General features: G+C 40.4%; 1 protein-coding gene across 1 annotated transcript; it reads right to left on the reverse strand.

Annotated features, from left to right (window-relative positions):
- Nucleotides 1-8,322: 8,322 nt before the first annotated feature.
- Nucleotides 8,323-52,429, reverse strand: tshz2 (teashirt zinc finger homeobox 2). The gene is made up of 2 exons (XM_079479023.1): nucleotides 52,022-52,429; nucleotides 8,323-12,319 (listed from the first exon to the last, which is right to left on the reverse strand). Exons 1-2 carry the CDS (start codon nucleotides 52,059-52,061, stop codon nucleotides 9,294-9,296), a joined length of 3,066 nt encoding a protein of 1,021 aa, XP_079335149.1. The 5' UTR covers nucleotides 52,062-52,429; the 3' UTR covers nucleotides 8,323-9,293.
- Nucleotides 52,430-72,089: the final 19,660 nt, after the last annotated feature.

A 72,089-nucleotide genomic window follows, 5' to 3' on the forward strand; every position in this document is an offset into this window, starting at 1 on the left:
CATTAGACATATATAAATATATATACAAATAATGATAAGTGTAGGCTCCTCGCGCGGCGCTCTCTGATGTTGATGCGGCGTAATGGGGGAAATGTGCATTGAAATTAGTCTGCTTGAAAACACACAAAACATTCTTTATCTGTCTCGCTTTGTATTTTTCTGATGAGTATATATTCTCTGGATCGCAGACTCCACGAAAACATAAAGGCGTCAGTGAGCCATGTGTTGTCAGGACTGAAACTGCTTATAAAAAAATACAAACCTGCGTCTCATTTTCAGATTTTCATGTGAGTTGACAAAAGATTTTCCTTTTGTTTTGGGGGGTCTGGGTGTGGATCGGCCAGGTTTGAATGAATCCGTGTTAGATGGAGACCACACTTGCAGGAGACACGGTTGTTATGATGTTATCATCTCTGCAGATGTTGACTCGGGTGATGGATGTTTGACATCTCAGCCTTTTTCCTGTAAACGTTCAGATCTTTATAATCGCAAAGTGCCGGTTGATCATCCCGCTGTCTACTTTCCTCCTACGAGAGTTGAAAAATGTGAGGCCAAAGTTAAAATAAGCCCCGTGTTTATCATGTGAATATCTAGAATAAGACATATTAAAGAAATGTTTCAGGTTTAATGGAAGCTAAGCTGTGTCAACAGCATTTGTGTCAGCCACCACAAAATGATCATGTAGACTTTTAAGAAGAAACTGAGGTTACGATGGGTCAAGAGTTTGGAAGGTTTTTAACCAGGAAAGTGAAGTTGATAGTTTTGATAGAATTCATGACCCTGAACAACAAAACAAGTCTTGAGGGTCAGTTTCTTCGAAAATTACCATTTTACATAATCTGAAAGCTAAATAAATAAGATTTCCATTGATGTATGGTTTGGTAGAATAAGACGATATTTGGCCGAGATACCATTTGTATTTGAAAATCTGTATCTGAGGGTGCAAAGAAAATCTAAATATTGAGAAAATCACCTTTAAAGTTGGCCAAATGAAGTCCTTAGCACAGCATATTACTCACATAAAATACATTTAATATATTTACGATAGATCATTTACAAAATATATGCATCTTTACTTACAGGTCCTGTTTAACTACATTTCGTTACACTGTACTTGTCTATGTGTAATGACAATAAAGTTGAATCTAATCCTAATGATTTTTTCCATAAAACAAAAATCAATCATTCTAACCCAAACAATGTATTTTTGGCATTTACTAAAAACTCCCAAAACTTATTTAACAGGTCCTGTAAAAGCTGCTTTTTTAAAGATGCATTTCCAATTTCTCTCATTTTAACTATAGATGGCTTGTTTGAAAAGCACAACGGACAGAGCTGACAATCTGAAATCTCACTTTATAAAAGTTTCAGGTAAAGGAGCTCACACACTTTAAATAGCTCTTTGCCGTATCTAGAACAGCCCTCCATCAAACCACGCACCTCAGACCAACAGACAGCATCGTTTTCAGGGCAGTCGCTATTTTCCTCTCTTCCTTTCCATTTCTCTGTCTTCCACGAGGCAAACTCGACTTGTAATGGTTGTCTTTAAATATTCATTCTGTTTCATTTCTGTGTTTGACGCTGGGACGGCCCCGGAAAGACATGCACGGTGATTGAGCAGCATCTGCATTTCCTTTCTACCTGCAAGAGAACGTTTTGAAAGGTTTTAGCAAAGCGTCACTCACTTTCAGTCACCTTTTCAAAAGGCTGGCTGAAATAAAGTGTTGCACAGTCAGCGATGCAGAGAAATGCAAGAGATAGACAGTCGAGCTTTCACCGATAGATGATGTGTCGCTCTTCCCAAAAAAACGGCATCACCCGTCAATTGATCTTACAGGTCACGATATGCACTATTTGTTTCATAAACAATTTCACAGTAATTTTATCTAGGCTGAAGCAAACCTAGGTCCACATCGTATGTTTTACAACTTTTTCAATTCAGGGTTAAAACTGTATTGAAAATAGGTTGTAGATTGCTATTGAATTTGGAGATGTTTTTATCAACAAAGATGCATGCTGGGAAATAATAATATAGAGTATTAAACATACTCATTTTATGCAAACATATTCATCTTCTGATTCTTTACTCTTGTATATCCGTTCAACATCTAGCACCTCTCATCACAAGCATTTGCTATCCAAGTGAATGCCAAAAGTACATTAGCATGAGTGTGCACGGCGAAGAACAAGCTTCCGTTTGCCAGCATTTCTTCAGGATCTCTGGGTCGTGGCACAGCGTCTAGCCCCGGGGCCGTGGAGCTGCTTCAAACTGGAGCTGACATCACCAAAATATAAAAGCAACAAATCACACATTTTCATTGGGTACTGATCTCCTGGCCAGGCCCTCTGCCACCGTCAGCACAATCACGGCCGCCACGCTGATACCCGATGACTGTCCGACTGCTCGCTCCAGCTGTTCCTAGCCAGCAAAGCAGAAACGTGCTGAACGTGGCCGGATGCCACAGACGGCAGTCCGGCCCCGGCGTGCGCTCTTAACACCACTATACCCTGGCAGATTGGCCATTGTAGAATGATGGCGTGCAATGATGAGAATTATGTTAGGAGTCGATACCACCCTGAGCGAGTCGGTTCATTTGGCAGTAACGTTCCCTGGCAGATATATGCAGTCAAGCGGATATCTTGAGTTTTTAAAGGAGGGAGGAACTCCAAATTGGGAAGATGAATTCATCAACACACGTCATATAAGATCTCATGAAAAAAACGTGAATGCTGCTCGATCTTTGACATGTGAGGTTGTCAGGTTGACACATCTTATTTTATGATGGTTTATAAAGATCGATTATATGACTTTTTTGATAGTTTGTTTGGACGTTTCTCCTCTGGATGTAATCGTCTATTGCCAATAAAGTAACTCATCGATCATTCATTGAATAGTTGTGTGTTTAGATATAAAATGATGATGTGTTTCTAGAGAGTGTGAAACACTGAAGAAGGTCATATGTGACCAAAACTTTTGTTTTATTTTGCATCTTGAGAATAAAGAGGATTGCTAATACCTCGGCACGTGATCGTTTTTTGGAGACATAGCAAACAAATTTCAAGAAGTGAGCTTCTTGCTCTTGGATAGAATTGATTGACAACTTGAAAACATGTTAAATGTGGTTGGAATTCAGCGCAATCTTTCTCTTTTTTAAAAACCTTTGAACTCTTTTTGAAGCTGTATTAAAATGAAAGCTTAATTGGAAGCAGTAGCCTGTAGATACATTTACTGTGTTGATCCAATTGATTTGTCCGAGACATTTAAAAAAATGAAATGTGAAATTTTGTACAGTATAGAAAAATCAAGTTTACAGTAGTTTTAACACAAAAACCTTCAAATACATGAACTACTTATTTTTTATTAGGAGTTGGTAGTAATTGATTAGTAAGTACAAAAATATCCCGATCACTTGAACCATTAAATTATGGAGAGAAAACTATTATGGAGAGAAATACCAAACATGCTAAACATTATAGAAAATGTGCGTACGGCAACATAAATATTTATAAAAACGTTCTTTGGCGTGGAAAAGTGCTTACCGTAATGTCAGGGTCTGCGCAGGCATACGCACCTTTCCTTGTGGCGAAGTAGGGGTATTGCAGCCATTTGAACATCTTAGCGGCCATTATAATAAAAGCAGTGTACGTGAAAGCACTGAATTCATCATAAACAACAGAGATGCAAGAGAAATGTAAGTCTTGTTTTACTACTTATGCGTAAAATCAAAAAAATATATAAGCACTTCTCCTACTGTTTTGTCTGTGTAGCCTATAGAAGTATGTCGTGCAATAAAGTTTTTAATAGCTTAAAAAACGAATACCTGCTTTGCTTCTTGAAGAGCGACATCAGTTTTCTTCAAACAACAACGAGACTGGTTCATCTGAGCAGTTCAGTCACAACATCAGAAACGGACTGAATCAGCTCTTTCTGTGATTGCAGGATTGCCGCAGATAGCACTCTCCCCTGGCTAGGACAGCTCCAGGTGGATGTTGATGGCCTGGGAGATTCATCCTAAATGGGAGTGTTGCTTGCTGGCTGCTGTCGCAATTTGGGAGACAGAGCTTCCAACCATGGTTTTCCTTTGTGTATGTTCTTCATCTACAACAATAAAGTTCAGTCAAAGCACTCAAGTTTTGATATTACATGACTTTTATTACATGCTAGCATACCTTTTGTAGTTGGTGCAGACAAAGGATCTGTATCACCTTCTGCATAAACGCCAACAACAGCACTCTCACCAATTATGACAGCTTTTCGGTTGTCCTCCGGGGTGAAGGGTACAGTGCCACGTCCACCTCTTGTGGCCTGCACATTGCTTCTGTGACGCGCAACACGCTTTTGGGAATTTCATTTGAAGTCAGACCATTTTTTTACGTCTTTAAGGGACCTCTGCTGCCCCTACCTCGTACGCATCCTGCGCGACACACTGCCATGCAAAGTACTTGTTTTGTTTGAAATCCCACTGGACAGGCTTCCAACGAATGTCCCCGCACGAACCTCTACCTACGCCAGCAGGACCTCGATTTCACGCTCACTAAAGTTTTTTGTGCTCGTCATTTTCAAGCGTAGGAAATCAGACATTGACTTGTGCTATTTTATATGGTATTGATGTTAATTAGGGGGCGTGTACAAGGCGGAGATCTAAAACTGTTCAGCTGCGCTCAATTTTAAGATCATTTGCGATTTATAGATCTCACATCTGGTAAAGAGGCATTCGCACGTTTATTTGTGCGTATGTCTATTTTTTACTGAATCACGTGTCTGCAAATTTAAGAAACGATCAAATTTGAGACGATTTCTACGCAACATTTTATAAATGAAGCCCCATGTCTACCAAATGAAGTACTGATCACCAGAATGGTGACTTTACCTTAAATTGTTAATTTTCTTTTGTTTTGGGGTGAAAAACTGTATTCATTCATTTGACTTTATTTCACATTTTTTATTTACATTACAGTGAGTTTGGCTCTTTTAATTTTCAATCATCAATCATTTTCCTTTCTATACCATCGTCCTCAACACAATTCAGCCGAGTACCATCACTTTGCACAGTGATGGTAGTGATGAAAAGAATGCCATATACATGAATCACGCATGTCGGTATTGCATATATGCAAGCATGCATTTATTGGTTATGAATGGCCTTTATCAGTAGCGTCCTACTGCTGACACAGGAAGAGAATGAAACATTGGTTATGTGTTTCTGTTTAATGGCACTCGGCTGCTGGTACATCTCAATCTATTTCGACAGTTTTGTCTATTGGCATGTGTGGTCATGAGCTGATACGCGCATGCATTAGCGCGTGTGCCAACTGTAACGTCCACGCGCAGCCCATCTGTGAGCACGCAGACCGGGAGGATCTGGACTGAGCGACGCTGTAATGGGTCCTGCTGTCAGACCGTTAGCCCTCAGGTTATCTGTCAATCACACAGATATGAATGAACCGTCAGTCCAACAGGATTCAGAGTTCATCCTGTAAACATAGCCGAGGTACACGGACCCAAAGCTCAAAACACGGCCCATATGGCCATCACCGAAAACCTATTCAGTCTTTAAAGTCTCTGAAAAGAACACGAGGCAGAGTTTTGATGCTCAGAGGTCACTCTTTTATAGCTCGGAGATTCGTATCAGATGTTTCCTTTAGGTTGACTAAGAAGAAATAAAACGTTTGTTGAAATGAGAAGTACAGACGTGTGAAAATGTATGTAGACAATATAGCTTGCATTATCTGGTTTTAGAGATTTTTACGAGAAATGTTCATGCAGAAATATTTTGAAAAAACAAGTGTGCTATTAGTATACATTACATCATACTTTGTTTAATTTGTATGTTCTTATCAGAAATATACTAAAATGTAATGTAACACCTAAACTGTAATTGAATTACTCTCGAATAAACTATAAAGTTATTAAAAACTAGGCCAATTTAGTTCCAAGATTGATTGAAATCAACTTACTATTTACATCAAGTATCATTTAAATACACTTGAAGTGTGCTGAAGTATGCTTGGTAAAATAGTCCATGTCATGGCCTTTTTTCATCATTGTTGTAAATATTATGTTGCCTCAATGCATGGAAAAATATTTGCATTTAAATGTTTGGCATTAAAGGGACAGTTCACCCAAAAATAAAAATTCTTTCATTATATACAGTACTCATCCCTCAAGTTGGTCCATACCTGTGTCTGTGTGTCTTTATTCAGAGGAACACAAAGGAAGATATTTGATCGAATATTAGCAATTGTCAGGTCCGGGGCGTCATTGTAAAAATGTAAATCGAAGGTGCCCCAGAACTGTTTGCGTCCCTAAATTCTTCAAAATATAACATTTTCTGTGGTAGGTTTGGAACAACTTGAGTTTGAATAAATGGTGACAGAATTTTCATTTTGGGTGAACTGTTCCTTTAAGGAAATGTTTGTTTACTTTGTATGATACACAATTCAGTTCAGTGTTGGAGATCCAACTCCCAGTCCGGAAAAAACAAGTGAAAGATTAGCAACGTTTTCGAAAAACAAGTAAAACAATGTCTTAACCTGTCTTTGTCGTTCCCAAACAATGAAACTGTTCCAACACAAGTCATATTCCAAACATTTCACTCCAGGGTTTCCCATTACGTTACCGTTCCTTTGACATGTGACACTTAACCGCTCGCTGACATTTTTTGCTCACAAATTTGAGTTTATTTTCAGTCCAGTTAAAGCACTTAAAATGTTTTATTTTGGTGCGGTTTAAAATCAGCGTCTGGATGCACACGACTCTTTTCCACCGCTGTGACTTAATTAGGAGGACGAGTGACACATCTCAAGTGTCCGCCTGACAAGCCGAAGCACGCGCGCCCGGGGAAGATGGTACAAGCACATTTGCTGGATTAAGCATTCAGGCGTTATGTAGATGTGTTTCCATCCAAAAAACTGAATGAGTGAGACTTTAAATGACAAAGGAGGATTTATATCCATAATATAATACCTCGGGTGTGTCTCAATCCCTTGTTTGCAGTAAAACGCTCCATTGTCAAAAATGCTCCAGTGCTTTTAAATGTTTGTTAGGCCCTCGCCAGGGCCTACATTTGCGATTTCTGTGTATTTTGACATCTGCTGTGGAATGAGACACACCCCGAGGTCTTTAAAAGATATTATTCGCAAATTACCCGGCAATATTTATCAGGACACTAACGTAATTATCTACATACTCGTTTGTTCCTTTCCTCGCGCTTATTGTTCTTTTAGCACACGTTTTTTTTATTTTTTTTTATTTTTACCCCGCCACCCTGTATAAACATAGCAGACACAGTTAATTAATCGCGGGGTTGTTTAAGGCCCTGATTGTGTATCCGATTTCAGCCTTCCTTTAATGTGGCAATAAATCTCAAATGACTTTGAATTATTGTTCTGAATTAATATTAGAAACAGCTAATTTCCTCCCCCTGATTACATTGAAGAAAAGCACCCAGGCCTCTAATGTGAATCTCTGACATTGAGCCGCTACCTCACAACCCATTTCAGGCGTTAACACGTCACACGTGCACATCCAGCGGCGGGGTCATTTCAAAATCTCGCCATTAACCGCAAAGGCTAAATGAGTCGATGGTGAGTTACCTCGGCACGCTTCCGTTTGCCTCGATTTGGCTTTACAGGCACACTCTCAATTTTAATTAAGAAGCACAAATGACCGAAATATTGCCTTCGTTTGTGTCGTATTGTTCAGCGTATCTTAAATCATCCTCGGGCTTCCATTTAAAGGAAGTTGGTATTCCGAGGCATAATGGCTCGGTGGAGAGAATCAAGAATCCATCGGCGAGGCAAAACGCTAAATAATTTATGGCTTTAATCTGTGCACTGAGGTGTGAGCTGGATGGCTGTAATTATAAATGCAAGGAGGAATTATTGCGGAATACTTTAACTGCATTAGGTGTCATCCGATGAGCAATCGTGATTGCCTGCTCGTTTCAAACAAAGGACGGCACGTCCAAATCGCCAGACGCTCTCTTCCGTTTACAATCAGATGTCAGTTTTCTGTCGTAAAACAGATACGATGGCTTCATTGCGGAAAACGGCAATACATTTTGCAAGGTTCAAAGGTTAATTCTTTTTTGGATGTGTGGAAATGAATGTGCAGGAGCATCATATGCGAGGGACATCTAGTTTAAATCTAGATTGACTGAAAATGGTGTGTTAGGAACGGTGGTGCTTTTGGTTTCATATCTATTTGATTTGATCAGAATTTTTAGCTGGAGAAATGGAGCGTGCACATCTGAGGGCAGCACTTCACGGTCACCCTGTGATGACCGGGTCTGCCACGGAATAAAAGACATGATTATACACGATGATCTTTAATGACAAACGACTGGATAAAAAATGAACATTTTACTGCATAATCAGATTTCAAGGGTGTTGACAAAACAGGTTTTAATGAGCTAAAAAGAAAGATAAATTGCAGCAAAAGGTCACATCAGGGTCATGTTAGAGATCATAAATTCACTTTGTTATCATATTTCACCAAATTGGAAAACAATGAACTTGAAGACGTGCAGACAGGTAGAAAATGTTAATGCTTTATTTGTATTGGTATAAAAGGTGCAGTGTTTCTTCGTCTCACAAGCTTTCCCAATGAGACGCTCATTTTCTGCAATGCTAAGTATACATTAATGTGAGACATCCTGGTGTCAAACCTGTCCAAATCTTTAAGCCCACACACTGAATCTGCGCTTAAACACGTGATTAAACTTTTATTAAAGTGCTTTTCTGTTCTATCGTTGCGACACAAACATTTTACAGAGCAAATATACTGTACATTTCAGTAAATGTGTGTCCGGCTACCTGTCCGAGCGCCGGTGCATGTTTACACGGGCGCATTTCAGCTTTGCAAATTACAGTCGATCGATTTGTCGTTAAACGTAATACAGTTAAAACTTGCCATATCATACAAATAAATAGTAGTCATAGCCAGAGCTATTGCATGCAAACATCAGCATTTATGTCTCAAGCAGTAATACATTTCATTACCGGTGGTGCATTTGAACAGGGTGCAAAGACTTACGTCAATGTATTCATCTTTTCATGATTATTTATTTTCTAACAGCACGCTTCATTCTATCCCAGCCAGTGCATCCGTTTAGTCCTCAGTATGATGAAATGTTGATTTTTAAGCATTCTACATAATGCTACTTGAAACAATGTGGGAAAAAGGTAAACCAAAACAAATTAGACAATTTGACCCGTGTTTTATAAAAGCAGAGCAATTACAGTCATTTATCAACAACATATGAACTACAGTATATAAAAAATGGTCAAATCTACTCTTTGTCCATTTCAACAAACTGAGAATGATTCTCGGGGGATTTACTGTGAGTTTTACTCAAGTGAAGTTTGACTGCGTGATTGCTGGCAAATGTCCGACTGCAAAGCTTGCATTTGAACTTGGAGTCAGTTTCCTCCTCCGTGATCTGCGAGTCAGTCGGCCGTACGTTGAGAGCCTTTGAAAGTTCAGGTTCTGTTACTTTAGTAGGGTGCTCTATGGGCAGTTTGTTCATGTCCTTGATCAGAAACCCGAGGTGGTTCTCAAGGTGGGATATAAACGCGGAGGGCGTTCTGAATTGTGAAGCACAGTCATTGCAGTAGAAGACTGGATAGCCGGTGTCCATGTTCTTTAAAAATTTGGTCCCCCCTGTTTTTCTAAGTTGGTACTTTACGTTGGCAAGCCAGTGGCTGATGGTGGTCATGGAAAGCCCTGTGAACTTTGAGATGTGCATCCTCTCCTGAGGACCCAGATCTGAGAGGAGATACTTGCCCTCGGATGTCTGAAAAAGACTGGAGGCAAACTGAGCTTGAAGGATGAGCAGATGCTGAGGATTCCAGTTGGACTGTCGACCTTTGCGCTTGTGGACGGAGTACATATCGTTGGACAAGTCTTCGAAACGTCGCACGTCGGTCTCTAGCTTCATGATGGGCATCCTCGACGGCATCGAGGGCTTTGGCGTGGTGGCTTTTGGAAGAACCTTCACCATATCTGCAATGTCAGAGAGCGCGTGTTTCTGCGGCACGGGAGTGGAGGACTGCAATGAGAGCGATGGGTTGGTTTTACTTTGTTTGTATTTTGTCAGGTCTATCGGCTGGTCGTCATTCGTGTACATGAAACTATTGCTGGCCCTGATGGAAGCTGCTGTTGAGAGTGTGGATCTCGGTTTGTTTAGACCTCTACTCAGTTCAGAAAATATAGATTGTGTACGATGGGAAATGCTTTCCGGCCTGGGCTTGTTTGCTTTACCCAAATGATTGTTTAAGACAGACTGTAGTGCGCTGAGAGGGTTTATGCTAAGGACTTCCTGGGAGTCGCTGACAAGCTCAGAGGAACTGCTGTGCCCATTGCTGGCAGGGGGGCTGGGCGACTGGTTCCCTCTGTCAGAGAAAGCTGGGCTCAACTTTCCTTTGATAGTGTCACTCTCTTCACTTACACAGTCTGCATCCAGCTTTGAAGAGGAAGAGGAGTCGTCCTGACAATCACTGTCGTCATTTTCCGCCAGATCAAACCTACTGCTCTCGCTCTCTTTGCCTTCGGATGCACCGCTCCTCTCCTTTTTGATGTCCGAATTGTGATGTCTCTGGAAACTTTCATGTGCATGAAGTCCCTGAAAGAATTTCCTCTTGGGAGCAATGGCTCTGTGTTTATGGTTGAGACTTTGCTTCAGTTGGATGGGAGGAGAAGAGGAAAACGAGGTGGACTTGATCACCCCCGAGAGCTGGTATGCTGCATGAATGCTGGGGTAAGCGCTCCAGCTGGGGGTCCCTGTTTGAGCTTTATTAATCGCAGAAGCTACCGTGTTTGCTAAAGACTTGAGAATGTCCCCCCCTCCGCTGGTTCCCTGCTCGAGGTCCTCTTCCCTCAAATACGGATACTTAAAACCGCTGTCAGTTGACTTCTGATCCTCCTCATCTTGCTTATCACCCTTATCTCCATGTTTTTCAGTTTTCTCAGGTGACGTTTCTCTTGGAGTGCCTGTCTCAGAGTCTCCAGATGCGGTGCTCTTCTGAGACACCTTTTCTCCTTCGAGATCATTCAGTGTTGGTTCAGCTAATGTCTGCATTTTCTCAACTGCCAGAGGATCTAGGGCTAGCTGTTTGCCCTTCTTGGAAGCCGAATTTGTGACTTTAATAAAATGGCCAGTGACCATCATGTGAGTTGTGAGCTGTTGTAGTGTATCATGCGAGCTACCGCATTCCATGCACTTCAGGATCTGGGACTTGCATGTTTCGAACTGCCACGTGTAACTAGCTCCGTTCTGATAGCCGTAGCGGTTGTTGGGAGCATTGGCGGGACCAGAGGATCGTTGGGCGTCCCTGTAACCCGGGACCCCTGTGGTGGAGTCAGGCGAACAAGGCCTTGTGGCTTCAAATGCACGTTTCCTGGCTGGTGGGACTAATTTAGGCGTGATAACTGGAATGGGTTCTTTCAAAGGCACTTTCTGGTAATGCTTTGTTTTGATCATGTGTACGCTCAGATCTTGCAGGGAATCAAAAGAGTGGCCGCAGAACATGCACTTGAGCACTTTCTGTGCGTCCTCCTTGCCCTCCATGTCTTGAAGGTTCCTCTTCCTGTTCTTGGACGACGAAGTGGAGGCAATGCTTTGCCTCTTGTGGTTGTCATCTTGGTAGTGACCACTCTTGTTCATGTGTACCGTCAACTCCACCAGAGTGTCGTAGGCCGCGCTGCAATCTTTGCAGCGGAAGCGACTGGCCCCAGTAAAGACCGTGCCGCATGCTTTGCTGTTTTGTCGGTACAGATGGACGGAGCTGAATAGATTAGGCTTTGACATGGGTTTAGTGGACAACGTTTGCTGCAGGGTTTTGGAAAGTGCGTCTTGGTGCCAGTCAAACTCACTCTTGGTGATGGCGTTGGTGCTGTCACAGTTTGTTTTGCTACCGGTGTTCCCAACCTTCAAATCCAGTCCAATTTTGGACCAATAGGAGTCTGACAGGAAGTTGGCGTAGGCGGCCCTCATTTTCTCCAGGCTACTGTGCATGTCATCCTTCAGTTTCAAGCCGTTGCTCTCTGTGTCCTTCTGACTTCCTAGTGGTGAGGTTTTAAAGTCAGACAGCCTTTCACTGCCATCACTCAAACGGGATTCCAGCTCGACCTCCTGGTTGGACAGGACACTGACTGGAGAGTTCTGGAAGCTATAGCTGCTTTTATTGTCTGTCTCTTTGTCGTCTTTGTCCTTGGATGTGGGCTTCTCAGAATTCTCCTCCTCTGCCTGCATGTCATTGTCGCCCTCCTCTCCTGTGATCGAATCCTGGGCACTGACATCATCCTCCGGCTCATATGCTATAAAATAGATGGAAGAGAGGAAAAAAGAGTTAGAATTGTTTTCAATCTTGCCTACACACTGTATATTCAGGTAACATTGATGTATTATATCACATATACGATGTTATATACAAAGAAAAGATAATACAAAAAATCCTACTCCCAAGTTTAACATGGTAATGTTCTCTCTTTGAAGTCGTTGTGCCTTGTAAATGATTCCTAACAATACCTTTCATCTGTTTACAAAAACTTATGTTCAGAGTAACTAAAGGTGATTGATTTTATCTAGGCTGTGATACGTGTTATCGCTACAGACCTGCTGTAAAGCTATTAGGAGTTTAGGTGACACCTGCACATGCCAAAACACCCCCTGAATTATACAAAACTAAAGACTGTAAAGTTGATCTGAAGACAAATTTTGCTTTTTAAGATACAAAGTAAACTCACAATGTCAAAAAAGTTCTCATTTACTGTCAATCATTTTCATTCAAAAGGAGGCAAAAAATCCTCGCAAGATACGGTGGCATAAATTCCGCTAAAATAGATGCGAGCACCCTGACATCTTTTGATCCATCGAATTTGTTGGTTACAAATTAACCAGTGTTGACTAGATTAAGATTCATTTCCTAAATCTTTCATCACTTCTTAAAGCGTACTTTATTATTCACTTAATAAAACATGCCCAAGTCAGTCAATTACATCAATCGTTGCGGTTAGGAAAAATCAAGATGATCTATATTTTATTAGCACATATTTGGATGGCACTTTGAATTTCAAGAGCTGTTATGGGGCAGATGTGCTCGGTTAAATATACATAGGACCTAACAGCCCGGACCAGGCACTTGCTTTTCATGTGGTTAATATTTCTTTTGGAGCTAGTGATGCTCAATGAGGGGAATGAGGCTAAAAGTGCTGCACTATGTAGCTCTCACTTTGTCCTGCGCCTTCGGATTCTGAAAATAAGACTTTTTATCAATATTTCAGTGGTGCCTCAAGAGCAAACCTGGAGGTGAACTGCTGCCAGCAAATGGATAAAGATGGAGCTGGGATTTAACCTCTCCAAACAAACACGAAGAACAAGGTCTCTCTAACGAAAGCTTCTCAGCGTTTCTTCACCTTGATCATCCTTACTAAAGATGTTTCAAATGACTTAGATGACATACTGCATCTCACAATCCGCACTTGTTATGTCAGAGGGGGACATCTTGTTTAGTGTATTGAAATGAGTATACTGTATATAGTTTGCCTACGAGATTACAAATGCTTTATCAATCAATGTTTGCTTAGCTTTAGATTATTTACCGTGTAAAAACAGACGTAAAATACTAAACTTGTTGCAAACTGTCAAGTCATGATGCAGAGCATTTTTTCGGTAACTGGTATGCTTCTCTTCGTTTACGAGATTTTTACGATAGCTGCTAATGGCGCTCGGTGAAAGTATTTACAATCTAAACAAGCAAAGTTACCATGACACCCTACACCTGGAGGGATCAATCGAGTGCTATTTGTACAGCGGAGGAAAGACAGACGGCTAAATGAGAAACGCATTAGTCAACCGCACTGCGTTTTAGTGAACATGTAATACTCTTCAACCTAATAAAACATTACACCAGGTCTGAGGAGCGTCTCCTTCAAAGCAATTAAAATGTTTTAATGCATATTTTATTGCTCTGACATTCTGTTGCGACCGTGCTCTCGCACTTCAAGCAAACTCTAAACAAATACTTTCTTGTTTTTTGGTATTTTGACTCATGTTTGTTCTGGCACTTAACTGACACGCATAAATCCCAACAACTATTTACATTTGCAAAGCATTCTCGGCCAAATCAAGTTTGTATCTCATACTATTTTATCCTAAAGATGAGGGTGGCATGACAGCACACACACGTTTCCTCCTATCCATGATCCTCCAAACACACAAGACAGACATTAACACAACCAAAAGCACATGTTAACCTTGTAGGCACAAATCTCTCCAAAATCCCCACATGAATGGTTACATTTCCTTTCCTCGCCCATTTGTAACAGGGAGCTTGTTGTTAGCCATCTTGCCAAGCGGCGGGATTCTGGAGCGCGAGATCAAACGCAAGGACGCCGCTCCCTCGAACATGAGATACAGCAGTCGTTCCATAATCCACCGCAGCAGACATTAGGACACAACCACACGAGCGGGACCCGTGCGGTCCACCCCCTGCTTTCGTTATTGATGTTTCAGCCAATAGAACAACCAAAGCATAACCTGATCTTCGACGTGGGCCATTTGTATTCATTTCAGTAATATTCAATATACATTATTTTGATTGGGTCTAAGCGGCGCACGCATGAATGATTTTTGTAATCGTACCTCTATGGCACCTCATTTATTTAAGAACAGAGAAATGGTTAGAAGAAGAAGACGTGTGGTTTGTTGGGCACTCTGCGCTACATCAGAGCAATGAAAACAGCCGTCGGTCCAACTCGCTTAAGAAAATAAGGCGCTGGCACGTCTGTGCTGAGATTTAGCATGTCATAAACTTCTGTAAACCCTCCAATCTGTGTCACAACAAATTTATATCTTTAGACAGGGATATTCAAAGGTCAGAAAAGCGAGGCTGTCCATCATAAATCAGGCACTAAGTGTTTAGAACATTAATCCGTTGGGAAAGACTCCTGGCATAACACAGAAGCATCTGGATTCCAAACAACTGCCTGATTCCCAGGCAATCGGCTGTAAAAGAGCCGAGAGAGAATGCGTGCATTTAATGCGCTTTCACATCTGATTCATATATACAGTAGCTACGCTATTACAGATTTTCTCTTACGAGTCAGTTCGTATTACCCGCAAATGTGATCAAAAGGTTGGCACAAAGTTGTTTTTTAATTGTAACAGAGAGAATGATGTATTTCCACTTTTTTTCACAATGATGTCAGACGTTTTGATAAACCGTATTCTAAACCTACACAAACTGTAATGAGTTAATGATTTTGCACTTTGACGGATCAAAGTGAGTGTAATCTGTGTCATTTCCTCTGGCACCATCGTTTTAATGTACTCGTGTAGAAATGTGCCGGCTGGAAATTTCACGCACCTAAAATGAAGTTACGTGCTACTTTTTATGAAGTTTAGGAGAGACAGTTGAAAGAGTATGATATTAAAAAACGATGGCAAAAAGTTGAGGAGTACAAAAAGCATTTAAAATGTAATATGCATGTGTAATTTAATACAGCACTTCAAACATAAGGGTACATCCGACGTCTTTGATTCAACCGGCTTTAAAAACCAACCCTGAAAAATAGAAATGACATGGGAAACACATCACAGCTTTTGTCTTTTCATTTGGAATAGACCTCAAAAATATGTATACATATTTTATATACAGGCTGTATATATTGAGATCTATGGTGGCCGCCAGGTGTCACCTCGCTGCAATGGAAGAAAACGCATGCAAACTGAAAAAACACCAGCAAATTCAGAAAGCATCTTCATTAGTTTGGCGACGCATGCCCCGAAAAAACTCGCAACACAAACACAGAAATGCGCTGCAAATTCTCGCAACACAAATACAGTAACGCGCTGCGAGGGGCACAAACAACAATGGAAGTTTTTTCCAGGGGATTAAAACTGAAGCACAATGGCTTATCAACAAAGAACTTATATTGGGGTCCTATTTTCTTTGTTGTTGATCGTGTTAAATGTACTTAATAACTGATTAAACAATATGACACTTTTTTTGTCCTTTGACATTAGTGACAGCTAACACTGCTTCATAGTTTCTTTTGTTAAATTTTTCAAGTCGGCAATCTATTTCTAGAATAGAAAAAAGCATGAAAACACCTCCGTTGTCATCTGTAGCACTTGCACTTGTTTTTGTATTTGTGTTGATAGAATTTCTGTGTTTGTTTGTGTTGTGAGTATTTGCAGCGCATTTCTGTGTTTGTTTGTGTTGCGAGAATTTGCAGCGCATTTCTGTGTTTGGTTGTGTTGTGAGTATTTGCAGCGCATTTCTGTGTTTGGTTGTGTTGTGAGTATTTGCAGCGCATTTCTGTGTTTGGTTGTGTTGTGAGTATTTGCAGCGCATTTCTGTGTTTGGTTGTGTTTTGAGTATTTGCAGCACATTTCTGTGTTTGTTTGTGTTGTGAGTATTTGCAGCGCATTTCTGTGTTTGGTTGTGTTGCGAGTATTTGCAGCGCATTTCTGTGTTTGTTTGTGTTGCGAGAATTTGCAGCGCATTTCTGTGTTTGGTTGTGATGCGAGAATTTGCAGCGCATTTCTGTGTTTGGTTGTGTTGTGAGTATTTGCAGCGCATTTCTGTGTTTGGTTGTGTTGTGAGTATTTGCAGCGCATTTCTGTGTTTGGTTGTGATGCGAGAATTTGCAGCGCATTTCTGTGTTTGGTTGTGATGCGAGAATTTGCAGCGCATTTCTGTGTTTGGTTGTGTTGTGAGTATTTGCAGCGCATTTCTGTGTTTGGTTGTGTTGCGAGTATTTGCAGCGCATTTCTGTGTTTGGTTGTGATGCGAGAATTTGCAGCGCATTTCTGTGTTTGGTTGTGTTGTGAGTATTTGCAGCGCATTTCTGTGTTTGGTTGTGTTGTGAGTATTTGCAGCGCATTTCTGTGTTTGTTTGTGTTGCGAGAATTTGCAGCGCATTTCTGTGTTTGGTTGTGATGCGAGAATTTGCAGCGCATTTCTGTGTTTGTTTGTGTTGTGAGTATTTGCAGCGCATTTCTGTGTTTGGTTGTGATGCGAGAATTTGCAGCGCATTTCTGTGTTTGGTTGTGTTGTGAGTATTTGCAGCGCATTTCTGTGTTTGGTTGTGTTGCGAGAATTTGCAGCGCATTTCTGTGTTTGGTTGTGTTGCGAGTATTTGCAGCGCATTTCTGTGTTTGTTTGTGTTGCGAGAATTTGCAGCGCATTTCTGTGTTTGGTTGTGTTGTGAGTATTTGCAGCGCATTTCTGTGTTTGGTTGTGTTGTGAGTATTTGCAGCGCATTTCTGTGTTTGTTTGTGTTGCGAGAATTTGCAGCGCATTTCTGTGTTTGGTTGTGATGCGAGAATTTGCAGCGCATTTCTGTGTTTGGTTGTGTTGTGAGTATTTGCAGCGCATTTCTGTGTTTGGTTGTGTTGCGAGAATTTGCAGCGCATTTCTGTGTTTGGTTGTGATGCGAGTATTTGCAGCGCATTTCTGTGTTTGTTTGTGTTGCGAGAATTTGCAGCGCATTTCTGTGTTTGGTTGTGTTGTGAGTATTTGCAGCGCATTTCTGTGTTTGGTTGTGTTGTGAGTATTTGCAGTGCATTTCTGTGTTTGGTTGTGTTTTGAGTATTTGCAGCGCATTTCTGTGTTTGTTTGTGTTGCGAGTATTTGCAGCGCATTTCTGTGTTTGGTTGTGTTGCGAGTATTTGCAGCGCATTTCTGTGTTTGTTTGTGTTGCGAGAATTTGCAGCGCATTTCTGTGTTTGGTTGTGTTGTGAGTATTTGCAGCGCATTTCTGTGTTTGGTTGTGTTGCGAGTATTTGCAGCGCATTTCTGTGTTTGGTTGTGTTGCGAGTATTTGCAGCGCATTTCTGTGTTTGTTTGTGTTGTGAGTATTTGCAGCGCATTTCTGTGTTTGTTTGTGTTGTGAGTATTTGCAGCGCATTTCTGTGTTTGGTTGTGTTTTGAGTATTTGCAGCACATTTCTGTGTTTGGTTGTGTTGCGAGAATTTGCAGCGCATTTCTGTGTTTGGTTGTGTTGTGAGTATTTGCAGCGCATTTCTGTGTTTGTTTGTGTTGTGAGTATTTGCAGCGCATTTCTGTGTTTGGTTGTGTTTTGAGTATTTGCAGCACATTTCTGTGTTTGTTTGTGTTGCGAGAATTTGCAGCGCATTTCTGTGTTTGTTTGTGTTGCGAGAATTTGCAGCGCATTTCTGTGTTTGGTTGTGATGCGAGAATTTGCAGCGCATTTCTGCGTTTGTTTGTGTTGCGAGAATTTGCAGCGCATTTCTGTGTTTGGTTGTGTTGCGAGAATTTGCAGGGTATGTGCCGCCAAACTAATGAAGATGCTTTCCGAATGTGCTGGTGTTTTTTCAATTTGCATGCGTTTTCTTCCGTTGCAGCGCGGTGACACCTAGCGGCTTCCGTAGAGATCTGGCTAATATGGTTAGAAATAACCGGTATTGGATGCACAGATGTATGTTTTTATGTTATATTTGTATTCATTTATAATAATTTACAGCTCAAATTCTATTATTTTTATTACAGAATTGCTGTTTTTGCAATAGACAACCACAATCATGAACAGCCCATGTATATATATATATATACTATGAAAAATACAAAACTGAGAATTTGTGCAATAAATTCTTTGCAATACATGATTATACATTTATATAAAAAATGGACAATACGAACAGGTTGCATGACATATGCCAATTTAGAAAAATAGTTGGTTTGAAATCTGGGCCGTAGTTGAGCACCACAGTTCTAGATCATGTGGATTAACCGAATGATTTGCTTGAAACTAAGCAGAAATTACTCGCAAAGTCAGTCACACTTATTCTCCAATAATAATACGGCTTTAAAAATGTGGCGAGTGAGACATTTCGGGTCTCTCGGTGGACGTGTCCTTTCAGCGTGCCACTGCGGTGGGCTAATCATCCCCTTCGAGACGTGTGAGGTTCTGTTGGGGGTAAATCTGTCAGTCAGCATCCAGTCAGGGGTGTGATTTGCATTAGTTCAGAGCCGCTACGAACAAACGTAACATTCAGGCAGTCCTCGTGCAAGAACTTTTTCCCTTCACTCTCTAATTTCCCGTGCCACTGAATTGTTTTCGGGCCAGCACTGCCCTTCACCAGCTAATGCTAATATTTTTATCAGCACGTCATCAAACATTTACCCTGGTAGCGGTAACATTTCTATCATTGATCGGTTGGCGGGCCGACCGCCGGCTGGCAGGAGTTAGTCGAGAAGACAGCTGTAACGCGCTCGGCCCTCTGCGAATTCGCTAAAGGTAACGTTAGCGTCGCAGGAGAGCCTGTAATTCTGAGGCGTTGTTGACAGGTCTGGCGGTCTGTGCCACTTTCTCCGCGCGTCTCCATGCCGTCTCAGGCTACAGTTTTTGCCGCGCGCGGATCGATAGCTCTTTTTACTTCTCATCGATTGTCTCGCAGCAGGAGAGACCTAAGCAGAGGCTGTTATGACATTTCTAGATTTCCCCCTGTCCTTGGAACAATCAATTACACGCGCAAGGCAATCAAAACCTCTTTGCAAAATAAACCTGCTCCATGACATTTTCATCTGCCGGATTTATGCCACGCTTTAAAAAAAGAGGGAGGCAGTGAGGGAGAGAGAGAAGGAAAAGGCAAGATTTTCACGTCCTACATAAAACGGCTGCGTGCTAATGAAGCAGGTCATGCGAGCTCTGTATTCTCCACTGCAGTCAGCATTACACGGCCACATCTTTGTCGGACAAACTCCTTTGGATATTGATATGTGTTATACGTTATGACAGCCAAGATCGCCGTGGCTTTACCTAACTGTACCCTAAAGAGAGTTCAAGAGTTTTGCGGCGTGTGGAGACTTCAGTAAGGCATTCTCATTTAAGCGCGACATAAAAAGCGAACATGCTAAATAAATAAATCATTTTATTACGCTTTCACATTTAAATAAGCATATTTAATAGAATTATGGATCTATCCGTCCATCTATCACATTATTATTGTATAAAAATAAAGTGCTTTGTGTTGTTTGCATGTTTAAGTCGCTAAGATGTATTAACAGCAAACCTCCAGCTGTAAAAAAGGCAGCGATGAGAGAGATGTTACTTAAAGCACATTACTTCCTTGACTAAACAGGAGCTATTCATGCAGAAAAATGCTTTGCTTTCATATAGTAGGGCGTTAAATATTTAATGCTATAATATAATCAAATTGAGTTTCACAATTCAGACAAGGGCAAAGTTGCAGCGACGAGCAACTCACACTGTGTTGGACATCAAAGCAAACTATAAGTCCAAAAGGAACCGTGATGAAAACCAAACGGACTGTGTTAGAAGAATGTTTATGTTCGTCACATTTTTGAAATCTAGAAATTGTAAACTGAAACTTAAATCTTGTTAGTTATACACCTGACCTGTGGCATTTACGTCACAAACATTCCCAGTCCTCAGACTGACACACACTTGGGATCTTCTCATTGGTAATTCTCATTGTGCTCCTTTAAGACGTCATGAACTCAAACATTCAGACCTTCCTGCAGCTTCGGATAGAAAGTTAGCAGCGGAACGGGCCAAGACACTTTCTACAAACACTCCAATGGTCTACTGTTTATCCACTTCCACGCACTTGAATAAGAAACACTTTTGTCTTGAAATAATTGTTTTGTTTTGACCTCTGTTTATCCTGTTTAATGATGTTTAGAAAGATCTATGGGACAACAAGACAAAGATACGAAAATTGTAGCAGCGTTTTCTACATTTCTTTACAATAGTTGGTCCAAAAGATCCACCAAACTCACGCTATTGGTTAAACTCGGATGTTCCAACAAACAGTTAACTCCGTTAAATCATGTTTTTATTACGTTACCATGTTTTTATAGTATTTTATTGTGTTATTTAGCTGTATTAAGTTGTTACTACTTACCCAAAACAACCCAACAGTTTGATTGATATTACTATTTTGATATAATTTTAAACCACGAGTTTTCCATTTCTGCAAATGAACTTTTCAAACGTGCTAAAAGAGCCACAACGTTGGCACTTCTAAATTAACCAGGTTAACACGTTTAAGCTTTAATAAAAAGTGATGTATATCTATGCATATTTGACTAAAATAGGAGAAAACATTTTAAATGCAAGAAAAGAAAACTACACGGCACCCATAATAAGCCATTTTATTATGGCGAACTGGCAAAAAAACGACAATATTTTTATATTGTAGATAAAAACAAATGTTGGAGTGAAGGATGAATATGAGACTCTATAAAAAACCTTCTTAAATAATCAAGACCACAATGTCTTCATTAACACAGCTTGATTTGGGGTCACATTAACTCTTATGGGTATTCAAAAATGTGCTTGATTTTTGTCATTCCCAATAAACAAAGCACTTTGGACATTAGGCGATGGCATGGGTCACACTCAGCATCTCTCTCTCTCTCTCTCTCTGTCTCTCCAACATCTGTCACTCGCCCCTCAGTGGTCATGTGACACAATAAGAATGTGATGAAGTCTAATAGAGAGGCACAGGCCCCCGTCGGCCCCCAAAGTACCCGTACCTCACGCTGAACCAAACCTGAGTGGTCAAGAAAGCTGGGTGGTGCTAATTGAAGATCATCAGGTGCTGTGAGAGAGAGTGAGAGAGAGAGAGAGAGAGATAGAGAACCTATTTTTTCAACTTTTCGGACCTTTTTGCAACTCTTGGAAAATCGAGGATTCAATCTCACATCACTCAACACGAAGCTAAGACTCCTTTTACTCAGCGAACACAGTTTGCTATTACATCTTTACCACATTAAAGTAACGATAAATCCTAATCCACGCATGATGTTAATAAGACAAAATATCCCCACACCTAAAAAAAAGGTCAAAGGACACTATGAAACGTAACAATGAAATGGCAGGACTGAGTTGTTCTTCGTCTCAAGGTACTAAAGCGATTTCCACCGTGCTAAAAGAAAGGCGAGTGGACAAACAGGTGAAAACAGATCCACCAGGACCTTCAGCTCTAAGTGTGGCCTTTATCTCAGTCACCTTCCCTGACACACATAAATAGAAGCGGATGTACAGACAAAGAAGTGGATCAGAGAACACATACCTCATTTTTATCTATCTGAGGATTTCACATTTTAATGGGATTCAGAGGTTCTAATTGATTTTGGAGTTTTATAGAGAACATGCTAATATTTTAAGAGGTGATGATCACCACCTCTTTTTGGGACGCCCTCCTCTTTTGACACCGTGCGAGAGGTTTAACATCCGTACACTGCTAGTAAACTGACATCCAAACCCCCTAAAAACCTTTGCACAAGAGAACTTAAGTTATTAATATTCATTTGAAATCGTCTTAATTTGAATACACTGTAAGATACGCTAACAGTAAAGTTGAGCCAAAAATGTACTCCCAACTAAAACCATATAACTTTGTTTTGTCTGAAAAAACAAACTAGAAATTTCTAAAAAAAAACTCTGGCCACCTTTGCTGTAGCACATACAAACACTGTAAAACATGCTTTGCTGCCTTGGGTTTTATCAAACTTGGTTTACAAGTCATTTCAACTCACCATTTTTATTAATAGTTTTATTCATTAATATAATTTCATCATTATTTAGTCATCAACTTGACCAAATTTAAAACCGTATATGACTTGTAAAGGAAATATGATCAAACTTATGGCAGGAACACATTTTAACAGCATACAGTAGCTTTATTATATTTGCTCTTATCCAAAGCAACTTATCATACAATGAAAGAGGGCCGAACCCATGACTTTTGTGTTGCTAACGCTAAACCTACAGAACACTAAATGCAAATTTCTGTTGGTTAGTGAATCATGATATAATTGTAATCGTTGGTTGAAATATTCTTAAAACGTTTCGCATTTTCCCATTCGCCCCTCCGCAGTCTATTCCATGGATGTTTCATTAGATTCTGGCCTCGCTCCAGTTGCCACTTTGCCTTATACAAGCAGTTTTGTACAGTTTTCAGCAAAGGAGGCATTTTTATATTCCAAGTTCATTAATAGTAGATAGCCAGTTTTTCCCTTCATTAAATACAATGAGACATCCCGACTGTATGTGCAAACAGACGCACGGCGCTGTCAGCTTCTTGTGGGACCAAAGGCACAATCAAAAGGGGAGGAAGAAGCTCCCGCGCCAAAACCTGCAACACTATTGAGAGAAAACACCAAAGGGAGCGAGCGAGCGAGAGAGAGAGACGCTTCCAAAACAGACCCTCTGTTCACGGTTACTATTCATTTTAATGGTGAATTTGTCGGGAGCTGTTGTCAAACGTCTTCAACGCAAAGATTAGGATCTGCAGTTCGCAACAAAAAATGCTAACTTCACGATGCGCCGGGGAGAGCGCTGTCGCTCGGCGACAGGCCGCGTCGCAGACAATGGCTGCCCGAACTGTGAGATGTGTTGGCAGAAGCATCGCCTGAAAAGTTTCCCCCTTAACGGCGCTTTTCTGCTGTTGGTGGATATTCTGTTGGTTGATATCGAGTTGTTGATTAGAATGAAAAAGTGAAGCCGCTCAATTGAAAGGCCAAAAGCTCCCCGCAGAGAAGTGTCGGGCACGGAGAAAGATTGACACTTCTCTTTTGAGTCAACTTTCTTTCCACTTCATAAAAGAATGTTGCTGTATGTGCTGTCAAAGGAGTAAAGTTGGCGTTTAAGGGGAATGGGATTTCAAACCGCACAGACAATTCAGCTGAAAAGCGGCGGGGAAGCAAAACAAGAGCGTGGATGGTGAAAACGACAGATTTGAACCCTTTTTCGTACAGCTTGAACTTTGCATGGCCAATGAGACGGCATGAGTCACTTCCTTAAAACTTTCATGCTGACGTGCAAGATAAATCAGTTCCCGCATTTGAATGACTAATCCACTTCTATCATGTATAAAAAACAAACTACCAGATTCATTCTGCACGGCTATAAAAGGAAGAAAGCTGACGCTGAGCAAGTTATTGCACACAAATATGATTTAACCTTTGATGCAACCTCAGAAACAGAACAGATAAAAAAACATACATTAGAGCAATTTACAAGTAATATAAATATACATTTTATATTACTATACTGAGCATGAGGTCAATCACATCCTTCCAGAAACAGAGAGACAAGTCTAGCCAAGTAACGGTTCTTCTCGGTTTCTTTTGGTTATCGGAAATAATCGAATAAATTGTTTGTGAAAGTGTACAGGAAGTTTAGTCGGGGTCACAAATGTGCGCGTGCTCGGTAATGTTTGTTTATGTTGTTAAGATGAAACCATCTATAGCACTTCCTCTTCTATTGCTAGCTCTACGATCTAACGCTTTGTTGTTTCCTATCTTGCAAGTCACTTTGGATAAAAGCGTCTGCTAAATACCTCCATGTAAATCATGTTATGTCAACTGCCTAATGAAACTTTAACAAATAAAATATGACTTTATAATACCAACAGTAGTATACAGACATCTGTTACTAAAATAAGTTATGATATAAGTGACAGATAACAAATTCCAATACAGACATTTCGTTTCCAATGTGTTTCGAGAGTTATTCTTCTTTCAATAGTTGCACACCCGTTTCTCCGCACACCATTCAGACTGACCCGCTTCAACGGTATTCGGTTTCAAAGTAAATGACCTATCTGTCTACATAATGATCACATCCAGCCTTCGGCCCTTTAGAGACTCTGGGCCGCTGAGGGTCTTAACCAGTAATGAAGTGGGTGGGGGGCTCTGCTCACTAGATCGGAATGGCATGGCCCTTTTCTCCCCAGCACGCCTGAAAGTGGTTAATTTATGAAAAAAGGAAGAGGAAGGAAGGCGTTGAGACGGAACACGTACCCCTGTGTAACTAAGGGTTGTGTACCGGCAGGGGGAGGAAGATGGAGAGAGAGACGGAGAGAGGTGAGGGAGGCGGGGACCAAAGCGACAGAAGAACGGTTAATGGAAATGAGTGACAGGCTTTCAGAATGATTTACAACGGGCGGCCGGCGGCAGAGCCCGGTGCTTTGATGGATGATCCTGAAAGACGGCGAGCGACCATAAATCATGTCTTTGAATCATTGACAGAGATAAAAGAGGGGGCGAAAAAGCAACGGCATTGACGTTCATTCTTCCAATAATGTACATTGACGAGTTACACTACCGAGCCTTAATTAAAAAGTGAACACGGACTGTGCTCTCTCCGTGTCTCTCTTGCTCGTCTCCACACTGATATCAGCGGTAATTAAAGATGCAGCGAGGCCTCGTCCCCGGTCCTGCTCCCACTTCCGCCCGTGGCTTGCTGTGGCCAGATTAGAGACGCCCGGCGAGGAGATAACGTCACTCCCCCTCCTCTCAGCGAGGGGCCTCATTGCTCAATGGCTTTCCACTTCACGAGACGCACACAAACACACACCTGCTTTCCCCCCGCTGCCGCACGAGCCAGCGTTTGCAAAATCCGCGAGACCGTACAGGTGTCCGACCGACGCTGCGTCTGTAAATTCAAATATGTGGGCGCAGCGCGTGTAAAACCAACAAAAACTAGATTTATTATCTTAGCTTCTAGATACTTTTTTCCAAAGTGACCCTTTCCCGCTCCGGCAGCGAACCGGAGAAGCAGCATTCCACATCAGCTGGGATCCTCCAAAGTGTCTACAATGAAGCAGCGAGGTGTTAGTAATCCCGAACATCTGTCCTGGGCGGCACACGAACATCGCCTGTTTGTTCCGTTCGAGGAAAAAGCATTAGAGAGGGAGGATGAGATCAATTCATGCACTACTTCTCCGGGGGATCCAAGCGAGAACGCCGCTGTTCTACATAGCTGGAACAAAACCGAGACAAAGGCATCGTAAAGACGGGGCGACGAGGTGAAATATGTGTGACCCTGGTGAACCCGGGGCCTTTAGATGAAGTGAATGCAAGACGTACCTCTAAACAAGTCACCCAAAAAACGAATTCCCATCGTTTCCTCACCCCGTGTCATTTCAAGCCTCATGACCCTTTCGTTTCGGTGGAACACAAAGATGATATTTTGGATATAAATGTCCAATTGATTCTGTACAATGGTCTCAATGTTGTTCTTCAAAATATCTTCTTTTGTGTTCTGCAGAAGAAGTCAAGTCATACAGGTTCGCTAGTTCTGGTAAATAATTTTTGTGTGAACTGTATCTTTAAACGCTAGAGAAAGTTTAACAGATGGAGATGTGTCACATACATTTGCAGGTATAGAGCAAGGTTGCAATGTTGAAATGAAATGAGCCGAGCTAAACGAATTGACAAAAGCATAAAATGTCTCTAACATATACTGAACTCGACTGTGTGGGTGTCCTACATCTTTAAGTGGTTACTTGTGATGGTTTTATGGATGACTGCTGGAGGTATCGCTTTGACGTTCAGCCAGGCCTCGAAACTAATCAGGACAATGACGCTTTGAGATCTCGAGATGCTTCTTTTTTACGACGGTTGCGTTGTTTCTTATGTCACCGTCCTTAACTGTCAGCGCTTTAAAAGAAATAGACGTGGGCCATGCGTCAGAGGCCGGACCTCCTCCTGATCTGGCCACTTAGTGCAAGTCGTGTAACCCTAAACCCAGGGCTCTGTGGGAATTTGTGTTCGCACTAAAGACACAAAATCTCCCTCCAGCTGGACGATGACATTTTGGCGGTTCAGAAAGAAATCGAGGCAACAATAAAGCTCCTGTGACGCACACACACACGGTCGAGGCCTAGAGAGAAACCCCACGCAGACACTTCTTCACTTTTCATCCGGTAACGCCTCGGTATTCAATCCGGTAATTATTTTCCTCCAGATTTTGAAGTTGTAAATCTATCATGTCTGATCCCATGCTGACATTTTCAAACACAGTTTGAAGGACAACTGAAGTAATTGCATGTCACTCTTCTGTTTGAGGGCTTCCACGTTTTAGTGGCAGATCTTTTATACCCGCCTGCCGTCTGCACCCCTCGCTGACATTTGATTCCATCAAAATATATGCGACGTTGACAAATGAACATGGACATTTACTTTTTTAGATTAAAATGTATATTTCGGCGTATGTAAAAGTGCATAGAATATGACGTACTGCTATATGACTTTCTCAATGTTTTTTGTAACTTTCAATCAACTTTTTGATTTAAATTCAGCTTTTGACATATTGATCCAATACTTCAAATCGAAAGACTAAAAGTAACTTATGGTACTATTGCTCTTTTATGACATATCGCTTATTGCTCCCCGAACTATTTTTAAGTCGCTTTGGATAAAAGCGTCTGCTAAATGACTAAATGTAAATGTTAGAATCAACCAAAATCTGTAAAAACTCCACATTTTACACTTTAAACAATTTCTTTTAAAGCGTTAAATACAAAACATTTATTTATGGAAATGGCCTGTAATTCTTGTACTAGGTCTCTTGTCAAATTCAGCAGGTGTGCCGAAACAATTGCCTTTATAAATTAATTAAACGGTTTAATAAACATCTGTTTTTACTATATAGACTATTTTAAATGCATTAATAAAATAATTCATATACTATATAGCACATATAGAATATATAAATAAAATAGAAACATACTATATTATATAAAATATATATATATAAATATAATTAAAAATATATAAAGTCTAAATGTATTTATACTTTAAATAATTAAACTTTGCTTTGGGGACCATCTTAACTGAATTAATAAAATATATATTTTTTATATATAAATTATAATTCAAATATAAAAATAATACATAAAACAATATATAAATATAAAAAAAGTCCAAATGCATTTCTATTTAAATCATCAAAAACGAATAAATATAACTTCAATCTCCCATCGAGAAAAAAAAACAATATCAAATCCACTACACAAATACTACAGAAGGCCATATGAGGAATTACGTTCTGTGATCCAGATGAACCGAGAAGCTCAATAAACTTCAGCGAGTCTCTTTGTCTTGGACTATTTACTCGACTCTGGGCCCCGTGATCTTAAACGGTCTTAAAAGATGATCCATACAGTAATGAAGTCCGCTCTCCTGCTGGCCGGCCTCCCGAACGCACAACATAATCAAAGTCAACTCACCGGGGGATTGAGCGGAGCTGCTTTGTGTTTGACCAGCAAACATTACTTTTATTTGTTTGTCATAGACCTCTCTGCAACTGAGTCCACCGACGGCAGCAGAATATTAATGGATGTATATAGAATGTAAATACCATTCTGAAAACTAAATGTGCTGTGATGTCTGTACCACACTAACACCGCATGAATGATGTGAATCGAACCTGGATCAGAACGGGCCCCGCAGGCTACGGCGAGGATCCCAGCGCGCCGGGTCAGACCACCCTGCTCGCTGCGGTGGCGTGGGGGGCGCACGGGAGGGAGGGCGGACGCTCGGCCCGGGGACTCGCGGTCTTGTTGTTCTTGGAATGCAGTGAAAGCAAATAGCTGCTTAAATGGCCCCCTCCGTTCCCAGACAAAACCAAAAGGCTGTAGAGACATTCATCAAAACAGCCCGACAACCTGCTCTTCTGCCTCCCCCCGCCAGGCACGACCATATCCCCTCTCTGGGTTTTAACTAGGACTCCATATCATTCCAGAAATGACAAATGATACTTATATCTGTGGCCTGTGCCGAATCAATAGGCATGCAGAATGGCTATCCATCTTAAGAGCTATCGACAGCTGCTGCCTGACATCAGGGGAAGAAGCGCCTGGTGGCTTTATTCAACACTGAGACAAAGCTAACGGCGGCATATATTTTCTCTGAAGTTTGTAAACCGACTGTCTTGGATTTTATAGCTTTTAATTCCTTTTCTCCCGTCTTATTTGATGTATACTGCGCTACAGTTTAGCATTAAGACTTGGACCTCATTTATAAAACATCCAATGTCAAAGTGTGCGGAAAAACATCTAGAAAAACATAGATACGGGAACACTGTGCGTAATGTCCACGTTTATATCGGCCCCTTGTGTTTAGCGCCGTTACCGCTCAAATGATGTTTTCCTATAAGCTTATTTGTCACAAAAATAAAATGTTCAACCATCCTGGTGGGTTTCTTTCCGCACACATCCCCATCAAGCCCCAGGATTGAACGTAGCATCTTTCCAAAGCCATTTATCAGCCCATAACCCGAGCCATACGTTTAGCATATCGCAGCCTGTTCCCGACGCTACATCACCCGAGCGCTACTATTACGACCTTCTGTAAGGATACGCGGGCGGCGCGTGAGGCTAGCACCTGCCGTGTTTACATGGCAGTGTGTGCTGCCGTGAGCTGATGGTGGGGTGATACGAGCCGGTCTGCACAGCGTCGTCTGTATCGCGCCAGCTGACAGATAGCACTTCAGTCCAGTTTTAGCTGCACCTCCTCTTGGGGGAACATGATTGATGACTTGAACCGCCACCTATATCCATTTTCCCCTCCGATCGCTGAGATTCTCTCAGGCCGAGAGAAGCTGGCCGTAAAAACACATCTCTCAAACGCCTTTGAGGGTTTTTTTACGCGAGTAAAGTTAGATTATGAATACGTGACTCAAAAGACGTGCATCACTGTACCGCCTTTTCATTGTTGTTTTTTTCTGGAGGAAATGTAAAACACAAATGACTGCTTGAAAAATGTGCCATCAAATACACGGCAGGACTTTGAAGGAAGGAATGCAAACCGCGAGACAATTAAACGAAACAACAGCACAGCTAAGACAAAAGACGCGGTTCGGAGTGTTTGTTAGCATCTTAACCATTTGGACGACAGCGCGGTGTACTGCATCTTTTGAAAACAGAGCATGCGAGCCATCAATTTTAACAATGCCACCATAAACGTGTTAACGAACACTTAGCCTAGCCATCTGGAAGACAATTACACAGGAACAAACATACCAGCTCAGCAACTAAAGGTTGGGTCATCAATCACACACATTGGTCACAATCTAGATGACTGTTTGTGCTGAGACCCAGCCTAATAACCCAATGAACTGCTGCGTCCAGAAGAAATACGTTTCGGCCCTTCAGTATGCTTAAGCGCATAACAATGAAAAAGTCCCATATGTTTTGTCATTGTATTCAAATAAAGCCTCATTAAGGGGTTCGTTTTACACAGCAACAGCAACGAATGAAAATATATATTTCGCATTATTTTCCTTACACTCGTTTGAATATATGTATACAGTACTCTGCAAATAAAACCGTTCATGAAACTGAAATTCTGTCTTGCTCAATCTCTTCAAACCTGTATGACTATGTGCAGAGCACAAAAACTATAATATTTTGAAGGATGTTGGTAACCCAACAACAGCGGGACCCATTCCCTTCTATTGTACGGACACAAAACGGATGCAAGTCAATGGGTACCGCCGTAGTTCGGTTACCAACATTTTGTATTTTTGGGTTACCTATCAGTTTAAGAGCTGTCTTAAAGTCTTTGGCATTGGTGTTTCAGTAGGAAATGTCAATATTTCAATAGAACAGATTTACAACTACTCTAAGCTGTTATGATTAACCATACGCAGAGATCTGATCTTACCATTATCAAATCAGTCACAAAAAAATGAAAGAATGCTTGAAGCAACCTACCTAAACACTATAATAGTAAAAGCGTCTAAAAAAGTATTTTTAAATAATGAATCGATTTCTTCAAATGAATCTCTGTTAAAGGAGCAACGTGGAGATTTTAGCAGCATCTAGTTGTAAATCAGAACTTCCCGTGACAACAATGTTAATTTACAAAAAATTTTAAACTTTGAAAATTTTTCTGTTCATTGAAATCAAATCAAATCAAATATTGACCTAAAATGTATTGGGAAAAATTGAAATGATGCATCAAAAATAAACTGAAATCAATTTAAAGCACTAAACTTATAATAATTAACAAAAACTAAAATCAAAAATTATTATTCTAATAAAGCAACTGTAAAATGATAAAAGCGTAAACCAGTTAACGAAAATGAACATACAAACTACAAATCTAAAACCAAAAGCTGATTTTAAATATGAATAAAACTAAAATCAAAACTATAATAACTATGCTTTCAAACAGGTTTTTGTCTGTGATCCCAGACTAAAAGATCAGATCTCTGATTGAGTCGTACCGTCTCCTTGTTCATACAAAACAGTAAATGGCATAGAATAAAAAGACATATTTGTAAAATAAATATGATATTTACCATTGGCACACTAAAGCACCAGATATAAACAGACATGTTCATGGACAAAATCATTTTCCTTCAAATGGGAAGCATCAAATGGGCCAAAGACATTTCCACAGTTCTTTATATAAATGTACAGTACAGTTCATGATCCTGTAGCTCAACTGGTAGCGCACTGCATTAGCATCACAAAGGTCAAGGGTTTAATTCCCAAGAAACACACATCCTGATAAAATGAATGCCGCTTTGAATAAACAGCGTCGGCTGAATGCATGCAATATGCAATGCAAATGTGCAGTACATTCCCTACATGGATAATTCTGAAGGCACGGGAGATATCTATATCCAAATATGAATTCTCTGAGGTGTTCTTGGGTCAGACGTCCACGGTTAAATCAGTCCGGCACTTCTCGTTGAGAAGCTCAATTAATTAACAATTTCTGTGTTTAATTGCAATCACGCGGCCCTCCGGGAGTCATCAGGGGACTATAATTGCAATTACACATTTGGATGAGTTGGTAAAACAATGCAGACGTACACACCAAAATCTTAAGAGATACAGAGAGAGCTTCAAGTGGGTTAATAACGCTTTGGACGTGGCTTTCTGATGGGGAAATACTCGCTGGCGCTGCATTGGTATACAACAGGAATCATAGTTAATCGCATTTTTTAACAGTTAAGCATAATCTAAAGCATTCGAGACATACATTTTATAACCCCTGACCTTCGCATGTTGCATGTAAACAATGAAAGCTGCTGTATTGGTTATGGTTTTATTTAAGGCATGCATGTGAAAAGTTCCCTAAAATACATCATTTATTTTTCGTAAATGTACACCTTGAGTGTACTTCCCCAGATATCGAGCGAAATGAATGACTAGTGTCCTCACTGAATCTGTGCAGAAGATCTTAAATGTTTGATAAGCTCTTTAGCGGGACGACAATCTTGGCAGTCGTCTTTTTCAACATGCATCACCTGCTTCTCCTTGATGCTCTTTTGATGTCTCTCTTATTGCAACTGAACACATGAGACGTGCGGAAAACTGGAAACGAGCTAACGTGTCCGTGAGAAACATGCAATCGTGAATATTGAGAGAGGATCATGTGTATACAGACGCTTGATAAGTCGTGCTTTCTCAATTACGCAACATGAACGAGATGGTTGAAAGGGGTCACCTGACCTCTGCTGGGTGCTTGATCACGAGGCCCCTGGGTTTACACTTGTACGCCACAATGGAAGACGAAGGTTGCGTTGTGTCTCATGTGGGTGAAAAGAAAATCCACAACACTGGGTTCTTTCATAACCGTGACTTTGAAGATGGTTTTGTGTGATCAACATCAATGAAACGTCAACGCTGAGAGACTTCAGTTGACATGCAATGATGCTTTTCATCAACACAGAAGGCTAATGTTCAAATGCCGACAAAACCGTGCTTGTGGGAAACCGTAGGTATGACAAATACCAATAGCTCTGTGTATCTTAGTAAACACAACCGACAAAACTAACAAAGCGCTGATGTGCATTTATGACGGACAGATTAAAGGTGATTCGAAGAGTTGTTTCCAAACTCAGAGAAACCGCTCACATGAAAAGCATCACAACCCAAATTTCAGCATCTCGCCGAACCGCCCGAGTGCTTTAAATCCTCGATCTGAGACAGTGAGGGATCGACGCAGCCGGTTCTTAAGCACACGAGAAAAAAGCTCCCGGAGTCACTCAAACCCCCGCTGCAAAAAAAGCCACCATTTAATGATCCCACACTAAGGAGAATCTACACACCTCCGAAAGAATTCAAATCCCTTTTCCCACAGCCTCTTTCAGTCCGTATGATAAATGACACCCGTCATTCCGCCGTTGCCAAACAGCACAGAGGGGAATTGTACTGATATATGATTCACAAGAACAGGAAATAAACTCTCCCTCTCTATCGCCCCTTTCTTTGCCAACTAGGGCGGACCTGGACAGTGTCAAGGCACGGTCACGGGGAGGAATAGACAGCGGTGGACCCAAAAAGGAAAAAGGCAGCCGGAATCGAGAGTGACGTCGATCTGCGAACAGATTTTGGACCTTAGAGGGACGAAATACTAAAAAGACAACACGCGTTGTAAAAGCGAACGTTCAAGAAGGAAATGCATATGAGAGCTTGACTGATTTGTAAGTATGCAATTACGGGGGAAATCTCGATGAATGAAAGACCCCCCTTGCCCCCAATTATAACAAAGCAACTGGGGCTAATTACTGGTATTATTATCACCGACGTCTGTGTATGAGAAAGGATAGACGTGGTGGACATGTTGAAAAAAGAGAGCGGGGGGATATGAGAAGAAACAGCATGTTTAAGGCATGATGACATCATCTGACCCCATGCTCTAGTTCTATAAATACATTTGCATTTTTCTTTGCATCTTGTTTGGTCTACTATACGTCAAACAACTTACAGTACATGAATGGCTCGGGTTCTCTCTGCTGAACGCAAATAATGTGAATAAACGTATAAACATGCACTGTTTGGATTACATGACGAAGATAAAATAAATAAATATGCTGTGTTTTTAGCTGTCATTTGGTAAAAGATACTGCAGCCAAATAATTCAATTGCCAACATATGGCTTTGTGTCATCAGATTATTAAAAAAGATGAAAAAATAAAAGTAGTGAGAACAAACACGCCACCACATTTTGTGGATTGGTTGGCGGGAAATAAATAAACAAATAAATGAAACAAAACTACAACAAAAAATGTAATTACTATTTGAATTTATAAAATACTAACTAAACTTAAAAACGACACAATTACATTCTTTTTATTTTCAAGTTAATTTAATTTTGAAGTATACTCTTAAAAATAAAGGTGCTTCAAAAGGTTCTTTGATGCCATAGAAGAACCTTTTGGTTCCATAAAGACTGTTAACATCTTTCACGAAAATGATGAAAAAAGGATTTTCAGATTATAAAAATAAAGTAAGAAAGAGATGGTTCTTCTGTGGCATCTCTGTGAAGAACCATTTAAGCACCTTTATTTTTAAAAGCGTAAAGTACAAATAAAATTAAATAAAAGTAGGTATATAAAATAAATTGAACAAAATGTTTTATCAGATTTGATCAGATAGTTCATTCTTATACTAATACATTTCTATGTTTGTTTTTGGTACGGATGCATTGTTTACTTTTCTACAGTAAGAAAACTCTGATTCACCACGTGATGCTTATTGTTAAATGTCAGTCCTGAAGCAAACGCAGTCGGGAACCACTGCCCTGTATAAAATCAGCCCTTTACACTACATGTTTGGCTTCAAACTACATAAGCGTAGTTAAAAAGATGAAACGTGACAGAGGTTTCGCGTAACTAACGGAGCATGTGTGTTTTTAGATTATTGTGCATCTGTTGTGTTATTATCAGACCCCCAGGCCAGCTCTCAGCGGTGGGCCTAATGCGCCTCGGCCAGCGAGCGTCTGGGCTGTGGGACGAGAAGCCTTCAATCACTCCGACAGCGACATCCTCTCGCCTTCGCCATCACACAGGCCCCTATGGGGGGTGGGGACAGAGATATTTATGAGCGGCGCATTTGCACACACGCCCATGCGGCTGCCATCATTGTGATATACTGCACGGCGGATGCAGGGATGGAGTTCATCTCCCTCTCGTTTTCAGCTTCAGCCCAGTCCCCTGGAAGCACTCCTGTGAGCTTAATACAGTACGATGAGCCTAATGCGGACAGCAGATGATTACCCATCATGCACCTCTGCTGCTCCTGGAGCACCTGGCTAGACATTTTCACGCCAGAATTTCATAGCGATATGGGATGTTGTTATTTAAATGCGCGGGGTGGTTTCTAGAGAGATTCAACAGAGATTCGAGCAGTGTGGGTGCTCTATGTACTTTCAGTGATTCACTGACCCTTCATCGAAATTGGCCTCAAACTGCTAAAAGACGGATGGTATGCGGAGAAAGAGTTCCCGTTTCTTTCTTTGCTCTACTCGGGGACCGTATGAGCCTCAGCATCTGCGTTTATAGTCTTGAAAATAGAGGAAAAATGCACGCGCGAGAGCCATATTTACGTCATTTCCAGCATCCGGAAGATTACAATAAATTTACCTGAAAGAAGCTTCACTTTATAGCCTTTTTCTGTTTGTGAAAAAATAATAATTGCAAAGGAAGCCCGGCAAAGCCTCGTGGCAGATTAGGAAATGAATTGGAAATGGCTTCAAATTGTCGCTCTAAAGCAAAGAGGCTGCTTTGCACCACAAGGGGTTCCTTTCCTCGGGCGAGTGGAAGGATTAAAAGAAGCCATAAAAGAGCTCGGTAATGGCATCAGTAATGTTTCACAGCCATTAAAAAAATGGCTTCAAAAACATCTGCTTTGCATTTTTCACTCCCTCGCTGCTCATTCGTCTTGTAAACTCTCAGTGTGTCCCCGTCACGGAGGAATCTCACCTTTCTTCGACAAGAGGAGCTCAATGTTAAACGTCCCGCAATGAATTATGGATCTCGATCATCTGCCCCGGCCCGATGATTTAATGAGTAAACAGTTTTTAACTCGACCTGAATTCTTCTTCTTGTTTTTAAAGGGTCGTTTCCAGACTACTTTCTGGTTTTAAAATGTCAACGCCCATGACTAGGCGATATCATTTTTTAAGCTATATTTAAACATTTGTTGCCAGGTAGATTTGCAAAGTAAAAATGGAGTTCAGAAAACAAGACGTGTTTCAAATACTAATTATTGATAAATATTGTTTTTTCATGTTCATATTTAAACAAAGCATCTGAATTATAAATAATAGGCACATTTATGTTTGTAACTTACACATACCAACATATTGTACTGCATTAAATATTATAATAAACAAACAAATCATTGTTAACTTCGGTATACAGTATATGTCAATCTGGCATACTCTGTTGACTGCAAAAAAAGACATATTATGCAGTTTATCTTAATTCTTTTGCAGTCTATATATAATTAATATTGAGAATATATACGCTGTATCTATTGTAATATATATATTTCTCTTTCTTCAGTTTCTCTTTCTTTAGTTTCCGTCTAAAGAGTACACAAGATTTACATTTCACTATACGTGGTATATATATATATATATATATATATATATATATATATATATATATATATATATATATATATATATGTGACACATAAATAATAAATTAATATCTTAAATCTTGAACTATAAATCTTCTTATATAATATTTGGGTGACCTACTCCTTCAATGCATTTCACCCCGTGCGTCGATGTCACCTCGGATGCTATTTATCAACCAACACGTGAACTTCATAAATGGGTCACATTCACAAGCAGGTTTCCTAATGGTCAACGGCGTTAGGTAAACACTTTACAGTCAAGAGTCTGTGTTCCTGTTTGCGTGCATCCACAGCTCAACCCCGGGCCTGCAGCAATATCTTTCCCAACAGCCCTTTAATAAACTATGGTCTTCTTCATTAGCCCGTTTGTGCTTTATGATTGATTGCTGCCAGTCAACAGAGCTCATTCCCAGCCCGCAACCTTTCAGCCGTGCAGAATAAGGAGCGTTTTCAGTCGACGCTGATCACGGCACTAAAGGGAAGTATTCATTGGGAGCCAAGAAGGGAGTGGTCCAAGGTTTTGTGGGATCAGAGCTGGATGGCATCGCAACAGTGATTCTTTTGTCCACGTCTATTTAAAGGACGCATTATAGGGATGCTGTATATCTGTACACTGGATGAGCTGTGTTTTATTTTGCGAAGGGGTTAAAAACCTGATATAGGATGTCATACAAGACCAAGAAAAAGATGTTGCACAAAACATTTGCATTGTAGATTTACGCATTTGGCGGACGCTTTTATCCAAAGTGACTGTATATGTGTACCTTGTAATGTCAAAAGAAAAAGTACAAATCCATTTAAAATAAATATAATATAATATAAATAATATTTACTAACTTACTATACTTGAGCCTTGTCCAAAACGACATTAAAAATAAATAAAATAAAAGCAATTAATTCACCACACCAAACACAATTACTAACGTTTTATGACGTAATACGTCAAGCTGCAATACCAGAACGCAAGTTCTCCAATGCAAAGATTACAAAGCAACGGCTGTGACAGCTCTGAGAGAAAGAGAGAGAGAAACGGGCGTACAAAAAGGGCAAGGTGCCGAATGATGTTCGGCTGGAGTAATAAAGTCAGTAATATCACTATCTCGCCCCCCTCTCTCAAGGATTGCTATAAACCTATTTCGAAAATTGCGCCCATATATTTGCGCGAGACAGTTAGCTCGTCCCATTGACAGTGCAAACTTTTAAGGTGAATTATGCCCGTGTCATTCAGAGGCGTTTATCAAAACGGGTCAATTACTCACGGGGCGAAATTTCGCAGGCTTAGTGCTGACGCTCAGGGTGGTGCTCGGGACAGAAAAGCCTTCCGGGGGGAAAAAACACGATATTACGGACGTCATCATTATAGCGTGTAAACATACAGTCTCGTAAAAATAAATATGCATTTAGCACATCACATTTATATAAAAGCTATCATTTCACAACAAACAAATACGGACGCCCACTCGTTGGGTGACATTTAGGGTCACGGATCATAATTCCTTTACGCATCAAATTACCATCAGATTTCATATGACCGTCTTTAAATGATGATCCAAGTGGGCTGTTTGCAAACCGCAGTCGCTGGCTGTTCAATACGCCTGTGGGTGGAAAAACATTCCTAACTCTCATGATGCGAGCCTTGGGTGAATCTACCCTCGTGCGTGACCGCCGATCACAGACGAACGTATATCTGGGAGTTCGAGCTCTCGGAACAGCTTTAATGGTAGGATTAATCTTAACTGGTAAGCGGCACTCTTTTGAGGCTCAGGATACGGGATCTGGAAAACAAGCCGGTAATTACAGAGTTAAGTCATCTGACTTCTTTTTTATTACAGTCGATTTCCTCCCCCCTGGAAGAACAAAAAGCTACACCCACCCGTGTAATCACGGGGTTTGATTCTCGTGTGTGCGCCTAATGCGACGATATCATCCCATCCAACAATGGCTCCACGCATCACCTCTTTGTTCGAGATGACAGACGCGCGGAAAAGCGCACATCAAAGCCAAACCCGTGACGAAGAAGTGTTCCAGTGTACATTGTAACCCAACATTAACGTGGCTTCTTTTTAAACCTTCTAGTCAAACGCTGTTGCCGGCGAAATCTGCTTGCGTTAATATTCTTTGATATTTTGTAAATGCATTGCGACTAAGCGTTTATTTAGAAAAATCAACCTTTAAAGAGACTTAAAAACCTGTCATTTATGATGTTCAAAACCTGTATATGACTCCTTCTGTGAAACACAGAAGAAGATATTTTGAGAAATGCGTCCATACAATAGAAGTCAATGGGGGGTCAATGTTGTTCGGTTACCAGCGTTCTTCAAAATATCGTCTTTTGTGTTCGGCAGAAGAAAGAAAGTCATACAAGTTTAAAATGACAAGAGGGTGAGTCTAACTTTTTAGATAATTTGGTTCTCTATTTAATAAACATAACAACCTCCATTTGTCAAGTAAAGCACAGTACGCAAACACATAATCACGTGAACGCCAACGCGCTGATCTCACAAATAGGTATTTGACCCGGGTCGTGTATACTATCATACGAATCCAACGCAATTACAGCGTATTGTCACACAGGGCGGCGGAGGGAGGACGGGCGGGGGGAGAGAGAGAAGCCAGCTCGCTTTCTTCATTGGGCCTAAATCAGTACAGGAAATGAATATGGATGGCCTGAGGCAAGAGGGGAAGGAAATTCAGAGGCTGATGAGGTCCCTGATGGAAGGATTTGGACACCGTGTGCTACCTCATGCCTGGACGCCTGCCACATACTGCCAGAGAAGAGAGCGCACGCATTCTCATACAACATGAGCGCGATGACAAACACACAGAACGCGTAACACGTGGGTAGGATAATACCCGAAATGTCAATAAACAGCATTTTTGGATGACAAGCGGGTCAATATTGACACGGTTTAGGTGTTCTTAAAGGGACCGTTTACCCCAAAACAATGCTGTCATCATGTCATTCAAAACCTGTATATAACTTTGTGAAACGCATCATTGGGGTTTTGTGAGGCTACCAACATTATTCAAAATGTCTTCTTTTGTGTTCTGCAGAAGATAGAAAGTCATACAGGTTTAAAATGACATGACGACGAGAAAATAGGGAAAGAATTTTCACTTTAGGTGAACTATCCCTTTATGGGCTAACAATTTCACGAGACTTTATTATTCTTACATTTGTTTAGAGGATGCATGACATATCAACTTTCCAAACATATACATATACAATAAAAGCAGAAACATTACCTCGACACAGACCCGTAAACACATCCTTACATAGACACGTTTAATGACCCTTAGCCCAAACAAACGCTAGCCGAGCCGTGCGCACACAGGCACATTTTGAAATAGTGAACATCTGTCAGGAGCCGCTAAGATGGCAGTGTTTCAGCGAGCGGGTATCGAGCAGGTGCGGCGACGGCCACGTGTGCGGTGACAGCCGCATTCGTCTCCGTGATTGATCAGCTCAAGCAAAGCAGACAGGAAGCAATGAGACTTGAATCAGGGTTTCAGGAAGCTCCCATGGGCCCCTGGAAAACAGGGCCACGGGGGCCAGCGGCGGGTCAAACGTAACGCGAAGTGAATCAGATCCTTCGCCAGATTTATTACTTCATAAAATCGCGGCCTAATTCGCTACAGCTAATTGCGACGTAAAATCGGATATTTATAAATCCCTCACATGTGTTACGCGCGTCTGAACATCTGCAACGTTATCAAATCCACTGGAAGCTGAATTAATCAAATCTCTGGTCTGGTTACATCAGCCTTCGGCGTCAGACGTGAAATGGATGTACTGTAAGTAGACCGTGAGGACGACGTCACTCTCGTGCCATCTGCTAGCAGGTTGGCACAGGGTTTTGTGTATCTGCACGATCACCAGGAAGCCCCTCTCCAAAATAGAACACATTTCTGTCATCCTCTCCTGTGCACCAGCTTACAGGCGTGCTGCGCTGATAGAAACCAAGCATTTTCAGTGATTTCTGGATGTAGTATAGATCACAAGAGGACTCTGAGATGCAGAATCTGGTCATTTATTAAGATACAGATCAGGGTTGTAAACCAATGAAACGATATTCAGACATCAATGATGCTTAGAGTTCTACGGAGTTAAGAATTAAGCATGCTAAACTTTTTTTTACTAGGGCTTCACAATATACCAATTGAACAAAATACAGCAAATGTGATTTTACGGTATTCGGTATTGCACATATCTAATATTGGCAAAATAATGAAAGAAAAGGTCATAGATTAACATGCGCCGTGTCTAGGGACCAATACATGATGGAGACTTGGAGACGGTCTTGTATGACTCCCTAGCAGACATCCAGAAAACACAACACACTTTACTGCAACATCCTCAAGCGTTCTGACGGTGAACTGTGCATGAGCAAGCACCACTAACAAATTTCATTCGAATCTACAAATCTAGTCTTCTCAATATAACTGACATGCAGCTCGAAAACGGGGGAAAATTAAAAAGAACTTAAAGTTTCACTATCATGACAAATGGGAGCAATTTTTGCAGAAGACTATTAAGCTTCCCATTCAGACGCGCCAATAAATTTCCAAAACACACAACAAAAAAATTCCCATATCATAAATCACGACTAACAAATTACACGGATACAATAACAGAACCAGGATCGGAAAAGGCGGCGTTTTAGAATACAGTGGAGGGCGGGAAGCACACGCACGCCGCTCTTGAGGGTCATTGGGTCTCATTGGAGGTCTGACGGGACTCGTCCGGAGCCCGTTGAGGGCCGGCGTTCATTTGACTGTGGATCCGCTGGTTTCTAATGACTCCCTATGGCAGCGTAATGGCAGGTATTAAAGCGCTTATCCCAGCGAGGACCTCAGCAACACATGTCTGCACTCATGCGGACCCGGCCACTGACGGACTAACTACAGGCCTCCGTGCTGGCCGCCCTGGCCCTCGGTGATGCAGCTGCACATCTTTAACAGCGCGACTGGGAGGGGAAAGTCAAACGGAGAGACCGAGGGGCGTGGAGACGGATGTAGGCCTCCTGTGAGAAACCTCTGGAAACAGTGAGGTGTAATGAGGGGAGATGAGAAAATTGAGGGGGGAATCTAGAAAGCAACAGATAGACGGACCTGTATCTGTTTGCATTTTAAAACAGTAGTGGCCAAATTAGATGAGCAACTTTGGGAAATTGACAAATATATTGTTAATGATTTATTACAACATATGCACATTGTTTAGTTGTGCTTGCAGTATGAACTTCAACAGAATTTAGAAAAGCTTGGCAAAAATATACACAACAACAAAGCTCACGGAGTCAAAACCCGAGAAAATAACATTGAAATATTACTAATGGAGACAAGCAACAAAATATCAATAACAATCAAATTCAGGCAATGTTTGCTTTGTTTTTATTTCTATATTTAACTAACTTATTTCATTCCTATGCATAGTTTGTATATTTGAGAAAAAACCTTACCCCTAATTCGCTGACATTTTGTTCAACAAATACCTAAAACATTTTGCGTTTTGTCCATTTTGTACCATACACCACACCTGAGGGGGGCCGGGGGGCACTACAAACAAAAAACAGACATCACATTGACCACTACTGTATCTTGACCAAATCACTTTTCGACTCCAAAAAACAATCCAACATGAAAATGAATACACTTTAATAAACATCAAGTAAAAAAAACAAAAGTGTCCCTATTAACATATAACGCACTTATTGTGCACCATTTATCTGCATGGTTTGCCAAAAGAAAGAAAATACAAAGTATTTGATAAAAGATCGCAAATCCTTTTAACATTTCATTCCCTCATGAATCAATGTACATTCAAAATACTCAAAATGAGTATGAAACATGTTGCGAATATCAATGTACACTACGGTTATAGTTGGATAATAAAGGCAAATATTCCACCCAAGTTCTTCAAACTCGCTACTTTCTGTTATAAAACCCAAAACATTTCACACTCCTTAATCTGATAACTGGAAACACAAACATTTCTATACGCGCAGAAGTAAAAAACCACAGAAACCACAAACGAGTCAAATCACAACGGAACGAAAGAAATGACGTTCATATTCCCAAAAGCAGCATTAACACTTTTACATCCACCAGGAGTTACACCCACCAGGAGTTTACTGGAACCTTGTCTTCGTGAGTCAAGACGGCGTGTTCAGGAAGGCCTGGCATCATGTTTTGTTTCATACAGATACAGTTGGCCCACAGTAAGGCATGCGTCTGTCTTTCTGTACAAAGGCTCCACTGTGCGCTATCAATCATGTGAAGCCGGCATGAAGCTATAAATCCCTTCTTTGAGGAAGTCCCCCCTCCGAGTAGATTTACAAAATGGTGAGGTGCCTGCCCATATACCGTACTGTATATATATGGGTATATTACCAGCAGATAAACTGGGTTTTCATTTAGTTTCCAGATGATGACAGGTGGAATGTCACTTTTTAAAATGGGATAAACATGAATTTTAATATTTGCTGTTAGTATATACAGTACAATTCGGTCATGACGGGGGTTCCAGTCAAGGGGAAAATGTAACCGTAATGTCAATAATATGGTGTATTTGGCATGACGTGTTCAAATTCGATGGACACAAGTGGAAATTTTTCCCATTTATTAAACCCATTAAAGGAACAGTTCACTCAAAACTGAAAATACCATTTATTTGTTCTGATGAAAACAAAATATGATATTTTGAAGAATGTTGGAAAGCAAACAGTTCCGGGGCACTTTTGACTACCGTTGTTACTTGTCATTGAACATTCGACCAGACACGTGCATTTTTTGCCCTTGAACCTTTACAGTGAATATTTCATCCCCAAAATGTCTTTAACTGACTAACTTTCTTTGAGATGTTCTGTAAAGAAATATATAATTCGTTAGTTTCACAGATATTTTATATACGTGTCCTTGTCCTGTAGGTCTAAATTTGGCTACGCTAAAAAAAGTTATTTAGAAAAAACTCCATCGTTTACGTTGTTATCATTCATATCAATCGATAAAACCATGTTATTTTACATGAATTCTACAAATAAATAACATTTTGCAACTGTTCCCATGTTTTTGGTCGTAAAACATACAATGTGAGCAATACACCTTTGGTTTGACTGCGAGGAAATGTAGTCAATGGTGCAGGCCAAGAACTGTTTGGTTATTCTTCCAAATATCTTTCTCTGCATTCATCGGAACAAAGACATTTATACAGATCTGAAGAACTCGAGGGTGAGTAAATGATGACAGGATTTCATTTTTGGCTGAACTGTCCCTTTAAGAGCTGTGGTAGGAGTTTACAAAAACAACTAAACCATTCTAGTCTCCTCACATGTGATTATCATATGACTTCTAAAGATGAATGGCCTGGTTTTATAGTACTTTTACAGTGTTTGACATTTCTGGTGCATGACAGAAAATGAGATTTGAGTGAACAAATGGTGACAGAATTTTCATTACTGGCGAACTGTTCCTTTAAACGCAAGACAAAAGTGTGCAAATCATTGCAGTAAGATGACATCGCCGTGGACCGGACAGTGATAGAACTGCAGCTCTAAGCAAGTTTCTATCACATAAAGTTTGACTTTTGATTCGACTCGCAGTCTTGTAAGAGAAGAGCAGATAACAGTAGCTCCGGCGCGCTCATTCGAGGCCTCGCTAGAATGATTGAGGCTTTTTCAAAGTTAGAACACGCTTCAAGAGGGCACGGCAATTAATAGGAGAAATTACATTTCATAGGATCTTTAGTGGAGCGAGTTCGTCTTCGCTGCAGATTGTAATGCTGCATAATTTCAATGGTTTGCTCACATTTATTTTATTTTGCTAAATTGCAATATTAGTCATACACTCATTATAGGGCCCATCAGTTCTCTGCAAATTCCTAATGCCGTTCGTTTCCAGCGGAGACGATGCAGGACGTGTATTTTCACACGCTGATGTCGAGTACTGACATCTGAGGTCAGAACGCACCCTTAAACAGGACATCATTAAAGGGACGGTTCACCCAAAAATGAATTACTCACTCTCCAGTTGTTCCAAACCTCTATATATATTTCCCCATTGACTAACATAGTGGTAGACAATGGTAGTCAAAAGTGCCCCAGAACCGTTTGCCGTCAATATGTTCCAAGATCTGTTTGGTTAAAAAAGTATTATTTCTGTAAATTTATACAGATTTGAAACAACTCAAAGGCGAGTATACGATGACAGAATTGTAATTTTTGGGTGAACTGTCCCTTAAAAGTGAGACCCCCACGATGTTCTTCTGTGTACCCCAATTGAACATATTTTGAGAAATGGTTTTGTGTTCATACAACGGAAGACAATGAGATTCAACGCTTTTTGGTTACCAACGTTCTTCAAAATATCTTTCGTGTTCTGCAAAAGACAGAAAGCCATACAGGTTAGAAATGACATGAGGGTGAATAACCCGATTCCAAATCTTGTTTTTTATGTACCGCACAGCTTTAAAATATATTCCAGCACTGGGCCTGGACCGTCATCGGCCAAATAAACCCGATCTTTGCCGCACCATTAAATCCTGCATTCCTCTCAACGCCTTTAACCATTAATATGTTCATCCAGTTCCCTTAATCAAGTTGTAAGCACAACTGAATTATTCTATATCCTGCAAGGACACCTAAGCTGTCACTGCTGTTTAATGAGTTTCAATTAAGCTGTTAGTTTCAGAAGAACGGCGCGCCTCGTGCCGGGCGTCTACTCGCAACTCTGCAAGGACACAAACAAGACGTTTTATTATGGCAGACTTACTCCATCAAAAGTGCTCCGCGATTTCAATCAGAGCGTTAAGATACGTCGGCGTGCCTTGTTGTGAAATGTTGTTAAACGTGGAAATTCATTTGCCTTTGCTCGACGGCGCTGTGGCGGAATATTTGTTCGGTTATTGAACGGGAGCTTTGCTGGTGCATGATCTACTTTACTGTACTGTACTGTATAAGATTAAAGGTCAATAAAGCAGTGCCGTGTGAACGTATGTGCATGAAACAGACTCTTGCAAGTCGAATTATGTGAAGTCAAGGCTAGAAGGAAACATTTCAGTGACTGGCTACTACAATTAAACAACCTTTGAATCACAGAGAATTCAGCCCTCCTGCAGCTCTTTCTCTCGAGAAAGAGAAAGCACAGCAAACGTTTACCGCTTTGAGAAAAGCGCTGTTTTTATTTCCCATGTTCACGAAAGAGCACAAATATGTAAATGATTCACTCGTAAAGTACTCTAACACATGCAAAAATATGCAAACGATCTACACTAAAATGGTCCTCCAACATAGCGTAAAAGAAGTGTGCATAACAATCATGTTTGCTTTCTGAATCTCACGCTCTCCTGATCTTTCTCTACGAGAACTTCCTTCGTCACACGCATTTTAACCGTGCACCGACGGATCCGGAGAAACTATGCCGTCCTGGGTTCTGCTGACCTCTGGGTAGAGCATAATTCACCTCGGATTGAAAGGCCGGCCAGGTCTCGAGAATATCCAGTTGATTCATCAAATTAGTTTCCGTGTAATTGCGTGACATGACGTGCCATGAAACCTGTCAGCTATAAAGCTGTCGGAAAGCCATCAGCCACCATGTTTAATGAAGACACCGAAAAAGAAAAGCCTGAGGTTATGACTGTGCTTTTGGGCACCTGCCAGGGATGTGCTGACGACATCATCTTCCTTCAGAATTTAAACATTCGCTCTTTAAGCATGAATAAAATCAATTTTCCCAGATGATTTAATTAATGTTGCTTTAAGACGCCTCTTAGTCAAGGCTAGTGTCTAATAATGATGCAAAATTAAAATAGCGCTTGTAAAAAGAAGTTTAAATTCTATGCCTGTCGTTTTGCAAAACTGGTAATGATGCTCTTACGCAGTACATACACGATAACTAATATTTGTCAATATGTTTCATGGTATTTAAAATACAATCAATTGGTCGATTTAAAGATTATAAGCACATTTACGTCATGCCGACCCTAAACCTGATATGATGAAAGTTTGCCTTTCATAATTGTTACAGATTGCACCATTAGCAAAATATTGTCCTAGCTCCTGCCCCATAGACGGTAGCAGGCCGGGGTTAATTTGCATAATAAATCTTAATTGAGACTCATTAAGCACTTGATTGGAAGCAAATCAGGTACACCGTGGACGGTTTTTAGATTAATGAAGTTTCTGTCTTGTTGTTTCGGTCTTCTCAAAGTCTATAGGGCAGGAAGATTATCATTCTCAAGGTTCCAATAAGAACAAAAGCAACAAGATGTTGAGCTACAGATATATAGCTGAAGATAAATCTCTTATATTAGTTTATATAATAATAAATATTAATACCAATAATATATTATAAAAACTTCAAATTCATTTCTTAAAATTGTCTTTCTGAATTTACTATTACGCGTTTAGGTAAAATCATCATTTTTGTTTCATTCTGTGAACATAAAAACATTGTTTCTATTTGCATTTGCATTACTTGGAGTCAAAACAGCATTAAAGGATGCTCTGTATTTTTCAGACCTCAAATACTGCAAAGAAAACTAGTTCATATTCACTTTTAAGCAATAGAACAGTAATATGTCTACATGTAAAAAGGAAAAGTTCAAAAACTATTTTTATGTGATAACCTGGATTTTTAACACAGTTTTCTTGTGTCTTGTCATGTTGTCAGTCTTTCACATCACTTTATGTCACTCCTTAGGTTTGGATTTGTACAACAGACACTGGACTGAAATTGCCACGATACATCTAGAAATGCAGATTCGATGAAAATGTTGAAGGAATTATGTATATTTTACAAAATAAAAGTCCTTTTATTTTGAGCTTATCCTACCATCATGTCAGAGCAACAGTGTTTACACTGTTCGTCTCTGCATTTAAATGGCACACTGCAGCATTAAACAACGCCAAACACACACCTTTCTTGTGTACCACGTACTGGGAACAGTGTGTCCCCATTGCTTTCTTTGTCATCTCGACACCTTAAAAACAGAATGAAGCTTTGTGTTCGTATCAACAGGATCCTATCGCAAGGATGAGGGGTAAATATGACAGCGAGATCTGAAACTGGATCCAAAGCCACAGCTCTCGCCCGGACGCAGCGCCCTGTCTGAAATCCATCTGGACATGGTAACCTGAACCCACACTGATTGTTCTCAACAACTTGGAACCATATGGCCTACCCCGCTAAGACGACAATTACTAAAATGAGCCTCTGTGTCCATTCACAATCTTTGTGTTTGCAGTGATAAGAAATGATTTGGGGACATCGGTGTTGCATCCTACGCCTTTTAACCGTTCACCTGTTAGACCTGTGCACTGTTTTCCAAACCATAAGGTCACACGAAAGCTTTGTGGGAGAAATTCAAGTCATTACTCGCTGACAATCTACCGGCGAGCTGCTGTGATCGAATCAATAAAGGGAATGAATCACTCAGAACGGAACTGAATCAACCGATTCATTAAAAAAGACTTCACTCATAAAGAACACCTCTCTCATTAAATGAATTAAAAAATTAAGTTCGACTTTGTTTTTAATCTTTTCTCCATATAATGTTGCTGCAAGGTTTCAGAAGACTATGATTCACTTTTAGAAAAGATTTTGGAGCGTTATTGTGTGACTTTTGCCCGCAATTCTTTCCATTTCTTTTTACTTATTTACTTTCATTGTAGTCTGAGATATTCTTTAAAAAATTGTCAACATAAGTAGGGGGTAAATAACGACAAAATGATCACGTTTTCTTTAAAAGATCACGCTTCTACATTTGGCATCATTTTAACTCCACGCTAACACAGCGACACCATCAAAATTCCTGCCGGTAATCAAATACCGTGCACACAAAAGGTGTTTTGTGTTGTCTTTAGGCCCTTTCCCCGTATGACTTTCACTCCAGAAATTGACACAGATCATCTCACGCTCTCTCTCCTCCTCCCGACCTCAATCTCCCAGACCTGCTATCTGCGGAGACCGAGTACAAAATGCCATTTTGTAATTTCTTTTATACTCGGATGTCTGGCAGGAGTAATGAGTTTTAGCCCGAGAGCAATAAAGTCTCTCTATAACCTCATCATTGTTGTGTTTAATGAACAACAACAAAAAAAGCCATCGCCGAGAAATAGAAATAGCTTTTTTGCGGCGATGATCGCGTAAAAACATTATCCTGCCCGACCGTCCCGCTAGCGTATCAAATTGTGTCATTTGCCTGGAAACTGGCGCAGGTCTCGGAGGAAAGGCAAGGTGAACGCGTCGCCGTGGTAAGAGTGCTCGGGTCCAATCAGTAGGTTTTTTCTCTTAGAAAGAACGCAGGGGAGAAGAGTGGAGCGCAGAGCGCTCCGGGGCACACGAGGGTTCTCCTCTCTCACCTAGACACAGCACCACCCCGTCTGACTCCTGGAGCAAAGCCTCACAAAAACCATCCTGCCAGCTCCACCTGCCACCACCGGGGCATGCCTGGCGGAAATATCATGACATCATCGCCACTGAGACAGGATAAACGTTGCTGTGGTTTAACTGTTATAGCCATATAAACAAACACTGGGGTATTAGCACAACACACGAGAAAAAAAATGACCCGGGCGCTCTTATCTGCCATGCACGGTATTCACAGTGCAAAACAAACATACTGTATTCTCCGGCTATTTTACAGGCTGAACAAAAGCAAATGTGATTCATAAAAAAGGATCAACGTAATAAAAAAAACAGATCAGAGTGTTCGGCCTTAGATTCAGGTGCACAAAGAAGCGGAAGCGATGAGTATGTCGGTTGTCTACTTTCATCTTAAATTCCTCTTTTTCGTGCATATGTCTGTGCCGGACTGTCTCTATGAAGACTAGACAAACAACATCTGCCTTGATCCTCCGATGTTTCCAGAACAGGCCACTTAAGAGGACTTTGAGCTGGCCAATTCCCAGAAGCCCCCGTCACTCACGTATTGGCACTGCAACACTTAATGCCTTTGTCTGTACACCAATTTATCTTGTTAACAACAAATTGGGCTAACCGTTTGAAGCAGAAACTGATTAGAAACATAAGCTAGTGAGAAATATCACAGGTCTCAAATGTGCGTCGTGCTAATAACTCCTACACATTCAAATCGCTTTATGACGCAAAGCTGGGCAATGTTAAAAATATATATGTGGATTTTGCCAGACGATATTTCACAAGTTATACAGTATATCCTTGCTCTGAAGCATACTAAAATAATAAACTAAAATGGTGAAAGTCCACTTTTCACACATGAAAGAGATGACATAATTCTCATATGTGCATATGTACCAATCTTTTTAGATTTAGTTTATCTTCCACCAAATCATTTCATGCATATATACTTTTTATATTGCTCAGCCCCAGTACCTACACTTATTCAAATCAATCCCATCACGCCCTTTAACTCTCCCCATTCTCACAATATCTTTTTTTAATTGAATTACCCATATTTTTGCCAAGCATCACTAGGATGCCATCGCCAGTTTTGTCATAAAGCTAAAATGCATAATCCACCTGACCTTCCCGTGACTGCTAAACCGCCTCAAAGTCACGCGAGCAATATTAATTGCGTAATTCAGCGAGGATGCGTCTTTACTCGAAATGGCTGCGTTTCCACGGCGAAGAAAGATAACCTGCGCACATCGCTGCCACATAACGAAATGAAAGCCATTTCATACCCGCAACCCCGTACATCTGTAGGAAATATGGAAAAGAGGGGTGGAGTGAAAAAAGGAGAACAAAATATTCTCATTCCTCGCATCTTCCCGGGTCTTATTTTAATACCTCTCCCTCTCCTTGTTCGCCCCTCCACACATCATTAAACATATTATTATAACATGACTGTCAGCTTGCGTCTCTCTCGCCGCTCCATTCTTGCTCTGCCAGGTAATCAATTTGTCGTCACTCTCTGTAACCCCAGTAAAGTCATCAAGGGGAAATGAGTTACAGCTGCAAAAAGCCTTCAAGAATATAGGTGGTGGGGGGGCCGAGGGGGGAGACAAATGACAACACGGCGTCCTGGAATATTCGGCACGCTGATAGCACATCCCAGGTCTGGAAGATGAAATATTAATGCACAATTTGTTTATCTGCGGGCCCACATCTCTCCTGCGCCGAGCTGTTAATTTTCTATCTGCGCAGACAACGGATCAGTCAGTCATGAACTCTTCACAGCCATTACCGGGAGACATTTTGATTAAGTATTCCTAATGTAGTGGATAGAAAGAATGAAAACACTCTGCCTGCCAACTTTTGATTGACCATTAAGCCACTGATGAATGTGCCTGTCAAAGAGGAGACAATTACCTCAACAATGAAGAAACTCTTCTGGAAAGCTTATTTCTCCATAGGGCTGACACATTTACCAGATTACAGCCGAGCGGGCCCAGAGCGTGTAAAGGGATCGCTCAGGAATCTTCGCAAAAGTTCGCCCAATAATTGCGCCGCCTTTGTCACGGGGAAGGGGCTTTTAGGGGGAGCGTGCGTGTGTGTGCGAGAGAACGGGAAAGTGGCAGACGAAACACAAACGAGGAAGAGGGGACTTCGCATCTTGAGGGGCTTTTAAGATTCGACGTTGCTGGCAGCCCACGAGGACCATCTGTGGGATTTGTCTACTGTTATTATAAAGAGTGATCATCCGTAAGCATCAGCGTATACAAAACCCCCACCGACTGTACGTGCATGCAACTGCTGCGTTTCATTTTTTGCTTCGCTGCAAGGAAAATACTGCAATGTTTCGCAATAAAAAAACAATCAAGATTAACACCTTTACCTGCGCGTACAGGCCGCACACACACACACACACACAAAATAATACAAATATTCTCAAAATGTTAAACGGGAAGATACACTGGCTTAAATATACAAACAATTTCAGCAGGCCTGTTTTAGTGCGAAGTCGTTTAATAATCACAACAGCCGCCACCTGAGGTCATGCGAAGGCTAACAAAGAACACATGATAAATGAATCTATTAGAAATTAATCTATCAATAAATCTAAGCTGACGCGTGATCAATCATAAGCCGAATCAAAGCCTGGGGGGGGATGAAGGGGAAATGTTACAGTGTAGCTTTATGGTTTACAGCCAATTGCATTGCAGTGCATGACAAGATCGTGGCCACGTCTCAAAACCCACCATGATGACTTCCTAGGAACTGAAAATACAGTCTAAGAAAGATGCCAACTAAGTTTTGAGCATCAACACTCGTGTACTGTTACGCTTGGTGATCTTATTCATTCACTCTCTTTCTTGTTTACACAGCATTTGCGGATAACAACAAGCAAGTGCACAACAACACAAAAATGCTTTCTGGTTAGGCGGCTCACTCGGATTTGAACCACAGCCGATGAAACGACGCGAACTGACAAGAAACAAGTAAGTTTAAAGCAAGTCCGACGAGCTCGCGCATTCGAAAAGACGCAAACGGGATTAGAGCGCGCGCGTCTCCTATACTACGGCGAGCGTGTGCGCGCGTGTCCGTCCGTCTATGATATATTACGGGTTCACACGAAGTTCACCGATATTCCGAATTCAAGCGGCGCTTCTTTTCCTTCTCCCTCCGTGTTTCCTTCAGATTTACGGTTTAAAGAAGTTTTAAAGTTGTTCGACTCGGTTCCCAAAAAGAAAGGAATCGAAACAAAAGTCTTCAAGCGGACTTTTAAAACGAAGACGTAATCGCGCACAGTGCGAATCTGCGAACGCCAATATTGTGGTGAAAGAAACCTTCCCCGAGCGCATCGTTCATCTTCTGAGAGCGATCAAAACATCCCACATCGCAAGAAAATACAACACGCTCGCTTCCTCCTTTCGCGCGGACCTTCGCGTAAAGACGGGCGTAAAATGAGAGATGTCAGGTCAAATTCTTACCCGTAGCCCGTTTGGGAGCCTGCTGTTTCCTCCTCGGCATGTTCAACTCTCTTTAGTTCGCGAACAGTATATTTGAGCCCACTTGAAATACAGTGTAAGCGCTCTGATATAGTCCATATACGCGCAATAGAGACTCTCTAATGCGCTTCGCCTCCGTACGATCCAGTATATCAGAAACACTGTCCGGGAAAAATCAGGTGTCTGTTTTTATTTCATGTAGCTCTCGTTCCTAGACAGACGGATCTATGGCGGATTGTTTCGCTGTCCCGTCTCTTCTTCTTTTGCTTCCAAAGCCACGCTGTCAACCGCTACGCAACCCGGTAGGATAAGAAGAAATAAAAGGCGTGCGTGTGAAACGGCGTGTATCACACAGCCGCAAACATCGATCCATAGAAGAAACTGAACATTAAAAACTCCTCCTTCTCCTCCTCCCTCCTCCTCCTCCTCCTCCTCTGGACTTGATGATGGCAGCGAGACATTTGTTACACTAGATAAGCACGAGTTTATTAAAGAGACAGAGGCCGTGGAAGAAAAAACAACACGAGACAGCCCACGAGTACAACCTCTTGTGCTGTAGTTGTTTTACTTATACACTTTTTGTAGATGCATACAAATATACATAACCATTTTATTCGCCTACTTATACTATGCGTTACGAGTACAACCTCTTGTGCTGTAGTTGTTTTACTTATACACTTTTTGTAGATGCATACAAATATACATAACCATTTTATTCGCCTACTTATACTATGCGTTAAAAGTATGTTCCCTGTCATTTCAGTATGCATTAACAATAAGACACAACACATTTCTGTGATATTTCTAGCCGACTGACTCAACTTATTTGGGCCAACAAATGAAAGGGACAAGGTGTTAAAAAGCATAACACAACATTGTGTTAACAATAGTGTACTACTTGCGTTTCAGCTGCTTTCTTGTATTGTTTCCTAATTTCTTTACTACATCATTTAATTTGTGAAATTAACGTCATATATGAATACAGTGTAGCATCTCCTTCCTCTCATTTTACATTTAGTCATTTAGCAGACGCTTTTATCCAAAGCGACTTACAGATGAGGAAACATTGGAAGCAATTATAACAACATAGGCAACAAAATACATAAGTGCATCAAAACTAGTCCATTAAAGCCTAGCACAGTATACAAAGCTAAGAATAGTGAGGTTAGTAATGTTTTTCTCTCACACCAGAAACCACACACATGGCCTAAGTTCTTCACGCACACTCATTTCCGCATACTACGCTTTGGGACATACTAATTCCACGTTTAAATACTATTTAGGACAGCTAGTATATGAATGGAGATGCAGGGATAGTGTGACGATACAGACCTTCATGGCTTTATTTTGACAAGTTTATCAGATAGAATGCAGATCTGTGAAAAGAAAATGCATTACTGTGTATGCAAGCGCTGGGTTATTAACGGAGAGCATGCGTGCGATATGTAATTATGTTTAGTTGCTGCTGGAGATCGAACATAATTATTGTCATGCCGTGGTAATTAATTACATGATATGCTTCATGTGTAGGGTACAGTGTATACTGGCTGTGGATTCCAGTTAAGCTTCTTATAGGTAAAGAAAACCAAGCACTTAGATGAGTTTTATGAAAAAGTATAACAAATACTACTAATAACAGTATTAATAACTATTTAAAGGCACATTATAATGTAACGTTGTCCATCTTTGATATAGATGGTTTCATCAGCAACAACGTAAACAAACGTTGTTGCCCAAACTCCTCAGAGAATTTATAAGTTTTAGTATAATTTGATACAATGAATATACAATAACATATTGATATAAATTAACAATGTACGTAAATTAAATACATTTTTTTGTTGTAACAAAACACAGACCGGAAGTTAACTTCGGGCCAAGCGCGTGCGTCCCATGAAACGGACTACAGTTTCCAGATACCTCAAATGTTAAGAATAAAATGTTAGTGCAAAGACGAAGAAAATAACGGGGTTATACTGTACAGTGAATGTATATGCAAATAAAGTAATGCTAATGAACAACATACTGTAATGGTTTACATTACAATGAATACATGCAGTTTTAAATGCATGTTGTTTTTTTTCCTTTGCGTTTCTCAGTTTTAAAAACGCAGCAATCTAAACACCAAACTTGACTGTTTATAAAGACATGCCGTTACTTGAAAATAACAGTCAATTTGGGTAAATTGAGCCATATTTTACCTTTCACAAAGTTCTCAAATGTACCCAATATAATCATCTGTAATCTCAAACCAACTGCTTTGATTTCGACTGTAGCCATAGAAGCATTAAAATCTTTGGCTGAAAAATCTTTATGATGTCATAGTAACCGTAACAATGAGTGGCACATAATCAGTCACCGCACATTGTTCCGTACAGCTTCATAACAGTGTAACTATTCTCACACGAGAAAAAAAGAAAGCCGCGGTTTGCCTTTCTGAAGCGCTCTCCAGTGTCTCACCATTTGTGTCCCAACCTCTCACCATCTCTGATTATTGAGGTCACCGATAAACAAATGAGTGGCCATTACTCACAGAGTACAGATGACCTCAGCGCACACGCCCCCTCCCACTATTGCTGTGTGATAAATGATCCCGCTGTCATAAAGAGAGATGATTCCGCCTTTGTTAATCTGTTATGTGGTGACGTTACCCGATCCTCCTGTTCTCCAGCCTGATTTTCCCCCAGTTTCTTGCTTTCACTCTCTCTCTCGCCGAGCTGATGTGCAGATGCCAGTCAAAGTGTGATGATGGCAGAGACCTCCCATGAACTTGACATGAACTCCGCCGATCAATCAGTGTTCAGCTTCTGCTCTGTCCGTACCTGTCTGACAGCTTTAACACCCCGTGTGTATAAAAAGCTAACACACAGACACAAACACATAGAGAGACAGAGCCGTCACTCAAATTCAATGGGCCCGGGACAAAATTATAAGGGCGGATGGACCCCTTTTTATTCTCAGACAACTTTAGTGTGGCCGTCCTGTCAAAAGGCCTCTGATGATGCCAGTCATTTTATCACATGTCCCAGATAAGCCACCTTATCACTGTTGCCTTAAATAACCGATTTTGTCCAAATGTATAATTATTTAAAGCAGTCCGCACGTTTTTACATATTCATCATTTTAAGGGCTTTGTTTTGGTTGCGAAGGGATGCGTCACTCAACATCGCATATTTACAGGGATAGGTCATCCAAAATAAATACTCTGTCATCATTTATTCATTCGTATGTCATACAATGCAAGTCAATGCGTACCTTTTTTAGTCAATGGGGTCCAAGAACTGTTTGGTTACAAGCATTCTTACGAAAAACTTTCATCAGAACAAAGAAAAGTGTAGCAAAGAAATATTTATATATTTGTTCGAACTTTTAACAACCACACAGCTACACTGGGTTTCACGCAGGCAATCACTCGTTTTTCTGAAAATGAAAACAAATGAATTATGTTGTAGAAAACAAAGTGAAAAGGTTAAGAGAAACAAACGTCTTGACACTCAAATCTAGAATTGTTTACATTGTAGATCTCAATATATGAGCTTTTCTTAATTCAGCGTAGACCCGCGGTGTATAAAAGCTCTATTCGGTTTTGTTTTCGAGCTGACTGACACAGCTAAATATTTGTAACTGTTGCCAATGACTGCGACACAGTGTTAATTTGCATGGTAGGGGTTTTGGATGTTTTGTTCCGCAGCCCCGGTGCAAATCGTCAGTTCTGCGGCGTGCTAATTAAAATGCACTCCCCATGATGAAAGAGTCAAGGCCTGGGGAATCCAAACCTGCTTCTGATTCAGAGCCGAAATTTCATGTGATACGGACAGGCGGTGATTGAAGTCTTGAGAGCTGTAATTTTCAAAGTAGAACAACAACATATGCATACTGTTAACAGCAGATGCTTAATTTGAAAATCTAATGCATATAACCCAATTAAAAGACGAGGAAAGAACTGCCAGCGAAATTAAACAGGCTGCCGTGTTGGTTTAAACCTTTGCAGACGAAAATATTTTGCCTGATATTTTAATCAAGGTCTCGGCGAAGCGATCAATATTTTCGTGCCATAATAAACACCTGGCCATCCCGCACCTGACGGAAATATCCCGCATCTCTTTTTGTATTCCAGTTTCCTTAAAACATATTTATCTCGAGGAACTAAAAACTGAGATCAAACACTGCTGCAGATTAACTATACGTAGACCTTCACTTGTCAAAGCTGTATAGACACCGTGACCTTTTCCTGTGCATATGCAAACGTAATTGTGCATGTAAAGATGTGCGTTTTCACTACCTGAATGCTGAGGGTGAGCGACTGTAGAACGCAAGTTCTATCTGCCCTAAAATAATATAAACTGTGCGGTTAACGCTGTAATCTTCATTTCTTCATTCTTTTGACCAATGACGTGTACTGCAAAATACACTGTAAAAAACCCAGAAAGAACACAAACACAAGAGCAACCTCATGACAAGTCAGGGAAAGGTTTTTCTTCCTTTGAGAGAAAGTCATAATCAGGGTTAGACTCATTTTGATTTGCATGTGAACGCCTTCATCTATTGTTCAATGTCAATATTGATATTGTAATAGTTATATCTATAAAAAGGTTTAACTGAACAACGTTGGTACCCATTTACTTGCATAGGTTTTGTGTTGATACATAGTGAATGGGTAACTAACATTCTTCAAAATCTCTTCTTTTGTGTCCTGCAGAAGAAAGTCACACACGTTTGAAATGACAAGAGAATGTACATTTTTGTTTGAACTATTCCTTTAAGACTGTTCACAAACATATTTACGTTCTGCGATATTTTGAACGTAAAGCATCATTTCACGGCACCATTTTATCATCATTTATCTTATGAAAAATAATGCAAGTAACAACAGGCCTTATAATAATTTGACGTAATTATATCAGCTTCCCCTTAGGAGCTGCTGCTAGCTGGGGGTAGAATGAAAGTTGTTTTCGTGACACCACAAAAACACATTTTACCCTTAAATAAGTATTCATGCTGGCAGTATTTCCAACACCACCACTTGACCCATTTCCTCTCATATAATGTATCGTTAAAGGAGCGTTGTGAAATTACTTCATTATTCATGCCTGATTTCAAAGTACGGTGCTTAAGCAACGCTCACCGCAGGAGAACTGACACGCGCAACGGTGTTGGTACAAGCACACATACTGAGCGGCGCGCCGATGGGGGCCTGTTCACCAACACAACCTCCACTGAGTTCAGTCTGTAGTCTGCATTAAGGTATTAACCCTGCGTGGAAGATAAATGCCCCTGTCACGCACACCCGCACGCACACATATATACATACGCATTATTCCCAGTCTATGCAGGAGAATTCCTTTGTTGAAAATTTGATATAGTGTGACACATCTGAAGCGCATTTGAAGAGGATTGAGTGATGGTCTTTTAAAAGGACGCAAAATTGAAAGTGCATTCACTTTCTTCAGTACTTTCTTCTGTAGAACAAAAGGGTAAAGCCTGTTCACACCAAAAACCACACCTAAAAGTCGTTGTAAATGTAAGAAAATAAAAGACTATACCAAAAACTATGACAAAAACTATACAGACGGCTGTTATCTTTGTACTGAGCATCTGAAAGGACATGGTGGTGGAAAATATATGACTAAGGGGAAAAAAGTGTTCTTGCAAAACGTTTGCATACCCACAAGAATGGTTTGCGTCAAAGATATTAATATTAACAAGATGCGCCACTGCCATTGCAATGAATGGCGAGGAGTGCAACGCTCAATATGGCCGCCACTCTAGAGAAGAAAATCAAACCTTTCGGTAAAAGGGAGGAATTGCGTTCTCACAAACATAACACTTCTCAGTAAAACGCAAACATGCTTCAGAAGGAATGCACAATATTATCAGGGAGCGCAAATGTTTGCAAGACAACCCAAAATATTTTTGGCATTGCGAGGGAACACAAAAGCTTCAAAAAAATATACTTTAAAAAATATATATAAAATATATTTTAAGATTCCTTTTTTACACTACCCAACCTGATCACACAGGTATTTGTATGTATTTTATGAGGTTGCGAATTATTAGAAAAATAGCAATGCTGAAGGCCCTCCCCTAACCTCACCACGAAATCTAACATCAGTGGTGCGAATGATGTAAATGTAATGAATATTTTTTAAATATCACTATAAACGATATCAACACAACTCAAAACATTTTGCATATTGCTTTTCTGAAGCAAACACAACTTCTTTAAGCAACCAATCAGAATTGTCCCCACACCGAGATATTGTAATATCTTTCAATGTTTTGACAAATCGAATATGATCTGTACCAAGCAAACCAAGTGTCAACCATCAGTCAAGCGTTTGATTTCTAACAGATATTCAGATCAAACCCTTCACTCCTGTCACGATGGGTCACCAACACTTCCTCGTCCCATCAGACCGCTCATCATCTAAGAATGATAGATGCTTGTTTGTCCATGTATTTAAATGAGGCCACACACACACATCTGAGTTTCGTCCGTCACTGTAAGATAAGGTCCAAGCCCATCCTGTCACTTCCTCCCCGGCACGACCGTAGTCCAGGGCGACAGCGTGTCCAAGCCAGGTTTGTCAGCGTCTGTCCAGACCTGACCTGTCAGCTTCCGTGTGTGGTTGTGAATGCTGATGGATGTTTCCAGAACCGCTCCTCCGCGTCCATCAAAAGCTGTAACATGTCACTGCCACTTCGGAGTCCGAGCTTCAAGCTTTTGAAATCCGTTGACGGCTGCGGAGGGTGGTCTGCAGTTCTGCCAAACCGGATCAAGAGGGTTCTGATCTGATGGAAAGCCTTCACAACGCACCCTGCACAGAGAAGCTCGGTTTGCACACAGTCCATCGCATGCCGATTACAGTTTTTATGGTTTGGCTGGAAGCAAAACGTCTCGCAGATCAACTTATGGTAGTTCTGCGGAGGGAAACAGTGGAAAGACTGAGCCACATGAGGTATCATGAAAGGAGAAAACATTACATGACCAATTCTATTACCCTTCCAATTTTTGACGATTCTCGCTCTCTCGTATATTATAAATACCATTTCAACGCTGTCAAAATTTGTAGGAGCTGTTCGGAAAAAAGTGCACGGCACATGTGAACAGGGCGCTTTTGAATGATCCACTTCAAGTACTGTGCTCGTAGCTTCATGTTTCCCATATGCAAGTCGTCCTGTGAACATGTTAAGTGTTCTACAGGCAGAAAGAACCTTAAAGTGTCTGATAGATTGGTTAATTTTTAGTTTAGAAAGCTCAGAGGTGTCGGAGACAGGTGTGATATTTCCACAAGGCCTATTGAAGTGATGCTCGTCAGGTTCTCGAGTTATTTTCCGAATGCCTTTAGTGCTTACAGAATAGGTGTATTCACAATAAAAAAAAACGTTACATTTGTGTTACAGAACACTGCGGTTACAACAGACATAAAAGCACGTTGTTTTACAAGATCGCAGACTGCTTCTGATCGCTTTGATTCGTTTTTCCCGGCATTTAATAAACTAATAGCATAAATCACAATTTCTTCCGGTGTTTAACTCTCCAAACCTTCTGATGACACGCCACAGCAGTTGGGAAAAGTCTAAAAGCCACTTCCTCTCAATGGTGATGGTGTAGATTGCCACCCATATTCAGAATGTCCCTTCCCAGGTTTTTTAGGAGGACAACTCGGGCTTTTAATAAACATGTAATAAGAAGGAAAACAGCTGGTAGCTGCATCACAGATGGTGCTGTTCTCGACATCTCAGAGGAGGCGACCACACATGCAGATGGCTCATTATTCCAGCATTTGGTTATGCATATTGCACAAAATCTTATTCCAATGCTTAACAACTACTATAAGCAATACAGGTGTTACTGTTTTAAAGCACACAGTCATTCCTTCACAACATGCTTTGGTGGATAATTCTCCACTTCTTCCCACAACACGCCTTCTTTTATCTCTTACGATACTTTAGTACTAGTTTTCGTTTCCCTATGTTTATTGACTTTACATTGTCATTATTATTAGTGTTATTCATTTTTTACATTTAAAAATTAAGTACAAATTAATAAAGTACAATAAAGTATCTTTAAAATAACAAACTACTAACAACATACTACAGTATATATGGGGCAATGTGGGGCGAGGATTGTCGACATGAAACTTTTAATATAAATATCCATTGCAGTTATTCAAACATTTGAATAATGTGCACATAAATGCAGATTAAAACTAAGTGATTTCTGTCATAGCCTTAAATATATGTCATGTGATGCAACCAGGATTTATCTTAAAAAATCATTTATCATTTCCTTTCAACATTTGTTTACAAATCTTTAGTATTTAAAGCATTTAGAAACCAAGTATTTGCATTTCATTGAGTTTTGGCACGTAATCATCTCATATTTTTGTTCAGTTTTGTTGTGTTCTTAAATAAACAAAATAAACAAATAACGTAAAGCATATTCATATTTTAGACACAAAAATGTTGGGTTTTCTAAAGAACAATTAATCTTTATATGTATTAGTCATTTGATATATATACAAATGACTAATACATATATATATATATATATATACAGTATGCATATATTAAAACCCCATATCATTGCTGTCTGACAAAATAACTGTACATGTCGCTTTGATTTCTCTTTCTTAAACTACACCTTAACTTTTCTCTCTGACCTTGTTTTCGTTTCATATCAGAGCTGGCATTTACTTTGTGTCTCGATACAATGAGCAGTGTATCAAGACAACACGTGTGTATAATGACAGCTATTAATCATAGATGAGGCATCAAAGTTTAATCTGCATTAACATCACAATGTACCTGGACAATTACATGCCATTACTGAAACGACATAACTGAGGTACTGAACGCCTGACTGTCTGAAACCCTTGAACTCAAAGACTGACCGACAATTCATCTACCTCATCTTGACTTAGTCACTCTTCTGTGCCTTTTTTGTTATTTTATTTACTGAATCTGTAGATCCCCTTTAAAGAGGTCAAATAATGTGGAATCTTTAACTGTGTCATTAAATTGACTGTCATCAGAACGTCAGCAGCCGATTTGGTAACTAAAACATACGGCAAAATGTGATTTATCTTATGAAAAGATTACATGTAAAAGCAAGGAAAACACAGATTAAAATCATAGAGAGTTAGACTGATGTTGTAATACCATATATACACATACAGAACAGTCAGAACTACAAACCTCCTCCCCAGTGACACAATTACTTTATTTAGCTTCTTTTATTATCGAGTCTTGGAAATTGTAGATGCACTTTAAACTGGAATTGGGAGTGGTCAAATATTGTAAAACCACATTAATGAGACTCAGAAAAAAAGAGTTTGTAAGATGCTGAATTCATTGTAATTTAAACCAGGACTGCTATTATGGGTCTGTTCTGGGTTCTCAGATGGTGAGGGGGCCTATTTAACTATTTTAACATTAAAGCATACATAAAACCAACATGAAAGCTTCTTGCAAACAGGATGAAAGTTTAATGCGGCTCTCACATAGGAGGAGGAATGCGCTGTGCTATGCAACCCATTCATTTCATGGGCTTTGTGACGATTACCCGCGCGGCCAATAGAAACCGGGCATCCAGGCGCGGAAAACAAAATGGATGAACATACTGTACAAGTCGGATTGTACAATACAATTGCGATTGAATGGGGACATCAGGAGAAACGCTGTGTCATCTCAATTTAAGTTGGCACGTCACGTGTGTTTTATGTCAGGTAGCTTATTGTAGGTAGGCAAAATGCATGTAAATATGGATGCGGGCAGCAGCAGAATGCGTTTTATCCTTTCTCTAGCCTCATCCACTACTTTGAAATAAAGCTCTGATGCTATAAAAAATGAATAGCACTCCCGCTGTTTCGAAAACTCAACCTACTTTGCTTTAATCATACAGCGCAAATCGAAAGGGGTCCTATGGCAGAAAACTTGCTATAATAAACTAAATAAAATGTATTTAAATACATAATAATACAATGAAACAAACATGACAAAATAGCTAAAAATGTAACTACAATTAAAATATTATTTTTTAAATAAAAGCCATTTTCTAATATTAACACAACTAAAAAGAAAAACAAAAAATTTGACAATTCACTCAAAAAATAGTCATTGTCTGCTGGGAAAAGGGAATACAAATATTGACTTTGTTTGCAAATCAGATGCTCTCTTGAATGTTCTGCTAAAATATGTCCCTCCCTCCCTTCCCAAGTCTAGAAAAAAAACGAAATCTAAAACGAAATTTAGTGACAAAATGTTTTTACTTGGAAAAAAGGCCATTTAAGCATCCACAAGCACAGTGAGACACTTTAACCTTTCATGTCTGTTCATCAGCTTCACATTTCACTTAGAGAACGTCCGTCACTCTTATCATCACGATGAACAGAGACGCACCTCTGACGGTTAACTCTGTACGAATCAGCAGGAACACGAGAAGTCCTGAAAGATCTGCTGGGATTTTTCCCTTCACTGCGACTCACACTCGACACATGACTGCCGGAGCTGTCCCCTCTCGTTTAGAACACGCAACAATGTGACCTTTATTCCAGCAATAACCATAATGCGGTTTAGCACATGCCACTCGCGGGCCGGCGACGCTCTTCGTGTCATATGTTTGATCTTCTGCTGAATTCAGACGTGGAGTGGAGTTTTTCACGCGTCGACCGTCGCAGGAAGTCTACAGAGTGCTATTTTACGACTCTTAACCTTAGACGACTCTAGAAGCTAGATTACAGGGACATATGGCAGAATCAAAGCTCCTCGCAGGAGATCTCTGCGGTTTTTGGCACAACGTCATTTTTTGGAGCAAGACGCTGATAGTGATAATGACGTTGGGGTGGGAGATATAACTAGGAAGATATTGAAGATGATGATTATAATGATAATGGGAATTTTTGTTATTATGAAAATGGTATAAATATTGTGATGGAAGCCTTATGGTTAACTACATTTGTATTTCCTAAAGGCAAAAAAGCAAAGCCTGCAAAGCAAAACACAAGTTGTAAAAGGCTCATTTTGATGGAAATTGTGTTCAAATGATGTTATGTTTTACATTTATTCATTTGGCAGACGCTTTTATCCAAAGCGACTTACAAGTAGTTTTATACAGTGGCACATTACTGCAGAGCAATCAGGGGTAAGGTGTCTTGCTCAAGGGCCCTTCAGTCATGACCTGCTGGCACTGAGATTAGAACCGGCAACCTTCTGATCACAAGCCCAACGCTCTAACCATTAGGCCCGTTCCAATAAGTGCTGTAAAAATATAAAAAAATATAAAAGACCGTTATTGCTTTCACTGTACGCTCGGCTCTCGTGGACCGTCGTGTCCTGGAGAATCGAACGAGACGTTCTGTCAGGTCGACTGCATCTTTTTGATGCCATCACAGGCAATTAGCAAGATGACGCTGTACAGAACCATCTGGATGGACACATTTCACGTTTCACTAGTTGACCGTTGTTCAGCATGACAAAAATACATCCCAAGGTCAGATTTAATGTAGCTGGAAGGATCAGATTCAGCGGCAGGGATTTGAGATCCCCGTCAAATCTCCACTCTCATTCCTAACTTCTCATTAGCTCTGAATAGAGCTGTTCATTTGTCAATCAACAATTGATTAAAATGTAATGAACTTATCCTTAACCCATTCATGAATCTGTCCTGGGATGTTCGGTTTAAAGACCTAAAACTTTGAAAGTGATGTTACCAGATCTATAACTTAGAGACTTTCCAGTTTCAACATAATTTATGGCACTCATTCCTTAGATGTGAATTTTGAGTCCACAGTCAGTCGAGACCCACAGGCAACGCTTCTCGCCAAACCAAACAGACATCAGACACAGAGAGACCTGCATACAAAGTTCAAAACCAGCTGGACACAATGAGACCGAATGCAGGGGTACATCACATCAACAGCCCTTAAATCTACCCCAGATCTTTCAAAACGGTCTCAACGGTGTTGTCCCAAAGCCTGTTGTAACCGGACAGCCAGAACGGCTCAATACAGACGGCACAAGATTAAGTGATATTAAAGACAGACATGATAATATTAAAATCTGTCATAATAATATTGACATTTTGGAGGGATTCCAGGGCTCATTTATAAATGGTGGTCGGCTGGAGGGGGTGGCGGTGGGGTCAGAAGCCTTGAAGAGATTACACGTTGGCAGGTTTACTGCTGCTCCAAATATGATAGACCTGACGTGTCATTTTCCTGCTAGAGCGATTTCAGAAACGCCATAAATTATCATGGGGAAAGCGGGAAATTGATTCGCTCTCTCTGTACCCTGCAAATGTTCCCCATAAATATGCAGTGATGGGACATAGCTCCTTTTATTAACTCGGCAGAAAAAAAATGTTCGGTATTTAAGCGAAAACACGCCAATTTGAAGGAGCAAACATAGCTTTATATAAAATAATATTCGATAAGACCCATAGTTCGGTTCCTGCAGAGAAATTCAACACGACAAAAATGATGTATTTAAACGTAAATTAACCGCCATCAAAACAGATTCATTTTGCCAAAATAAAACCCTAAAGATCTTTCCAAGATTAGATTTTTGAAAAGCGATAGTCACACATAGAATACATTTAAATAACTTTCCTTTTTTAAATTCTAAATGTGAAACCAGAAACAAGTCAATAAGATGCGTAAAAACAAAACTGCCGTCTAAAGACAAACCCCTCAATCACCTTAGAATGGAAAAACCCTCCGTCTGAGATCTGGAATGTGTTAGTCATATCACATCTACTGTGATATGAACAGATGTTTTTATGGCAAGGACATAAGAAAGCGGAAGTGTAGCGATTCATTGACTGGAACTGATGCAACAGGTCACTCAATCTGAACTGTGATATTCCTAAAAACAAAAAGAAGGCTGCAACAAATCTGAATCGCCAAAAATCCCCCCCAGAGGATTCCTATCACGGCTTTATGTTTTCCACCTGGCTGTTTCCGCAGGCAGCTGACTTTCATAACTCATCTCTATGACAATACAGAGCTGGTGTACATACTGTGCTCAAAGACGCATTGTGCTATTTCTAGATTAAAATCATCACAGCCTTGTTTCGGCGATCGCAGTTCTAACTCAGCCAGTTTGAAGTGTGTTTGACAGCCGTCTCATATGAATCTCAAAACATTCCAGGAAATGTGATCTTTATCAAGGATGGAATATACTTCCAGAATGCAAATCCGCATTTCTGCTCACAGACTAAAAGTGTCCCATTGTTTTTAACTGATTCCAAACATGCGTTACATTTCCACATGATGCAATTATTTACCCTTATGTTCATCTTTTTTATTTACCTTTATTATTCACGGGAACATCCATATAGATTCAGTTTCAGAATTATGATATCAAGCAAGTTTGAACGGTTACAACCCAAAACTCTTTCACAGAATACAAAAGAGAAACAAAATACAATCAGACCAATAATCTTAAGATATCCGTGCATTTGTGCATAGTTACGCAGTAAAAACATGTTTTTAGGATCATTTAAATTGACTTAAGTCACTTGAATTTAAATTATATTAAACTAACTAATGAATAAAATGGATTGAAATTGGTTCAACTAGATTTAAAGGGATAGTACGCCAAATTAAAATAAAATTCCGTCATGAATTGCTCAACCTCAAGTTGTCCCAAATCTGTATAAATGTCTTCGTTCTGTTAAACACAAAGAAAGATATTTGGAAGAATGTTAACAACTGAGATTTCTGTGACATCTATGAGCACTTTTCCACCTTCGCGCCGAATCGTTTTCTCATTGCTCCATCATTCAACTCCATGCCAGCCAGTGCGTATTCAGCAGGGCTGATAACGGTCATTTCTAGAATGTAAACGCAAACGCGTCACGCACTGCCTCGGTACAAAAGAAGCTGCGTGCATTCATTAGCACGATTCAGCACGGTTAGACAACCGTGACAAAAACTCAGAGCCGAGAACAGTTTGTAATCGTGCCGTGTCGAACCAGACTCACGTGGAAACATTACTGTAACCGTTTCAGACTGTGCTTAGAACGGTTCGGCACCATGGTGGAAGAGCGCTCATAGTAGAAATTGCATAATCTTATTCTTCTTTTGAACACTGAGGGGTTGGTTTCCCCTACTGGGTTTAAGCTAGTTCTGGACTTAAATAAATGTTAGAGCCGTCTAAACTGAAACCGTTTGGACAGCTCGCATCTTAAAATAAATCCCTTGTTTTGTCTCAAAATACACATCAGTGATGATTTTTGTGAGAAATTATTGTAGAAACTGCTCATTAAACTAAAGCCTAGTTCTGGTTTAACCCCCCATCTAGGAATCCACCCCAAAATGAGATATCTTGAAGAATTTAGGAAAGCCAACAGTTCTGGGGCACTTTTGACTACCTTTTTTCTCTACTATGGTAGTCAATAAAGCAGGTCTCCGGACTTGCGACTAAATGGTTTTCGAGACAGTACAAGCATTTTGTACAAGTACTCCCGTCTTTTAAGTTTGGAATATCTTTTGTTTGTTATTTCATGTGGAAAGACGAGTTGAACGCGAGCCCGCCACCAGTGCAGGCTGTGTGTGATAGTCGACTGCGCGCCAGTGCACAGGTCCCTCATGTGTCACTGTTTCCCACGGACGCGCACCATCCAGGTCATCATTGACAAGTTCACTCACACAACGTGAGCACATTACTAGGAGTCACTGTTTGCTTTGACAACCAATTTGATATTTCAGACGTTTAAAACTAAACTAACCCCGGAGATAATACTTGAGACAGCGCTGGATCATTTCAAAGCAAGAACGGATGACAAAGCTCCTGTTAAGATTTATTTGACGTTATATTTACATGTGTTGTGTGAACATGAGGAAAAGTGTCCTTAATACGCAATATAATCATCGTAAGAACTTTCATTTTCAAAACTTCATTTTCGTAACACTGTAAACCATTAAATACAGTACTGTATATACGTTTTGGCAAGCACAGTTTATGTTGGTTCCGGTCATTCCATTTAACACAAATCAATAAGCTTCTATGTAGGGTCCGCCAAATCTACTGTTATCAAGAAACGTATTTGTCAGTATCAGTTATTGTTATTTTGGGGGGAAATGCAATAATTCACATCGCAGGCTGATTTAAGGTGTGCTCCTAAATTATTTAGCTCCGCTCCTAAAATTGTAATTCACAGTGCTACTAGAAAAAAGTTAGTCTGGAGCCCCGTAATGTCTCAGAAACCTCAGTTGCTAACATTTTTCTAAATGTCTGTCTTTGTGTTTAACAGAACAAAGAAATTCATACAGTTTTGAAACAACTTAGGGTTGAGAAATTCATGACAGAATTTTAATTTTTGGGTGAACTATCCCTTTAAGCAAGTTATACAAAATGCAACAAACATTTTAAGTTGGTTTACTATAACTTTCAAATGACTTTCTGCAGCAAATTCTGACGTAACTTACAAACTACAGTTTGTACATAAGATGTTACCTTAGTTCAGGTTCAATAAAAATAGATGTTCACTTTTAGAAGGGCATCAATAAACAAGCATGATAAAAAACACAAACAAAATTCCTATTCAGAAGATTCAAGCAATAAATCTTTCAAGCTCTCACTTCCAACAATACAGGTCAACAATTTTAATGACATCAATCTGGAATTCAGCTTCTCATCAGATTGCAGGCTAAGGGTAAACTAAAATAAAAGATACTGTCCATTTTAAAAGGGAGGAGTCACACACTTTGTCCCACGATAACTTCCTGTTAGAGGAAATCGTACAAAAGTGCACATTTTAAAGAACGTTGGTGTGTCTTTAAATCTCAGCATCCTGCATTCCACATGTGTGCTGCCCTGTGAACAGTCGAAATGATTGGCAGACGGAAAATGTTTGTATCACACAAAAATAAAACCTATTGTTTTCTAGGAGTCTGGGGCTGTCACAGAGACAAAAATAATATTTCAGCAATCAAACGTGGTTTCACTTGTTATGAGGATAAACATGTTTTGTGCTGACCACAATGTGTTTTGTGCAGTGAATTATCGGCTATGGTGAACATCAAAGCAACTAAATTCAATTTGGTACAATAAACAATGTTGGACCTTCATGTGCAATGTGTTCAATGTAAAATCTGTGTAAAACCAGCCAAGAACCACTGGATCAGACAAAACAGTTTGTTGTTTGACTATTTTAATCCTCAAATTTAAAGCTGTCGTATCTGTCAGTCCAATCCGAGGTAATGAAACCCTGTTTTTCCGTCTCTGAGAGGAAATGCTGTTTGGGGCCTGCTGGAGAGTTTTGAGGATGGCTGATTCTGACAGGATCTCTGTGAGGCACGAGTCTCTCCTTCCATCAACAGATGCTTAAATAATGGCTGGACAGGCGAGCTGTTATTTACTACCTCCAGATCCTCACGAAGGAGGCGCTCCTGAAGGTTTAACAGAAGGAGAAGACTCTGCTCCGAGGGCCAGATTACGCCCTCTTCGTCCCTGTCTCCATCATCAGTCACATCTGTCACACTCCAACACATGTCACGTGCAATTAAGCGGCGGGCAGTTAACTCTTTCCCTGCTCTGTGTTGTCAGTAAACAGAAAGCGAGAGGCTCCGGGCGCCGGCTGAAAGAGCAGTGTTATGTCCTCGCCCTTTCACAGCCCAACTCTGCCAGTTTTAGCACTGAATCTGTTTCTAGTGATTGAAAACATGGCTATTTGCATTTTAGGGCATCCAGGGATATACTGATCGATTAGCTTATGAATTAACTATGTGATCCACTAGCAAACTTTTTATGTTTGGATATACAACGACACACGACGAATTTTACAGATGTTTGTTAAAAGGAAATGTTACATCCTTCAACCATTTTTTTGAAAAAAGCAAAATGTCAAAAAATCGGATTAAAAAAAAGCACAGAGCGATGGTTAATAAAACTGATGCAAGTAATCCAAACCATTTCTGTGGGTTCATACAATCAAAACAATATCTGGAAGAAAACCACGAATATTTTAAGATAATTTAGCAAACCTGAACATTTGGGTTCAGAATATGCTTACAATATCACGATACAAATACGCAAAGATCTGTAAATAAATGAAGAATTAAAGTTCCATAAATAGATTAAAATCAAAGAGTTTATGATGTACTTGTCAAACTCGGGCATCTTTATACACAGAAACTGATTATAATCTTTAGACAATTATATATATATATATAATCACAGTGGAGCATATGGGTTATTATCCATGGGCTTACAGCAAGGTTCATTGACAGTTTGTGGCCCACATTTCCACATGTCACAGCGCACAGCTGCCAAATACAGTGAGCCGCTCGCCCGCGGACCGCTTGATTGTACTAGATAGGGCAGGATGTTACAGTTTCATGTGAACAATGAGCCCATAAGGGCCAGGTATGGAAATGTTTTTATCATTAACTATCCATCAGTCACAGCCAGACAACAGAATGGGCTTTGGAAAATTTTGCTCAAGCCAACTGGTACAAGGGGGCCACTTCCTCTTTTTAAACCTTCTGTAAAATCAGGACATGCCTGCTGCCTGTTATTGTACAATATCTATTGTGCCGAGATTGGACACGGGAGCACCAATAACAATGATTTACAACTAGCATTTTTAATCCAGATGGAAATATTATTGCTTGCGTGCACAAATGCAGAGGGTGGCTGTAAAGGATGCGGTTGCTGTGGCGTTGCTATGGTACTCATGGTGGATGCTTAAGGAGTATGTAAAATGGTTTTGGTAAATGTGAATCATCAATGTTTTTTGGCAGATTTATTACCGACAGTCCAACCACAGCTTTACTACAAATACCCTGGTAAAACTGGTTACTACTGTAGCAAAACCATGACTGATTTTGATTACCATGGTTTATGTGCAGTTTTTTGTACAGTAATAAAACCACAGTATATTTTCACAAGGTATATCTCCTTAGCAGATTTAGGGTTTAAAGGGGTCATATTAGATGGACCAAGCAGATTAATCAACTTTGCCAGCAGAGCGTAACAGATAGGCAAGGTTTAAATTTTTAAAGACTATTAGGTTTAACAATTAGCTAACTATACCTAACTTCTTGACCTGCCATTGACACGGTCTCGAAGTAACGTGACAAAATCAATAAAACATATTATAACGAAGCATTTGTTGCATACAGCGGAATCATAGGTACGGAATATAATGACTTCTATTGACTTTATTCTGCATGGGAGAACAGCCAGAGCATACGCGGCTGAATCCAGGTTCCGATGGATTCAGCTAGTAAATGTAAGCTTTTTGTCGCTCCTACGATCACAAATACAGATTGTTTTATGTTTGAATAGTCAGTAGGTAATTCTTTAATAATGAAAAAGTACCTAGAAGCTGTGAGTGAAAAGACTGTCCTCGGATTTTGGAAATAAAACATCTCTTTTGGTTTGTGACTTTGATTTTGGCAATTTTAATATACACTCACCTAAAGGATTATTAGGAACACCATACTAATACTGTGTTTGACCCCCTTTCGCCTTCAGAACTGCCTTAATTCTACGTGGCATTGATTCAACAAGATGCTGAAGCATTCTTTAGAAATGTTGGGCCATATTGATAGGATAGCATCTTACAGTTGATGGAGGTTTGTGGGATGCACATCCAGGGCACGAATCTCCCGTTCCACCACATCACCAAAGATGCTCTATTGGGTTGAGATCTGGTGACTGTGGGGGCCATTTTAGTACAGTAAACTCATTAAGTACAGTGAACTCATTTGAAATGATTCGAGCTTTGTGACATGGTACATTATCCTGCTGGAAGTAGCCTTCAGAGGATGGGTACATTGTGGTCATAAAGGGATGGACATGGTCAGAAACAATGCTCAGGTAGGCCGTGGCATTTAAATGATGCCCAATTGGCACTAAGGGGCCTAAAGTGTTCCAAGAAAACATCCCCCACACCATTACACCACCACCATCAGCCTGCACAGTGGTAACAAGGCATGATGGATCCATGTTCAAATTCTGTTTACGCCAAATTCTGACTCTACCATCTGAATGTCTCAACAGAAATCGAGACTCATCAGACCAGGCAACATTTTTCCAGTCTCTGTCCAATTTTGGTGAGCTCTTGCAAATTGTAGCCTCTTTTTCCTATTTGTAGCGGAGATGAGTGGTACCCGGTGGGGTCTTCTGCTGTTGTAGCCCATCCGCCTCAAGGTTGTGCGTGTTGTGGCTTCACAAATGCTTTGCTGCATACCTCGGTTGTAACGAGTTGATATTTCAGTCAAAGTTGCTCTTCTATCAGCTTGAATCAGTCGGCCCATTCTCCTCTGTCCTCTAGCATCAACAAGGCATTTTTGCCCACAGGACCCTTTTCACACCATTCTTTGTAAACCCTAGAAATGATTGTGCGTGAAAATCCCAGTAACTGAGCAGATTGTGAAATACTACAACAAACATGGCACGCTCAAAATTGCTTAAAGTTTGGAGTTCTGGAGATTGTCTTGATCAGGACCACACCCCTAAATGCATTGAGAAAGCAACTGCCATGTTATTGGTTGATTAGATAATTGCATTAATGAGAAATTGAACAGGTGTTCCTAATAATCCTTTAAGTGAGTGTATGCAACTTTACAGGAACGATACAGGAAAACACGAAATTGCGTCATATGACTCCTTTAAGGTATCATTAATGCCCATAGCACAACATTGTGCTAAGAGGAGCATCACTGCTACTGTTATCTCACAAAGTTCTTTGTTCTCCATCTGCTTGAATGTCAACACAAAGCCTGACCGACTCAAGTGCTTTCTTCCACATACCTGATCACCAGCAGGACCCGGGCGCCGGACTGTCACCATTGCGGTTATCCTTCAACACTGCCTGACAGAGGCATTTTTCCAATGGGGATTGTTTGACTAATAAGCATTTTCACTGCACAAGCACAGAGCCCAGTCAATGTTGTCCTGTGCTTGTAAAGGACGCTTTCTTCACAGGAAGCCGGTGAACACTTAAATAAATCGACTCATCTGTAAAACGCACAAGTTTAACAAGCAAAATCATTAATTTTTTTTATTAAAGGGTAAAAGTATATGCCCCGACGCA

This window comes from Barbatula barbatula (genome assembly GCF_947034865.1).
Source record: "Barbatula barbatula genome assembly, chromosome: 17".
In the NCBI taxonomy this organism is placed as follows: domain Eukaryota; kingdom Metazoa; phylum Chordata; class Actinopteri; order Cypriniformes; family Nemacheilidae; genus Barbatula; species Barbatula barbatula.

Coding starts and splice junctions, on each gene's coding strand:
- tshz2 (XM_079479023.1), bottom strand. CDS start 52,061: ATGCCGAGGAGGAAACAGCAGGCTCCCAAACGGGCTACGG. Junction 12,320..52,021: donor GGCTCCCAAACGGGCTACGG/GTAAGAATTTGA, acceptor TCTATTTTATAG/CATATGAGCCGGAGGATGAT.